General features: G+C 39.4%; 1 protein-coding gene across 1 annotated transcript; it reads left to right on the forward strand.

Annotated features, from left to right (window-relative positions):
- Positions 1-9,983: 9,983 nt before the first annotated feature.
- Positions 9,984-36,586, forward strand: LOC120535685 (PRKC apoptosis WT1 regulator protein-like). The gene is made up of 7 exons (XM_039763668.1): positions 9,984-10,062; positions 12,181-12,680; positions 13,548-13,631; positions 27,669-27,703; positions 30,296-30,434; positions 30,568-30,672; positions 31,833-36,586. The coding sequence occupies exons 2-7, from the start codon at positions 12,213-12,215 to the stop codon at positions 31,920-31,922; spliced, it is 921 nt and encodes a 306-aa protein (XP_039619602.1). The 5' UTR covers positions 9,984-10,062; positions 12,181-12,212; the 3' UTR covers positions 31,923-36,586.
- The last annotated feature ends 35,503 nt before the right edge of the window (positions 36,587-72,089 follow it).

Here is a 72,089-nt window from a genome sequence, read left to right on the forward strand (position 1 = left end):
CATGAGGCAGCAGCGTCCGAGCAGATAGCTACTTTCACCTGGCACATAATAATGACATTCTGTCACAATGAATAGTTCATATGAAACACAAGTTACCATTAAGCTAGCCACCACGTACAGCACCATCATGTCTGCCAAAGTTACTTTGCCACAAAATAAATGAATCATGTGTTGACCCAGGCCATTGAGCCACAATGGCGGTCAATCTCATATTGGTATCACAGGTGACTTGAGCGTTAATGGAATGTCACTACTTATGGTTAACAAAAGCAGCTTAATTTTTGCTAGATGCCCTTATTACAATTTGTGAGCAGTAAAGTGCTCTGATTACATTAGGAGAACTGGACACTGCAGCACATTGCTTTTTATGTTGGCAAAAGCATGTTTTCTGTATGTACACTCACACAATACAAAAACTGAATGTAGTGCCTCATTGGTCTCTAATGGCTTCCAGCAGAGCAGTCACGACAGAGTAAAGCTTACCTGAGATACTGTTGACTTGTCGGCCAGCTACTAGAAAAGTGACAGCAGGAAGAAACAAAAATTTAAAAAAGTTCTTTAGTGCAAAAGTGCAGAATTGTCTCTCTTAAAAGGGAATGAAAATGCAGTCTGTACATCGTATTCATCATTTCTGAGGTGCACTCTGTTCAACACAAATTCTAGTAACGGCTCAGTATGGATTATTACGCATGCTGGTTTGGATGCATTTCCCTACTTGATCAAGAGTGTCGTGATTTCCCAGTTTCTCCAAAATGTCGCATACACAATGGTTCAGAGTTGCCCTAAATATACGTGTGTGTGTTCTACCTTCAAGTTTTCTTTTATAAATCCCAACTTTTGCATGAGAAGTCGCAAATGCACATTTTGAGCCCCTTTATGTGTGTATGCAAACTTTATAAAGGAGTCCCCCGCACTTCTTTGAAACAGGAGCATCTTACTGTTGGTTTTTTTCCGTGAAATTGAAGAAGCACAAATTAGGCTTCCCTGGTGATTTATTTTTTAATGTAGCATCATCAGATAACCCTCCTCAGTGATGGATGAAGATCAAGATACCATTCTGATGCCATTCAGTTCCAATATTCTTTAAGATGCTTTCCTCATATTGGTGTGCTTTCCTTTAAGAGGGCAAATTCTCCTGGAACTTTCATACCTCTGTGCTGGCTTGCATGCTAATTGGTGAAAGCTTGAACTGCAAGGACAAACGTGATACTTAAAAAAATAAACAAACTTAAAGCAAAACTGTGCCCAATTCAGTCCTACAAGCCCCATTACTAAACTGGAAAGGTAAAGTTAGACACAAACACACAGCCAAGGAGAAACAAAGGACACTTCAGGGCCATAAAAATGTGAATTTCCCCTTGGGATTAATAAAGTATCTATCTATCTATCTATCTATCTATCTATCTATCTATCTATCTATCTATCTAAAAGCAGGATGTTTCAAGTTAAAGACTTACATTGAGCCACATGACAGAAATGAGAATGTCGAGATGGAAGTGTGGATTACAAAAAAGACAGAATAAGAAATGAGACAATCAGAGGTACAGCAAATGTGGGAGAGATTTCTATGAAAGTACGTTGAACTGGCATGGACATGTGATGAGGAGAGACAATGAATACGTGGGCAAAGGACTGATGGGAATGAAGGGGAAGTGAAAGAGACCAAACCAGTGGCGGATGGATAAAGTAAAAGAAGATCCGAAAGAAAAGGGGTTGACTGAGAAGGAGATGCAGGATTGACCTGTATGGAGAAGGCTAATCAAGCACATTGACCCCACATAGAAGCTGGAAAAGCTGAAGAAGAATGCGACAAATTAATGGAAAAAAAATGCTTAATGAATCAAAGCTGAGGACTGTTTTAAACATTTAATAACAAGTGAAATGACTGAGGGAAGCTTATTATTATTTTGCACAACATCAGTGTGCTCAATGGCCTTTCTCCTGATCCTGTCTGCACATCTGGCATGTTTATCCACATGATCCACATGTTCTGCACCTGCCCTTCTATTTCCCCACACTGGTCCCATGTTTCATTTTCTCTTTACCCAATTCTGGCTACAAATATTCCTTTGCATCCCCATACAGGTATACTCTAAGTCACCTATTGGACTTTGCTTTCCTTCCTCTCACCTCACTCCAGCAGAAAATCTTTTCCTTGGGCACTTTAGCTAACAAGGGTGGCGCAGTGGTAGCGCTGCTGCCTCGCAGTTAGGAGACCTGCGTTCGCTTCCCGGGTCCTCCCTGCGTGGAGTTTGCATGTTCTCCCCATGTCTGTGTGGGTTTCCTCCAGGTGCTCCAGTGTCCTCCTGCAGTCCAAAGACATGCAGGTTAGGTGCATTGACAATTCTAAATTGTCCTTGGTGTGTGTGTGTGTGTGTGTGTGTGTGTGTGTCCTGTGGTGGGCTGGCACCCTGCCCGGGATTTGTTCTTGCCTTGTGCCCTGTGTTGGCTGGGATTGGCTCCTGCAGACCCCTGTGTTATGATATAGTGGGTAGGATAATGGATGGATGGACTTTAGCTACCAGATTAAACCCTTGCATCTCACTCAAGACAGGCTGATCCTTTACCCTTGAATCTGTGGAATTCCTCCTTTTAGAAACCTTTGCTTATCGGCAATGAGAATCAATGGAGCCTCAAAAAAAAATATTCAGATCTGGTCCTCTGCAGTAAACATCACATCCAGAATACGATGACCTCATAGCATCGCCAAGATATCTAGATCACCCTATGGCTGCACCCACAGGGATTTTGGAGATGGGTGGGATTTGGTGGTTTCAGTTTCCTTTTGATTTGGGTATTTAGTGACCAAAAACTGTTTGTGTAACTTTGTATGTTCTACTTTTTCATCTTTATAATAAAAAATTGATCACAAAAAACAAGAAAAGAATACCACTATTGGGCTGAACAGAGATTAACTGTTTGGAGATCCACCACCATTTTGAATACACTTCACTGAACATGGGCCGAGTACATTTGCACCACACTACCAGTGCCATTTTAAGTCCAATTCTGGAATGATACTGAAGCACGTTTTCACCAAGGACATAGTACTGCCTAGTGGTTGGTGCTTTATGGAGAAGAACTCCACAGCAACAGTGACAGGCTGGGATTTCAGCTCATGGAACTGTGAGGCAGTAGCATTAAACACCGTGTGCCACTCCTCTCCCCGAAAAGCCTGAAACCCAACATCAGGTGTTTTACTGCCAGCTCTTCAGCTACTATTCTGGGTGACATGGATGTGTGGCAGTGGCCTCAGAGTGTCAGGAGTGCAGTTCCCAGCCATTGACTGCAAAACAGAAACATAGCCCTATGGTCCTGGGGTCCTGGCCAGTGCCCATATGTTAAGACAACCCTGGGTAAGCTCAGATTGGCCTGATGTGAGTCAATGCGCCCAGCATGTCCCCCTGTAGTGTTGATTTCCTCTTTGCACAACATGCTGCTGGCATTGACTCCAGGAATGGAACAAGTAGATACGTTAGCTGTGACCTATGCACCCAGAAGTACCTGAAATGACAAGTGACAAGAGCACTCACTACTAGCGTGGATAATGGCCTAGTAGACGTGCCACCTTTGCCTATTGCTTTCCTTCCTTACTTACTTCTCCACGGCTGGCTTTTCCTGCTCACCGTCCTATTTGAACATTTATTAACGTTGATGGGAGCCCCGACACTAGGATGGCATGCCATGCGCTTACTAATAACACTCCCTGACAACGTCTCTCCTGGTATAAATCCCTCCATTTCAAGTAATATGGCGCATTCCAACATTCAAGCCCACTCTACAAAGCATCCGCACACACTATTAGCCGTGGCAATTAAATTTCCCGGTATTGTTTTATAAAAATCCATGTAAAAAGTTAATTAAGTTAAAAGCGCCTCAATCTCATGTGCAATAATGCGCACGAGATGGGTATCATTTGCTCCGTGGGGTTTTCTGCCACGACGTGCAGACATCAGTTTGCGGAAATAAAGTGAAAAAAAGTAAGTCAGGGTTAACATCTTCAAAAACAGCAAAGAAGAGGCACGAAAAGTGAAAAGGAGAACGAACGAGACAAGATCGGAACGGCAGAGCAGCCTTTGTATTCCTTTTTAATCGCTTGAACGCTTTGAAATCCTCATTCGGACGAGCCGCACTTCTGTAAATAATGTGCTTTAGGGCCTAATAAGGCAGCGAGAATCGAGCTCTTGAAATATCCCAAGAGCCGAGACAAGTCACGGCTGACCTTATAAGGGCAAATCTGGGTAGTGCTGCTCAACGGACGGCTTTTTCCCAGGACTTCAGCCCTGAGAACGCGGGCTCGGCGCCCAGGGCTGCTCTGGCGGGGCGCTGCTGCCATCTAGTGGCCAGCTTTAGAAAGGCACCCTGCTGACAAGGAGCGTCTTTGAGACGGACTTGCACCTCGTGTTTCCAGGATAGCCTCCGGCCTCCGATACCCTGAACTGGATGAGCTGGGTTTGAGAACGTTTGAATGGTTACCACCTCACCCTGTAACCAAAATGGAAAACAAGGGTTAGAAAACTGATGTGTGATAAACACCTTTAGATGTTTATTTAGGTTTGAGTGTGGCTGCTGGGTATCGTGTGAAGGAAGGACCAATCCTTTTGTATCTCTCTTGATACTCCACTATTGCCTTAAACTCTAATGCTTTTAAGTCTGTCCTCACTGCACCTCACCTCATACTAGCAGAACCTTATCTGCTAAATCTTGCTAGTAAACGTCTCCTTGCTTCATGCTGAAAGTCCCCAGAGAGTGTCACTGATGATAACTGGGTATGTAAATTTTGCAGTTTATTACAAATGGAGTTATCTGCATCTCATATTAACAAAGCATCAAATAGAAGACTATTAAGGGTTGTTGTAGTGTTGTTCATCCTGGCTGCCTACTGCTCACTAATGCTACCATTGGTTTAGTGCCTCCTGACTTCGCTGGGTGGAGAGTTTGAGTATGGATTTTATTTTAAATGTTATCCACAATTGGTTATATTTACAAAATGGGAAATTTTCAGTAAATAATTGGTCAAAAAATATGGAAGGACCACCTGTGGATGAGAAGTCACTCCTCAAGCTTAACAGAAACCAAAATGACATATTCTTTGAATATGTTTGATAATCCGATCGGGTGGCTTTTACATGGCATTTTACAAACATTTGTCCACTCCTAAATCTGGTTTCATATCTGTGTGTGTTCTCTCTCATGACCTGAGGTTTTATCTAGAATTGGCTCTCACAAAGGCTCCATGATCACCAACCATAAAAAAGATGATGCCAGCATCAGGTGTTCAGCTGTGTTTCCTTACTGTTTTGAGATGTGTGTTCAGCTATCTATGGCCAGGTTGGTTGCCATTTTATACGCATGTGCATTAAAGGGTAACTGTCAATGTATAAAGATTGAACATGTGCTCGCAGTGGATTGTCATCCCATTCAAGTTTTTGTTTTTCAACTTTCAACCTGCATGAAGGAGGAGGGTGTGGAGCAGTCTGGTGAGGGTATGTCCCAAGCATAAGCTGACACATTTCATAGTCCCAAAATAGGACACAACTTTATAATGAAACAATCACATATGGGTTAACAAATATTTTAGACATATAATAAAAAGCAGATATCAAGCGTGTTGGCTTATTAATAGAGGTGTATATTGAACCAAAGAGCACTGAAAGAGCACACTAGGGCTCTATTAAAAGACTTTATAGAACATGTTATATTCCAATTATTGAATGGGATGCAAGTCATCAAAATGGGGCTGGCCCGAAAACAAAACTGGATGTCTGGTCGCCCTATCCTGGCACCATGTCACCCTGCACGAAACAGATGTGCACTGTCACTTCTCTGCTCGCTGTTGTCCAACTACTATGAGAGCAAAAGTTCTCTGTGAGCCACTCCTGAGAGGATGGAAGAGGCCTGCAAAACTAATGTGTGCAAGAAGGCAGAGGAAACGGAAATTTGAAAAAAAGAAACAATAGTTCGGTTAGTAATAATACATACATTTCATGTAATTTCATCAAAGGAATTAAATATATGCACAATTTTTAGGAAAGGGTCAAAAAACAGAAAAGACAGCCTTAGATTCCGGCTCAGATGCAGAAGTCTATTTAAACACATCAGCAGATAAGCAAAAAAATGGCATAATAGAACTGCAGCTGCCAGTTACGATGGGCACACTGGGGTGTGATATCACTACACTGTTTACAGCCCTTGCTGGAATGCTATGCTCAGCAGAGATATTAGCAATATAACTGCATGATCCAGAATCCTGAATAAACACCCAATGCCACATCAATACCTGTGTGGAGTTTGTAGGTTCTCTCTACTTTTTGTGGTGTTTCTTCCACTTCGCTAGGACATGCATTATGCTAGTTATATTTTTATGCTGGGTTATGTTAATTAATGGCTGTGTGCAAGGCTGAGCATCAGTCCAGGGTTGGTTCACTTCTTGTTCCTAATGTTGCCAGGATTGCTCCAGACCCTTTTGACTTTGAATGGAACAGTCAGCTGGGAAAATGGTATGTTATCCGTTCATCATATCATTTTATGAACCATGTTTTCAGAGTTGCAAGAAGACAAAGCAAATCCCAGTCACAATCAAGTGCAAGGCAGAAGTCAATTCATTGTGGAGTTTACTCTCACACATCTCCACACTCTCATTTACTGGGCCAACTTACCTAGTAATATCTAACACATACTGTATTTTTGAGATGAATCAAAAAATGCTGTAATGCCCATAAAAAAAGGATGGAAATACAAGAAGAATGTATAAACTGTGCACAATCATGAAACCAGCTTGTGAGAAAGTGGCAGTAACAGTGGACCACCATCCTGTTCATCCTGACCTAATGGTCAGTCCTTAAGAAAGAATTCAACTATTAAGCAGAAGTAATTGCATTTTATTAGAACCAGGATGAAAAAATGCTTCTTTGAATGTATAGGGCCACACCCATGGTGACCTTCCAAAGTGTATGCTATTTTAAAGAACTTTACAATTCCAGCTGTAGTTTTGAAAACAGTTTGGGAGCTAAAGGGCCTTGTGATTGAATTTCCCATGGGCAGTGGGGTCACAGAAGGTTAGGTGGATATGGAAATTCACTTTAAAATCTGAGCGCATCTGGAATTTCCTTCTAGTTTTTCATCTCTTTGCCCAGTCTTACTGACACTTGACAGCTGTGCTGGGGCTGCTCACCAATGGGGAGTCTCTTCACTGCTATTCCTGGGCACCTCACTTGCAGAGCCATTGAGGGAGAGGCTCCCATTCTTTCACATAGGATATATTTTCTATTGCTTTCTAGCATGTCTTTGGCCCAGGTCCCAGATCTACCCTGAGATACTTCCATACCCATTTGCTGGTGATCAGATTTTGGACATCATAAGTAGCTTGTATTCTTGCTTTACTTCAGTAAAAGCATATTTACTTTGCCTGTGCCATTTGCTAGTAGATAAGATGCCTGCTAAACCAATGATGGCTACCTTTTCCCAGACTTCCTCGTCATGATTATCCAAACACATCTCAGTGTTCTGCAGATCACAAGTCTTTGTGAAGTTCTAAAAAGTAACGCTGCAGTCCATCATGATCTGGGATCCCATTCTAAACAACTTGGGTCAGCTAACAAATCAATCAACCTCTGCCCCACTTCCACATTGGACACATTAAAACAAAGAAATGTGGCATTAAGGAAAAATGCACTTATCTTATTTATTAATGCTTTCTTACACTCCCAATTTTAAACAGCAGCTTTAAGCTCATGGAATGTACAATGCCACCGGATCTCCTATGTTTGTGTGGCAGATGGAGGCATTGTTTTGAGTACAGCACCCACTGTTTTTCTTAAGACAGTCTTTTGTTTAAATACTGACACATTTTATCAGAGATCACACATACTTGTCCAGCTAACCCTTGGTCTCAACTATGAGCTGGCCACATTCATCCCCCTGCACAAGTGTGCTTGAGCTTAGACTATCCGGACAATTCCAACCCCAGCTTTTAGTCTGAAAGCCTTCATTTTTGTAAATCCCATGACTTTTCCGTGTACTACATAGGGTCTTATACTTCACATTCTAAGCTTTCATTCTTCTGTTTATTCGTCAAGCAATTCAGACGTCTGCAGACCACGGCCTACCTTCACAGCATTGAAAGCACCCCACAACCATGAATAGTAGTACATAGGTAATGAAAGGGATGGACGGAATGTTTGCTGCTCAAAGCCTATGCAGAGGTTTCAACATTTTAGTCATTTAGTAAGACACTGAATTTTAGTGTCACTACCTTGGTTTGAATCACCCATGTGACACTAACACACAATATAGTGCCATATATTTAGGAAGAAATTTCAGAATTGTATGATTTTCAGATAAAGGGATTGGAGATTGGATGCCAATGAACCCAAGTTGTCTTTGGGATGTGTGAGAAAAACCCACACAGACACAAGATAAACGAGCACATATCATAGAGAAGGTGATCTATTGCTTTGGAGCTGTGAGGCAGCAGTGGTAACCACTACTTTTTATTCTTGCATTTATTCTTATATACTGTTTATATATATGTTTGTAAGTTAAACTGATATGTGTATGAAGTGAACAGGCTCACAAATCATACTGACATATTGCTTATTGGTGTTTCTTCACCACTTATTACTCATAGCTGCCAGAATGAGAGGGGGGTTGATGTCAATGAATGTACTTAGTGAATCATTCCTCCCAATTAGTGTTTCATGTCTCTTCATTATGTAAGCTGTTGTTTTCAAAGGAACTATCCAAGTGAGCTGGTCCTTACACACTGGACACTGCTTCTGCAATTAATGAAGGACACCAGCAGACAAGGGAATATGTCAGGATGTCTGTACCATAGGAATAAAATATGATAATTCTTGGTTTGTGTGACCTCACTCCCACTCCAAACAACTCTCCCCTTATTCTGCATTACTGCCACTTGTGTTAGGGCCGCTGGTCAGGTAAGTCCAAGACACCAGCAGCTGCAGCTATAATTCATTTCTGGTGCACGGAATGCACAATAAAGAAGGTGAATTGGAATCTGAATGACCATCACATGGCTTCTCCTCCTAGTGATCTCAAGAGAGGGGTCAAGTGACTTGCTTCAGATACACACCGAGGGTCAGTGGCCAAGCTGAGGTACATGCAAGGGGCTTCTGATCCTTCTCATTTGGTTAATCTGGGTTGGTTCCTACAGTGATAAAATGTAAAGTATGACAAATGCTCTGAGTGGCCTACTGGGTGTGAGGTGTTAGCTCTAGGCCAGGAACTTCACAGAGAAGGCAAACAGAAAAAATATTTTTAGAAAAGCTGAGAAATATCCACACTTATTAAAAAAAGACCTGTCAGACGAGCAGGGGAGAAGGCCCAGCTGTCCTGTGTGTACAATGTTTTGGCCATAAATCTATGTTAAAAACATATGGAGCTTACATGGGAATGCAGTGTGAAAACCCAAAGCCAACGTGTCCTTGGGAGCAGTTCTGTACCTAGCCTTGTCCATGTTTTCCTGTGAAGTCTTTGACCCATTAAGAAATGTATTTTCTGAACACATGTATTTCAATAACCCTGTGATTGACTGTCACCCTGTACAGGGAATGTTCATGCCTTGTACCCTGTGCTTTCTGGGATAGGCTCCAGCTTCCCCATGACCCTGCTCAGGATGAAGTGTGTTTAGAAGATGGATGTATGTATTATAATACAGTGTGTGTAGGGAAGTGGAGCCTCTTCAGCATCATAGGGTGCAAAAAAGGAATCAACTGTGGACTAATCAGCAGGTAATAATGTGACACACAACTCTGCTTTCCTGTTCTTTGCCTCCCTTAATCTTCTTCACTTTTCCACCACCTCTCTTGCTTTCTCTATGCTTTCCTTCCTCTATTGTTCTCCCTCTCTCTCTCTCTTTTTCTCTCTCTCTCTCTCTAGCTGCCTCTCTTCTTTTCTCACTTGCTCCTCCCTTACTTATGGCTGCTGTGTTGCTCACCCTCTGTCCCTCCCACCCTCCCTCCACACCACAGCCTTTCATAGCTCAGAAGGTGTAGGCAGAGTGTCAGGAGACAGACGTTCAGCTCCCACCATCATATACAGGTAAGACCCTCCTCTCCCACTTTTGAGAGCTCATAGGTATATCCCCTGTGGCAAAACTTTCTCTTCTAGATTATCAGGCTTGAAATGTCTTTCTGTAATCCTCTCGGGAATTGCTGCTTTTTTGGCTTCTTGTACTTTACACGTGCAGGAAACTCTGCTACCAAATATGACGCATACAACTGGTTGCCGGCTCTCATGACCTCCACCTCTGAGGCTGAGAGGCTACATGTGCACATAGCTGCATGTGAAAAGAGTTGTAGCGCATTTTTTATAGCTCCTTTTATTTATTGCTCAACCCTGTAGTACTTTGCATGTGGTATAGCTTGCATTTGGGCCTTGGTCCTTCCTCATATAATTAATTAATTAAATGAGATAGGTTCTTGACTTGGCCACACACCAGGAACTGATGCTGGAGCTGGCATTTGTGCCATGTGCCTCCTGGTATCCTAATCTTTGCCTGCCTGATCTCTTAGACTCTTTTAAAGTAAGAAAAAGGGCAGTGACTTGGCACAGCAACATTTAGTAGGGCCACTAGACATCTCATATTTCTCTGGATAGTTCCATATATTAACCTCAATTTAGACTTTCTGACATATTATTCACATATAATTTTTCCAATATTTTAATTACTTAATACAGTAAATCATGCACACATTTTTGCGTACTGAGATGCTAATGGCACACTAGCGTGTTACATTTAACTTACCAATCAGATTAGCTCTGTTCATAGCCAACAGGATCTGACCAATCAGATGTACTGTTATTGCACCTGTGTCAGTGTGCTTTCCAACAAACTCACACACCTTAAAAGATCTGGTTAATAATGAGGACTATGGCACCTTCAGCTAAAAAAGAACCTTTCGAAAGTCTGCTTTTGTGAGTAATAGCACAGCAATCTGTGATTCTATTGATAATATTGCTGAGACATTTTGATAAAAACATCAAGTTTATATCTAGTGGTTTGTGTCCTTCCCCTTTTTCATGTTGTCACTGTTGCTTGCGTGCAGTAGAGGGTAAAGTAAAGTGAATGCAAGGTGTGTGCTGTAACCCTCCCCAGAGAACTCAAAAATAAGTAAACCAATGTACTTTTATTTGGCTGATTTTTGTTTTTTTTCCACTTACTTGGGCGGGATGGAGCATTTCTCTGGGCATGACCAGTCTGCGCCCAGTGGTAAGTGGGGATTGTGCATTGTTATAATATTGTGCTAAGGAGAGCTGTGGGAGGGCAACAACCCTCATGGAGCAGAATGGCAAAAATCCATTAGAGATTGTCTTTCAATATGAGCACAAGTCATGAAAGTAAAGACACAAAATGCTCCTGGCTTGGTAGAAGAGTTTTATAAAACTTACATCAGTGGTAAATGTCCTTTGGTGTCTCTTAGTGATGTTGTTTTTTGATTGGTTATTCTTTTTACTGTGAAGCAGAACTCAACTAGCAGTCACCCACTAATAAGGAATGTGATCTGGGGTTAGACTGTCAAGAGGCAGGTTAATATTAGCTTGGTGATGATGAAGGCTTGTCATGGTGACAATCCTGTGAATTATGAGTGGAACCAGTGACCTCAGGTTTAGAACTTGGTCAACCTTGGCACCACCAATGCTCACCAACACTATATTTTTTCCTCAGTCTGACTTTGCCAAATCCCATTACCATCTCATAATACATCCAGGGGGTACTGGTCAGTCTAACTCTTAGAGAGTCAATGGCTGAACAGAGATCTAAAGTGATAAAACTGCTTGTTTTAAGACTCATTTTCAATAAGAAGATTATATTTTAAAACTAATCAGCTTTCCCAATGAAATAATTCTTCATTTACAAAAACTGAGAGCACAAAAACGCTTGCCTAACCATGAGGGTCTGCACTTGGGATCTTCAGATGGTTCTCAGATGGACACATGCAGGTGAGCCAGTACTCATTTTATAGGAAAACAGGCATGGCATACGGCTTATCAATGTCACTTCACAACTGTGATTCAGATGATATATTGTGAGTAGAGGAGTTAAAACTTGGGGTTTACCACCAGAAACCTTAGTGTGTTTTCTTGTTTTGCTGCCTTGCACTTTATTTGGACTGTCCTTACATGGTATGTCATGCTAATCATTTTTTTGCTTTGCAGCGTACTTTAACTTTGGACACACTTTTGATAAGATGTCAACTACCACTTCTACTTCTGGCTTTCCATGGAGTCCTCGAATAACCTCAGAGGCTGATCAAATAGATTTTCTGGAGGAGTGGAAAGCCAAACGAGAGAAACTGAGAATGAGATCTCTACCTGCAGTGCCTTCCACCATACAGCCAAATGATAGTCAAAGTTCAGGAGTCAGGGGAGAAACATTGAGACCTGCAAGTGCTCAACAGCATGTCAGCCCCAATGAGCACAGAAGTCAAGGAAACAATACTCCTAAATCAGGGAGTGACGAGTGTAGTCTGGGCAATGTCTCTCAGTCCAGGACAGAAAGTTCTGAGAAAGCAGTAAGCCCATCACCTTCTAGCAAGGAGAAGAGTGGGTCATCTGGCTCCTCATCTTACCGGAAAAACAAGACTCAAGTGGAGAAGCGTAAACTCAGGGAGAAGCGGAGATCAACTGGTGTGGTCAATCTATCCCTTAGGTTTGAGGTAAATGCAAAATGCCAGCATTTTATAACAATCTCAAAAACATTGACAGTACATACCGGAATATGTTTCATTTACTCTGATCCTGATCTTCAGCATACCAGACTGCCAGCTCCCATGTCCTGATCAGACAAATATGTAACTGGCCTTCTGGACAGCCTGACCAGATATCAGATCAGATATCACTGCTCTGTCAGCTGAACATATTCATTCGTCCGGGTGTTGCAGTGTTTAGCACTATTGTCTCATAGGTTCATTGACTCATTCGTGATTCTCGAAACCACTCACTGTCCATATCTAGTTTGCATATCCTCTGGGTGTTCATGTGGACTCACCATCCTCATATTTTAAAGATGTGCATGTTAGGATGAATGGTGACTGAAACTGGCCCAGTGTATAAGTGAATGTGTCCTGGGATGGATGTCTGTCCCAGGGATAGCCATGAAACAGAGCAGAGGAGTTTCAGAACGGTGGATAGATGAACTTATGAATTTGCTAGTAATCAACATTTCAATCTTACACATTAAACTTGCAGACCAGACCATGGTTTGCTAACTTAAACTTCTTCCCACTTAATAATCAGAGGCAAAAATTATATTTCAGTACAGCAGTTTTGCCCCTATTCTCTGATACTAACTATAGACAAGGAGGGGCTTTATTAGAATAAGACTTCCTCTTCAACTTTCAGACTTTATTAACTGGACTGGGAGGATGGATCTACCTTATACAGACCAGACAAGGATGCTCTGTTCCACAGAAATATAGTTCTACAGTATTATCTGGAGTGTTCACTTTCTAGAGTTGCTCAGGTTCTCATTTCATATTTATACTTCTCCATGCTGCTGACTCTCATCTTTCTATTCTTCCTAGAGCTCAGATGAAGACAAGGATGTTGCAGACAGAGAAAAGCAGCCATCCAGTCCAGACCTTCTGAAACTGCCATCCACTGTAGAGGTTAGTAATGGTAATGTTGAATGATACACTGGTTAGGGATTCCTCAGCTTAAATTTACGTCCCAGACAGCAGCTATGTAGAGTTTGCAGGTTCTTCTGTGTCTGAGTGGTATTTTCTAGGTCCTCTAGTTTTCCCCCTATATTGTAAAGTGTGCAGTTTAGATTGATTACTGGCATTAATAAAACATAAAATAAAAGGAACACAGTTGGAAACTTGTTAAGGGTAAATTTTGTACAAGCATTGCAAAGTTTTTCATCACACAGAGAACCATAGACACATGAAATATGTTGCCAACTAGTGTAATAGAAAGTAGGACTTATCTGTTCTAATGTTCTAATCTGGCCCAGTATGAGTGAGGGCTTGTGTGTGCATGCCAGCATGCTCTGCAATAGGTTGGTGCCCAGTGGTGCTGGGCTAGGCATTGACTCCCTGGAGCTCTGAGCTAGATTAGAAAGAATGGAAATGTAGTGCTAAAGAAGCAGATCATTGTAAATCTAAGAAATGCTGGAGCAGGCAGATGCTTCAGATCACTTTTAGGTTTGCCGTATATTTTAGTAGCTGTTAAATAAAATCAGTTGTTCCATTGTCCTCCTGTGCTACATCCACTACCATTACAGCTACAACCCTGTAAAGGATCTACACTGGATAAAGCAAGCAATTCCTCATATTTGTTGTTTACCAGAAAAAGAAAATTGATCCTTCTTGAGGACCCTTTAAATGCTTTAAAATCCCATTGCATCCTGCATCTTGAGGAACAATGATAGAGGACTATGGCAGTTTAGCACTTGGCACACAAATAAAGAATAATGTGGAAATATCAGTCAAAATGCTGGTCTTAGGACTTGGAAAGAATGCCAGCTGTTTCAGAAGACACTGTTGTAAGCACACTTAATGGACATAAATCTAGGCCATTATATGCTTTATAGCTCTAATTTGATCTTTTTAGCAACTGGTTAGTGAGTTACACAGGGAAGCATGGTGGGTACTCAGCCTCTGATCTTATGGCATGCAGTGCACTACCACAGTCACCTGGGCACATCGCCTGTCCTTACTGTTCATATCAATGTCTTAGAGTAGCAAAGCCAAAGGACAAATAGTAATGTTTCCTTTTATCTTCAACCTGCAGTCAGCAATAAGAAGCTAGATAGATAGATAGATAGATAGATAGATAGATAGATAGATAGATAGATAGATAGATAGATAGAACTTTATTGATAGACAGAACTTTATTCGTTCCCATGTGGAATTGTGGCTTTTTACAGATGCTATGTAAATAAATAAATACATAAATAGATAGCTAAATAAATATATATATACATACTATGGTCCAAGTACACACCAGAATGACTATAAAAGGAAGAAATTTTAAAAAGAAAGAAAAGAAAACTTCTGATTTGGCAGTCACTGTCAGTGTAAAGTATTATGCAGGAGTATGCAAAACCAGTCAGCAGATAATAAAATTCTTGAAAAGAAAATAGTGAAGGTCTCAGAAATATTTTCTGGCCTGGCTCACAAAACATTTTTGATGATGTTCTCAGAAACAACATTTCCATTCTACAGAATGAGAATACTGATAATCGATACAGTTAAATAAATAAAATAACCAAAATGGCTTCTAATTATGAAATTGCTCAAAGTGAAAATAGTACCCCTTCAGGTACTGGTTCAATTTGCATTTCATTGTTGTTTGTCTGATAGATAAGGAAAAAGAAACAGTAAAAGCTTTGAATCTTAAAATGCAAGTATAGCACAATTAAGAAAAATGAAGCCAAGTTCCATTAGTAGCAATAACTGGTTATTAATTAAGAAGGTGGCTAGAAAAAAAATCCTGAGATCATGGATCCACAAGATCTGAGCTTGACATCTCTGAATCAAGGATTTATATTCACAAAATTATGGGACTAATGGAGAAAGGGGTTTATCAAAAATGGCTCCAAATACTACTAAAATTATTTAAAACATAGTGACAGATGCAAGGCAATTTGTGCTAGCAGACCCTTAATAAATCCAAAGCTCAATTAACTGGTGTTACACAAACATATTTTGACACTGGCCAGGCCCTCTGTGTCCTCCTATCCAGCCTTTAGCATCTTTGGGCATTGCATGCTGAGCCTCAGCTGTGACTGACCTCCTACTTCTTCCTAAATATTTCATTGTATGATTTTAGTAGCCTCAGCTGTGACTGACCTCCTACTTCTTCTTAAATATTTCATTGTATGATTTTAGTACTTGATTACTGAGTCTTTACCCCTCAATCTGCTGATACATTTAGCTAATTTTTTGGTTTTCTGTTTTCTTTTTAATCCTTGGTATTGTTTCTCACTGACAAGCACAACAAGCTTTGCTGGTCCTCTGCACACTTGCACCTTTCTCTTAATGGCCTGTAGCCCATCTCTGGATTAGTTCTTCACTAACTTATATCACTTGTGGAGTTTTATTTTGTTCATGCCTAAAATGAACTTCATTCCACCTGGTTAAAGATGTATACCAGACATGCCAGACAAGGACTGCCCTCTATTTTTACCATTATTTGTAATGTTTACAAGAGCTCATCTTTGATATATTAACAGTTTTAACACCAACAACAGTTTCTAACACTGCTGCCTACTCTGACAAAAAGTTATTGGATATCACAGCTTTTTCAGTACACGACAACACTCCTCATTTGAGGTTGTTAGCTTCAGCGGTTAAATTGTTCTAGTGGTAAAAAAGCAGTGAAATTACAAACATCTGCTGCTTCTAAGCCATGGCACTGTGAGATGTTCACTGTAGGCCCACTGCACATAGATGCCTGGCAGTCCTGTAATTCAGCACTGAGAATTTTAACCTAATACATGTCAATTTTTTTCTGATTCAATGTAGATAATAAGAAATCATTACAACATTAGAACACTCTAGACGAGAACAGACCTTTAAGCCCATCAAAGTTCACCAGTCCTGTCCACTTAACTACTCCAAAATAACATCAAGTTTTCCTTAAAGTCTTACTGTCTACTTGGTAGCTTATTCCAAGTGTTTATGGTTGTCTATGTAAAGAAACACCTACTAATATTTGTGCAAAGTTTGTTGTTTAACAAGTTTCCAACTGTTTTCCCATGTTCTTTAACTACTGAATTATGTTTAATTTTTAGTCATAATAACCCAATTTATAGCAGTCGAAAAATTTTGCTCTGAACTTTCATTAAGAGAGGATGCTTAGAAGTGTCAATCTCTCTTGTGCAACAATTATTAGAGATTTTCTTTCAGTTCCATTATATGGTCCAAGGCAGTGAGCATCATGCAGTCCCTCCATTTAGTGGCCATTGGTAGCCAGCATTGAAAGTGGCTTGGAGAAAATTGAGATACAAATGAATTCAGGTAAACCTTAAGCCCTTCCTCCAAAAGCCTGGATCTGCAAACAAAATAAGAATACAATACAAGAGCATATCTCTTATAATTTTACCACTCACTATAACATTTTGTTCCTCATAAGTTTATTAATATTAATTCCTTTTTTTATTTCTTTGGTGTAGTGCGATGATGAGGTTATCAGCAATGCCATTTTGTTTGATGCACTATATTGCTAGTTGCATGTCCTGTGTACTCATGCATTGGTGCGATGTCATGGCAGTAGTGATTGGTCTTGACATCATACATTCATTTTGAATGGCTCTTTTCAGTGAATAATACAAATCAATTTAGTGCCACTCAAAAGGAGGGTTAAAGTGCATGCATGTCCTACGTGATGTCATTAACGTGCTTTGTTTCTCTGTTGCTGGTAAATGTTTAAAACACATAGGCAAGAATCACCTGAATCATGAATCCCGATTTTATGTTCCTTTGTACATTCAACAGATTAGTCACACAAAAATGAACCTTACAAAAAAATTCATCTAATTTGCAACGATTACTTATTTTCAATTTTACTTTAGTGTGCACTTTTTACAACTCGTTGAGTGGACTGGAGATGGATCACTGTCTGAATCTTTTGAGTTCAAACTGAATCATTACCTGAGAACCAACCAATTTCATCCATTATTTTCTCCTACAAGGTTTTTTTTTTGGGAACTTTTTCTTGTTTTAGGGAGTCAAGGCTGGGGGGCTGTTAAAAAACAAAACATGTTAAAGACCCTTCAGGCATTCATTGTGTGATTCCGGGCTCTACAAGAAATAAATTGTTGTTGTACAACTCTCATTATTTGATTTGTGAACAGAATCATTACTCACAGGTTTTGCTCACATGTGATTCTGTAAAGTAACATCTTATTTTAATTATGCATCTTAAATATGTTGAATGCTTTGTGTACTGAAACAGGACAATGTATAATTAACTATATTTACACACACACATACACACACACATACATATATATATATATATATATGTATTAAATTTGATATTTGTGATGTGATCTTGGTGTGATCTTGGAAATTCCCCCTCATATCAGGGAGTCCAAAAAATAAGTCAAACATATTAAAGGAATCCATGTAAATGGGTGGTTCAAAAGATTATTTAAAAGTGATTCACGAGCGTGGTCAATGAGTGAACTTTATGTTGATAAAGGAAAGACCGTTTTATCTAGTGACAGAAAACTAGTTTCTCTGTAAATGTCTTTTTGGCAGTTTTTGGCTTTGACTCTATATTTTTGAAATTCAGAAATTCTTCTCCTGGTATTTTGACAGATTGATTCTATTGATTTCCCCACCTTCCACTGTCACTTTGCCATGGTAGTGGGGCTTATTCACCATCGGGATGCTCAGAACTAGGTTGTCTGGGACTTTGTGCTTCTACTAGGATCTCCCTTGGTGAACAGGTTTGGGTTGAAATGTCAGACAAAGAATGATTTCCAGTGGCCGTGATGGTGGAACACTTTGGTCTAGGCAGGAAGAACCTAGATGAATTAGACCCTGACAATGGAGACTGGCTTTGGGAACTTGGAACATTATCTTTCTGACAGGGATGGAGCCTGAGCTTGTGTAAGTGGAGGAAAAGTTCCAAACTAATACAATTGGTACCACCTCAATTTATGAATAGTTATCTCTTCTAGTCTGATACTCTGATGTGTGAAAGGCATCAGAGGGTGTGGGGATACTCACAATCCCCCAGCTGAAGGTTGTGCATTTGCAGTTTTTGTGCATATGTACGGAATAGTTGTTTCAGTGTTCAGGCTTTTTAGAGGGGGAAGGTGTGTGAAAAGGTGCAAGTAACTGACTTGGAAGTCTTGCTGGGTGACTTCATTACTCACATTTGTTATGGTTCAGTCAGGGTTTCTTCCCTGGTTTGTGTAAATATGTCCTTGTCACAGAGTGTCACTGAATGTTGTGAACAGCTTCAGTGATTTGCCGATTTATCTGCCATCTCATCATAGGGATGGATTTTATTTTGGAGAAGGCAATGATCTTACCCAATCAGAATGTGTCAGTAACATGGAAGTCCCGGCTTGAGATCTTTCCTTTGAAAATAAGGAATGTAAAAGAGGATTATAAAGAGGCATGATCATGCTATGACAAGTGTCTATCTGATGTTTTGGAGAAGAAAATAACCTTAGCTGCGGGGTGATTAAGCAGCAAATAGAAGTGCACTTTTGTTGACTATAGAGACGATCCTGATTACTTGACTTGGAGCTCCAATTCAGAAGTCACCAGTAAAAATGATATTGTTGGTTACAGGAGTTGGGGTGACTGCTTTCTTTCGCTGGGACTTTGTAAGAGATCTAAATTGAGAATAAATTAGTTTGTGTTTAATATATTGTTTATAGTAGTGTCTAACTGTTGTTTTCGAAATCCTTATTACATGTCTGTATTAGGCATATTGTATCAGATAATGTTCAATATAACTACCCTATTGTGACCACAACAGCTTTGAGTTTCATTTTCTTTTAACATAAGAGGGGTTATAAATATGAGAAACTGGGTGCTAGAGCTAGTTACAAGTAGCAATAAGCCTTGGTCAGCGTATTATTAATTTGCCCTTTTCAAACAGGTATGTGTTTTGAATGATGAACCTTGTTAATACCAGGGTTTGTTACAGACTCACTCAAGGATGTGCTTTGTCAATGATTTTGTTTGTTGTTTTTATGGATAGGACATCAAGGTGCAGCTTAAGATGTGAGAGTGTTCAGTTGGGGAAGCTACGGGTAGCATTGTTGCTTTATGTGAATGATGTTGTTCTCCCTGCCTCATTTGACTTTCAACTTCTGAACATACTTGAGTGATTTGCTACTGAGTGTAAAGTTGAAGGGATGAGGATCAGAAATCCAAAGTCTGAAGTCATGGTTTTCTCCTGGAAAAGAATGTATTGATCTCTGTAGGTGTGTGTATGGGGACGGGAGCAATTATCCTTAGTGAAGGATTTCAGTTATCTTGGGATCTAGTTCACAAATGATTGAAAAAAGCAACGTGAGATTGATAATCAAATTGGAGTGGTGGCAGCTGTTATATAGGTGCTTTACCATTTTGTGGTGGTAAAGCAGGAGGTGGCTTTTAAAGACAAAGCTCTCGATTTACCGGTGGACCTACCTCAGATCATGAACTGTGGGCAATGACCAAAAGAATTAGACTATGAGTACAAGTGGTAAAAATGACACTTCTTTGAAGGATCATTGGACTGTTACACTGCAATAGAAGCTCAACCATTTGGGAGAGCCGCAAAGTAGTCATAAGGATGCTCCCCAGTCGTATGCCACTGGAGCTGCTCTGGGCATGTCCCACTAGACAAATACACTGCAGCAGACCCAGGACATGCTGGAGGGATTATAACTCTCAGGTAGCTTGTGAGTGCCTGGGAACTGCCAAAGCAGATCTGGAATCTCTAGCTGGGGACAGGAAAGTCTGGGCTGACATGCTTGGCCTGCTGCCACTGCGACCCTTATCAGGAAAAGAAGCTTGAGAAGATCAGATGAACTCTACAGATGTCTGTATCATGAACCATGCAGTCTTTACAATGCATCCTCTTTCACTCATTGATTCTGTGTAATAAATATAAGCTTTATGATAGTTTCATTACGGGAAGTTTGTAATTTTAACTTTAAATTTGACTTTATTGATGCTTTGCTTGATATAAGAAGCAGGGTCACAGGTTGACCACTATTTAATGTCAGTCTCAGTTTTGCTAAAAAAACAAGAGTGGCATGGTGGTGCCATAATTAGTGTTGATACTGAGTGTATGAGCATATATCCTCCCATCATTTGATTATTTGCACACCTCAAAATTCATCTCCACTTAGTCATAAAGCACAGATACTATATATTATAGTATACTATATTTTAGAAGATTGGAATGGGAAAGGTGTACCAAAGTAAAGCACAGTTGAGGGTACACAGGTTTTGTAAAGAAAGTTGAAAGCACCCTTTCCTGGTTCAAACAGGCTAATGTGCATTGATAGCTAACATTTACATCTCATGCATGTGTCAATGTGTTTTATTAGTAGTAGCAAGCATCTACAATTTCATTGATGTCATGCTACTGCATGTTCAGCCCATCCCACATGTCTTCCTGCTTCACCATTTAGGAATGTGGAGGCACTTAACAAGTCTGAGAGGATGAGAGCTGCTAGAGACATTGTCTGAAAATGGATTGGCCAAATAAGTGAAATCAGGAAGTAAAAAGTCTAAATTAGTGTTTGATGCCCTAATTTGGGGTGTTCAAAAAAGTAATGATTTACTTATTGAGGAAGGAGTACATAATAAACAAGAATAGTTGCATTAAATATTTAAAATATTAACATTCTTGCTTTAATTGAAATGTATAAAGTCCAAATATTCTCAATTGTAATATAAATGTGTCATTTTTGTGCCCTCTGATAAGGGTCTACAGAGGGCTAGATCCTTAGTAAAGGATCAGATATCAAAAATACCCTCATATTCATAATGACTGAATAGTCTAAAACAATACCCACACATACTTATACAGTATTTGAAATTTATCAATTTTTAACCTCCTTAGAAGGCTAGGGCCACTGGTAAAGAATAACATTTCAAAAATACCATATTCATGATCATCAAACCTCAAAACAGCATAAAACAACACTACACATGTCTATATTGCCAATCCCCATGTTTTCAAAGTTTTGTAAAAAGGAGTAGCTTTGGCCCCTCGTATCTTATTAGGGAATAAACCCCTGGGATCGGTTGATGTGGCATGCACAATTTTAAGTCCTTCTGATCATTTTCGCTGAAGATACCTATTAGTTTACTTTTTATCATAATAGTGTAATTTCCTGCACAAAATATCATCCAAAAATGGCATAGAATTAGCTATTTTTGGGTCTAAAGCTCAATGTCTTGCATAACTAAACATCAAGATGAGTTAAACGGTATAGCATATGTTGGGGTGTTCTCATAGTGCTGTTTATATGTAATTTTATGAATATTAAAGGTTCAAGTAAAAAATTTAAACTTTTTCTGAATGCCCATTTTCCTGATTTGAGTGAAAAAATATCCAGACTTAAATAGGTGCAGACGTAGTGGCAGTAAAGCTTACAATTTATGCATTCCATTTTCTCTCATCATGATGACTACATTTGGGCCTTACATAAAGAAATCACAGCACTGAGGATAAAATTGGCTGAAAAGGAGGAAAGGATATGAGGAAACATGCCTTAGGGCAGGGGTGGCGAACTCCAGGCCTGGAGTGTCGCAGTGGCTACAGGTTTTCATGCTAACCCTTTTCCTAATCAGTGACCAGTTTTCACTGCTAATTAACTTTTCCCCCATCACTAATAGCCCTGTTAGAAGAGTTCAGCCCTCTGAATTGATTCCTTTCTTCATTAAATGACAGCCAAGCAGAAATGAGATATGAAATGAGGTAACAGATGACCAGCTAAACTGGGGCTTCAAACTCCAACCAATTTTACCCCAATCACTTTCTTAATAAGAAGCCAGTTCTTGCTGTTAATTAAATCCGCTATTTAATTCCATGGCTTGGTGCTGCTCTCATTCTGCCACAGCACACATTTTGAAAACTGTATCATAGACTGATTTAGACCTTGCCTCCTTATCGTTTACTCATATACAGTATATTCAAAACAATTGGCAGTAAGTTTGCACCGAACCCCACAGGACATCAGATATTTCTTGTGAAGATGCACTCATTAAGCTCTTTCAATATTTTAGACTAGTGACATCTTGAAAAGTAAACACAATGGACCTAGCTGTTCAGCATGCAAGGAAAAGTGGCCTCCATCCTCTTCTACTATTTCCTGCAATGCTGAAGCTTTACTTAGGCAAATCCCGTTATCTATATACAGGTAGCTGAATCTTCAAAATATAGAGACCTTTAGACCTTTTTGAAGCAATACTCTGACTACTTGACTCTTAAATGGACTGTGTTTAATTGTTATCACATTTATGACTTCTTCATACTGCCGTTAGTATGGAGGGATCCTACATTGTACTGTGATAGGCTGTTTTACTTGGTACTCATTTCCTTTTGCTTTTGATATGACTTCTGTTCAGTTTGACTTTTACAGTCAATTAAAGGGAAATGTCTGAAGTTGATTACTTTAAAAATCAGTCAAATGTTGGGGGAAGTGAGCTTCATACTTTAGTCCAGGGGTCTTCAACTCCGGTTGCAGGTTTTCATTCTATCCTTTTTCTTAATTAGCACCTGTTTTTGCTCCTAATTAACTTATTTTGAACTAATATTAATTGATGTGCTCTTGAAGACTCAGACCCCTTAATTGTTTCTTTTTTCTTAATTAGCAGCCAAACAATAATAAAATACAAAATGAACCAAAATATGACTAGCAAAACATGACCAACACTGTTGATCATACAATCTCCAAAAATAAAGAAAGGTGAAGGCCTGAGTAATGCTGATCTGCTCAGGTCCCCAAAATATTTTGACAGTGCTCTTAAAAAACAGAAAAACAACATATATATATGCTATTGCACAATGAGAGCAGCAACAAGCCATGGAATTAAAGAAAGGGTTTAATTAACAACAAAAATTAGAGCCTAATTAAGCCTAATGAAGGTTGGAGTGAAATTGGTTGGAGTTTCAGGCCCTGACTTAGTTGGCCTTTTGTTGGCTCACTCACTTCACATTTCATTTCCCGTTGGTTGCAATTTAAGGAAAGAATTGAAACAATTCAGAGGAACAATGAAGAAATTTAATGGAACAAATCTTAAAAAACAAGCCAATTAAATTTAATTCAAAAGAAGTTAATAAGCAACAAAAACTTTATTATCATTTAAGTCATTATTTAAGAAAAAGGTTAGAATGAAAACCTGCAGCCACTGGGGCCCTCCAGGACCTGCTTTAGGCTTTTTCTGTCAGTGCATTCATAGCACTGCTGTATCCAGCAGGGGCTGCTAGCTTTCTTTGATTTGAGTTCATTTAAAAAAAAAACAGTATTCTGTTAAGAAGCCAGAGAACATCCCTCCACCAACCCGTGACAAAAAAGCAGTACAACTCTAAAAAACTTAAATGAAGAATTACACTTAGATTTATTTTGTTGACTTGCAATCAGTTGAAAGTGAGCTCATTTGGAGGAAAAACAGCTGATTTCTATTATTCACATGTTGGGTGGTATCCTCTTTTTTCATAGGTACACTGTATTTTTAGACAGTTTTTTAGTGTACTTGAACAAACTTAAACAGTCATGTAGAAGTATATGTTGTTTTTTCTGTAGTTAATTTTACAAAGTAAGCTTCTCCACAGCAGCATACAACAACACAAATGTATTTCTTGTATACCTCTACATGATACAAAGAATGTCTCAAAGAGCTTTAACTGGGCATGTTTAATTGACAGCCCCCCAGCATCGCCTCTCTAAGAGACAAGAAAACACTCCCCAAAAAGCATGCAGGAAAAAAAGAAATAATAAAAGGTAGGCTGTGTGTGCAGTAGGTGTCAAAAAATTAGGTAAATACAATACACAAAAGATAATGCAAGTAATCCTCTTCACAGAGCAAGAGCAAGATGACCAAACCATCATTGCCACCTCTGAAATATACGGAAGCGTATTAGGGCCACGGTGAAAAAAAAAAATACGGACATAGCGAAGAAAAAAAAAATCGAAACGCTAAAGTTCTGAAAACTCTGAGGTCTGGGTTTATAACTAGTTTTAATTTTACAAAGACATTTATAGTGTGGTGATTGGGTGATTGGTTGTACACGAATAAATTGTAAGTACAGTAATGCAGTTTTTATAAATATATAATTATTTTACTTTATAATTTGCTATATACTTTCTTTAAAATCATTTTTAAATGCGGAAAACAAATTTTTTCTTACAAAAACTAATGACGGATTTAGATTTTAAAGAACACAAGGAAGTGTTATCATTTTCGGAGACTTATATGAAATTTGTTTCTTAAAATACTATTATTTTAAATACATTTAAAAAAAAATTCTTTCCCTTCCCCATTGCATTTTGGCAAACAGTTCAAAATCTTCAGTTGTCCCCGGTTGCTGAAAACCCTAGCTATGTCTCTGCTTTTGACTGGTAGTATATGTATGTATAGTAACCAAAGAAATACATGTGCATCATCTACTCTCTATATATAAAATCTTAAGCCTAAAAGTGCAACGATTTTATGTGACATTTTTATGTCACATTTTTATATCACTTTTTTGTCATGCTTTAAATCAGGCTTATTTTAAATCTTAAATATACAGTATATGTTTGGTATCATTCTTTTCAGAATTTATTGCACTTTAATATGATGTTGTTAGATTAATGGATGGATATTCCATGTTTAAATTATAAACTAAAAAATATCAAGAACTCACGCCCTGTGAGACGAGACTTTGTGCCAAGAGATTTAACGACGCCTGGGACCAGAAATAGACAAAGAGTTGGACAGCTGCTCTATGGGCTTTTAAATGTTTGAAGTGCCATGTGAGATACAAATTACGTGGCACGGCTAGAGCAAAGAGGAGGTAAAAAAAAAACTATTTGTTTCCAATTGTATCACCGTTTAAAAGGGAGGCTTGGAGGAGTGACCGTGTATCCTTGGGGTGTGTTCAGCCCCCCTTTTCACAACTCGAGCGACAGAGACGTAAAGTGAATGGTGTGTAGCACAGGCAGGTTGGCAAGCAATGTGAGCAGGGGGTGAACTCCCTAGTTCAACAATGTACTCAATTTTCATCCATCCATCTTAACACCTCTTAACCTATGTCACAGTGAGCCAGAGCCTATCATTGCAGCTTTGGGTGCAATGCTGAAACCAAACCTGGGTGTGGCACCAGTTTATTTCAGGGCAAACAATTTTTCTTGACAAATAAGCTAAGATAGTTAACTAATACGTACATGTCTTTGCAAAATGTACAAGAATATTAGTACATCAAACACAGTCGCTCTAAGAAATCAGGGGACATTTTGAAAAGTACACACATAGTATCACACATATAAACCATGAAACTGCTTCTTTGTCTGGCCTTCCTTTAAATAGTAGGTAGGTGACATATTTAACCTAAATGTTTAGTGTAAAGTTGCATTACTATTCTGTCTAGATAAAGATCTCTGCACACACAAAGGTCATAGTTTTGACACAAAATTTCTGTTATTTGCACTGCCTTAGCAGCAGTTGTCTAAAGCTGAATTCTCATGGTAGACCACCTCAGGTCTGTTTCATACATTTACAACAAAGGCCACCTAAATGATTTATACAGTCAAACAAATCACACCTAGCAGATGGAAAAACCTGGCTGTATTCTGTTTCCAAGTAGTAACTCCTTCAAACACCTACACACAGAGAGTCTCTTTTAATTAAAAGATAAATATGAAGTTCTCAATTTGAGAATAGATGATTAAAACAATTAAAGGGTAAATGTAAGTTAAATTAATCTAGGGAAGATCCTAAACTTCTGGATGGACCGAGCATAATATGTGGAGCCAAATGGTTGCATTCTGTCTTTTGGTGTACCTTAGCTACTAACAGCTACATGTTTTTTTAATTAAATAATAGGAAGATTATTTTAAATTCCTAACAGTTTCAGAATATTTACTCTAAATTTGCACCTCTGGCTCTTTTTTGTATGTGAGGAACTTGCATAAAGATTCTTTTTAATAGATAGAACATTATACAGAATTTCTTTAAAAAATGAGAACACATCTGAATAGACTGCAACATATCCAACTGACTTCACAGATGCTATAGTAATAGTGTCTTCTCTTATGAAAGCACTTTAAATATGCAACGGGTGACACCTTAGCACCACACTAGTTCGAATGGGACGGACTGGTAAAGTGGATGCTTCATCTAATGACATAACCACCATCATTGTCAACTGCAGTAATTTGTTTGTCACTGTTATCTCTGCCTTAACTTGTATACCAGACCGCAATGGTACCAAAACACTTCAATGTAGAGTAGCAGCTGATACTCACCATCTGCAGAACAGCAAGCCTCTCTTGCAGGATAAATCCATATACAGTAAACAGTGCTTGTACTTTTGGGCATATTGCTACAGTAGTAAGGTCCAGGTCTACATTTCATTATGCAGATTTGGAAATGGATGGATAGGAAAGTATGCAATGAAAACCAAAGAAATTATAGTTACTAGTGCCAGTCTCTCCCACCTTTGATTTAGGATTGTCTCAATAAGGAAAGCAAGATAGCAATAAAGGGCAGGAAAAGGTATAGAAACTCTTTGATTTATGGTGGTTATATTTGTGTTTTCTCAAATAACTAGCAGGAAGGTAAACACAAAGAGTCTAACTGTGAATAAAGATGAACTACTTCAAGTCATAGTTACAACAGATAGAGCAAAGTAACTCTTTGGAGAATGAACACAATACATGGCTGACTAACTCCTACTTTACCTTTGGCTGAACTTCACAGGCTCTGATTTGCTTTCAAATGAAATCCACAATAAGAATGTGATCTTTTGTAAATTGCAGTGAAGTGCTTTGAGATGCTTGCTGGGAAGCTTATTTTTTATGCATGTAGATATTCTGTAAACTTACAGACCTAGAGTTTCTTGCTGTAAGACTTGCCAAGTGAAAGGTATGTGAAAGATAGCCACTTCATCAGAGGCTGATAGTAGAGTGTAGAATTGCATAAATTTAGTGAAGTTTTATAATGTTTTTTACCACACTGTCTTTGCAGGATGGAACAAGGGTGAGCCTCAATAAACAGAAAAGGTAAGTCATATCTTCAGAAATGAAAGGTGATTTAATTTCAGCAAGACTGTCAGAAATAACCCTAACACAGGGAGAGTGGGTGGACGTTACATGTTACAAATACGAGCCACCCAATAGATGGAGAGATTGTTGCATCTGAATTACTGCAGCTGTCTACTGGCAGGAGTATGCAGTATGTGTCACCAAGCTGCTGCAGTTGATTCAAAATGCAGCAAAAAAAGGTCACTTGTCATTTCAAAACACTACAATGCCTTCTTGTAGTGTCTCATGTTAAGTTCAAATCCTTTAGGCTTGCCTACAGGTAGCCAGTAGGTCAGCATCTACAGTATATACCTCAAGACAGGTCCTACGCTCATTCTTGACTACTCAGGTCTGCTGATGAACAGGGCCAGGTGATGTCACCTTTGTGTGACATCATGTCTCAATCTGGACTCTTTATAAATTTACAGTAGCTCCTAGAAAGAGATGTGATATCATAAAAACACTTGAGAAACGTTCATCATCAGTAGTAGTAGCAGTAGCAATAGTATTAATATTTTTATCAGGTATACAGAGTACTGTACAGCAAAATTCTTCCTTGCATGTTCTACCAATAGGCAGCATGTCACCATGGTGTTATGTTATTTAAAAGAAAACACAAATCAGCTTCCATGATGGACTCATTCCTCTTGTTGCAATATTCCCATGGCAGAAACTGTGTATAGTAAGTGGTTTACAGGAATTGGCTGGAGTCTGATTCTAGTCCTTCTCTTGTCTGCTTTTACCTCCCGGAACTTCTCGCTTTGATTTGCTCTGTCCCTCCATAGAATGACTGCTACATAATAAAAGAAGTTATTAAGCAAACGATGCAGGCAGAAAGAAACATAGGACCAAACAGGGATGAAAATTAAGCATTGATCTCTAGTCTGAGGCCATTCTGACACAAACTGTCATCTAGCATTAATTAAAAAAAAAAAAAATGTTTTTTTTTGGTATTTGGTACACTATTAATCCCTGAGGGAAAACTGGCTTTTTGAATGAGCTTTGGGGGTCAGAGTGCAGGGTCAGCCATAGCACAGGGCCCCTGAAGCAATTTGTCAGGTTAAGGGCCTTGCTCAAGGACCCAAGGGAGAAGGAATCCTTTTGGCAGTAACTGGATTTGAACCTTTCAGGTAGCAGTGCAGATGCTTAGCCTCAGAGCCACCAAAATGTTTATATCTCAAAATGCATTGTAAATGGATTAGAAATGTAAGCAAGGTATTTATTTTAATGATGTTAATTCCCCATACTAAAGATTGTTCTAAACAAGATTAGCTAGTAAGATCTTCAATTGCTTCAATAGACTGTTAACAGACACAAATATTTAAGGTGAAAATTTTAAACTTGATCTTATTTAATTAAGTGTTAACTGGAAATAAGACACATTTCCTCAAGTTAACATTAAACCTAATACCTGGTGGAAATCATCCAGGGTATCTAACCTATAAGGTAGTGATGTGTACAAGTCAGCCGTATAAAATTTCATATAACCTACAAAATAATGATAAATGTATTTGTTCAAGGCTGTCTATTAAAATATAATGCATTTTGCACTTGGCACTCTAAATGACTTCTAGTAATAAAAGTGGCGGCCACATTTTCCTAAAGTATAAAGGACACAGGCCAAAAATCAATTCAAATTGTAAATGGTATGCCTCACATTGCAGGGACAGAATCAGGAATTCATCTCTGGGAGGATGAAAAAGTACACAAATCATAATTCAATCTATGATCAATCAGTTGGAACTGTCATAACATCTATTTGGGTGTAAGAGCTCAAACCCCATCATCCCTCCTGGGGCAGCTACACTTATGTAACACAGACGAAAACTACTATAACTCTGTGAGAGTCAGATGTTTATGTGTGTGTATTTATGGATACATTTTGCATTTTTTGTGCTTTGTTGTGTGGTTGGTCTATACCTTATGATGTTTTGTGTCTTGTATAACAAAAACACTTTGAGCTGAGTCCAGAAATTTGACAAAATAGTTTCAGGCAAATATAAAATCCTAGACAAAATTTAAACTTGAATAGAACCTTAGTTTTTCTTTGTATTTTCATTTTTCTTTGTTTATTTTGAATTAATTTTGAAGTAAACTGTTATGCCTTTTATGTTATTATTATTTGTTTGATTGAGTAGTATTCTTTTATATTGTGGTACTTTACAAAAATAAAATAAAATAAAATAATAAAAACTCAGACACAAGGAAAAAATATGGTGTGCCTGAAATGTGTCAACAAAATGCATTTCTAAGACCTGCTCTAGTATCAGAAATGTAATCCAAGACAGGCTCACAATTAAATGGTAATCTGATACATTCTCAACTAATCCTGATTGGAGTCAGCTGCTCAGAAAATGTATACATTAGTTCAGATAGTTAAATATTTAGATCAGAGCTACTTGGCAAGACATAACTAAGAAAGGTTATTTTACTTTATTGTTCTGTTGATTTGTGTTGATCTGGGCATCTGAAATTATAGTAATGTTTATTCACACTGTAAGCAGACCTGATGTTTGTTTTCTTTCTTTCTTTCTTTCTTTCTTTCTTTCTTTCTTTCTTTCTTTCTTTCAGATGTACAGGGAACACCAATCTAGAGGCTCAGTCTCCTGTAAACCGTACCCTGAACAGCAGCCAAAACAGGCTCAGTCCTGAAGGAGAAGATGCAGGATACAAGACAGAGTTAGAGAAGAATCTCCATGAACTGGAGAAGGTAATGATCCTTTTTTACCTCATCTTTACCTGTTTACCTTAATATTTACATTAGGATGCTTAAGATTCTAATACAAAAGAGAGATATATAGATACCCAACAGTCTAATACTTCAACACATTTCTGTTTTTTAGGAGATCAATGGAGAGAAGCGATCAAACCAGCGACTGAGGAAGCAGCTTCAGGAAAAAGAGGACCTTGTCCAGAAACTTCAAGCTGAAATTGGACTCATGAACAAGGTAAGTTAACACAGTATTGCAGAGGAATTGAAAGCTCTTTTCTCTCAAATAATGTAGTTAGTATAACCTATGATCAATAACTTGATGAAGTATTCCATATTACGCACTGATTTTATTGTAGAAATGTTAACTTCTGTTGTAGAAGACAAAAGTTGAGGAGATGGTTTTTACAACAATTAGTCTTCCAGATGACTAATAACTGAACTTCTAAAGGACTACCTTAGAGACACATATTGTAGTTGGGTCCTGTACACTAAGCCTTATACAGTAGCTGCAAACGAGTTAGTTAGTGTGGCATCATTACAGAGATTTACAATTGGTAAGACTTGTGCTTCTATATCCAGTTATAAACTTTACTATAAGCAGAGATATGCGTTTGGGAAATCCTTTCATGAATACCATTCTTTGCATATATTTTTCAGGATTTTGGTAGAATAGCTTTATCAAATGACATGAAAGGGCCAATCATTTTTAGATGCACTGGGTGACTCTCACTGTTATTATTTTAATGAGGTGTTTTGCAGAACTGTTAATATTGGGAACTTTAGTAGAATTGCCATGTGGTTGTTTATGAAAATAGGGTTGCAGCATGGGGACTTCCTTCATGTTACCATAATGTAAACTAAGCATTTGTGCAAACATGAGCTGCCAAAAAATCTAAGGAAAACAATGATTATGCAAATGAGTATTTTTTATTTCATTATTTTTAAAAATGGCATTGTACTTTAGAATTCTATTTATTTAGAAATGGACATTTATTTCCTTGAATGACTTCAATAACAGTCCTTCCCAACATCTGTGCATTGGGAAGCCTTTCAGAGTTGCATTCCTGTCGTTATGTCCCTTAAAGAAGGATGGTTTCATACCTTTGGCTCCACTATGAAGCCACACCTTTCTGCCAAACCATGAATCATTTGTTTTCATGATGTTAAAGATATAATTGGGAATGCTGTCAACAGACCAGTCAGAAAAGTGCTTGGCACTTAGCCTACTATAACACTGAAATAAGTATAAAAGTGTATAAAGCCCCTGACAGTATGCTCTACACTCAGTGTTTTTTGGTTTTACATGTGCCTTAGCTAAGCATGAGCATATTTTTTATGTAATACCCAGAAATACTATATTACCAATAATGTGTTTTACTTTTGTGATGCTTCCAGGATATGGACAGCTTGGAGGATGAGAACCAACAGCTACGAGAGGAGAATAAGACACTTCTGAGAGTGGTCAATCAGCTCACTAGCAGCTAGTTGAGAGGGCTGGTGGAGTGGCACTCTGCATATCCTCTTCTCAGATACACATCACCAAGATATCCCTCCACAAGTATTAAGAAAATGGAAAAAAGTTTGTGTTGTTTAAAATATACTAATGCTTATTCTCAACAGAAACCTTACTTCATCATGATCAATTCATCTTCCAGACTTGCTTATCCTAAGCAGCATTGTAGGAAAGCTGCAGCCTATCCTACCAAGCAACCAGCACAAGGCAAGAAAAATTCCTGGACAAGGCACCAACCAATTGCAGGGTGAACACACACAAACACACACCATTACACACTAGGGTGAATTTAACAACACATGCCTTTGGACTGTGACAAAAAAACTACAGCACCTGGAGGAAACCCATATGGACAAGCTGGGGAATGCAAACTCCACACTGGGAGCACCTGGGACATAAACTCTGGTCTCCTTGTTGCAAGACCACAACACTATATGTTAGTTATTTAAGGTAAGGAAGACAGAAGATCTGAGGTAAAGTAATAATACTCACTAATTATGGTGCCAAGGAGTGGCAACCTGCAGCTTGTTGATTGGCACATGCAAGTAAGAATTTCAGCATTCTATGTACCACTTGCAATAATGACTTTATGAACAAGTCGTTAAGATAAACTTTAGCCTAGAAGAAAACTGACCCAAAGGCTGACTAGAATGGAAAGCATCAGTAAAATAAAACAATTGTAATTATTGTCTGAAGTTACATTCCATTATTGCACCAGGCATATGTGATGCCAAGATGAGACTGACAAATGTTGTGGCATGGTGGTCAGGGTCAACACATGATTAATTTATTCTTAGGCATTTAACAGTACTGTACGCAGTGGCTGGCTTATTCGTAAGGTAACCGGCTGAGCTCTCAGTGTTTCATACAGCCTACTATTTATTGTAACAGCAACCATGATGTTACACTTGCCAGGTAAAAGGGGGTACCTACTCCGACGCTGGCGCCTTATGCCTTACCCTGTCTCTCTCTTCAGTGCCATGCTCAGTGCAACATACATAAAGAATCGTTATTGCATATGTATGACGTTGATTACCAAAGTCCATATATGTTCATTTCAGCGTAACATATGCACATTTACAAGTTGATTGTGATTTATAAAGTTGATAATGATTTCTAAATTTATTATGAATGTATGCCAGGTTTTATAAATCTGATTTTTTGGCATACACATTTTCCTGATTTTTGGTGTTTGCATATTTTCGTGCTGAAAAAGATTTATAAATGAGACCCTTGGGCTCAATATTTGGCCCTTTCACTTTATTGAGTTTGCATATTCTCAAGACATTTGCACAGTATTCCTAACAATCCCTATAAATATGCATATTAGTTCAATTGGTAAGTTTAAATTAGAACATTATGAGTAATAATTTGTGCCCGTATTACCATGCCCTGAAATTGATTATCATCTTGTCCAGAAATAGTTCCGGCCTTGCATTTACTTTTACTGGGAAAGTCACTAGTTAACTCAGATCTTATAATGGAAAATGCAAGTTTAAAAACGTTACAAAATTGATGTATGGATAGATAGATACAGTAGATAATTAATACTGAAGTACACTGTGAACACAGGCACTTTATTCCATTATGGATGAAAATATTGTCCACTAGATAAGACTAAGTAAACAGAAACTTCTGTAATAAATATGTCTGTAAATAGACACATATAGAAGCAAAGTCAATTTGTAAATGATGAAAGAGAGAAATTTGAAATTATACATCAGGAAATCAAGCATGTTATGCAAGGTGCATAGCAATAATCTCTGCCCAGCAATTCAGGAGACATTTGAAAGGAGAACATCCTACTGGTGCTCAGTCATCAAGCACTACATTTTTATTTTCACTTCAGCTTTTTGTGGTTTTATCCTTTAGCCTATTTTTGACTTAGGTCTTGTTTATTTAACTGTTTACATTTGTATCAAGCTGTATCAAGACCAAATCCTGGCTGTCTCAAAGTAATCTTATTTATAAATTTTTACTCAACACATTGGTCAGCTTTAATTTTAAGTGTGTGCACCTAAGTCTGGGTAAACTTTTTTTCTTAAGGCAATGATAATTGTAGCTTATTGTTAAAGTCAGAAATGGATAGAGTTTTCTGATTACAGCATAGTTACAAAAAGAAACTGAGCAAACTACTATAGTGTGTCAAAGCTGTCTTGGGGATTTACAAAAAGCACATATGGCTGAATTGGCCGAAGTGTTAAAGATACAAAGTAATGAACCATTGTATTCAAACCGTTAGCTGTTCTTTTACGGCAGCCTACTTATAACTGCTCACAAAAAAAACATTTGAAACCTATATACTCTATGGAATTCTATTTTTACAGTGTTGATTTACTTTATGAAAAAACAGATTCTTCAATTGCTATTGCCTAGATTTGCTGTGTGGCATCTCTGTCATGATGAGAGATTCGCAATGAATTCTGGTATTGCATAAAAATAGTTCAATGCACCAATTCCTTCAGACAATTAAAAAAATACAAAGGAATCTAAAAGAAATTGAATTTTCTTATTTTTCTTACAGCGCAAATTTACAGATGCTAGTTTTAAATAAAAGCACATTCTTGGTTATTGTTATTGTTCTTGCTTTAATGCAGGAGTCCTCAGATTCAGATATGGAATGCTGTAGGTATTCAGATGTATAAAAGTAGGAGCCAATTATTGCTGCTAATGAAACATATCTTTGAAACATGAAGGCACCAACGCTGCACTAAATAAACTTTGCCTCAATTACATGTGTGCTTTTTCAAAACTAAACATTTCTAAAAAAAAAAAAAAAAAAGGTGGAAATCAAAAGATCAAAAGCAGCAACTTTAGTGTTTGGTCCAACAGGAGCAAGATTGAGGATTTCTTCTTTTAATGAAGGCAGGTGTCATTTTCCATGCCATTCACACAGTAAGCTACCACAAAACTATCTTTTCTATCTGTGGTCTAAGAATAGCATTTCATGATGACATTTTTAAAGTTTTAGCTCCATATAATCTAGCATCTGAATAAAAAGTGAAAGGGATAGATTTAATCCCTACCTATGCAGATCATAGACTGAAATACACATCTAAGAGAAAAATGTTCATTATCTGCTTATGTGGAATGCAGCATATCTCTAAAAATGTACAGTATCCTGTATGTAATGCTAATCCATCAGTCTACTTATCAAAAAACGCTTGCATATCAGCTTGCCAAGGTCTCTTTCATACATCTCCAAAATAATTCAACCTAAACTAGCCAGGTGAAAAAAGAGGTCAAAATAGCAATGTTTGCCTACTAATGGATCTCCAGAAATCATTCAGGGGTCAATGTTTTCTTATCTAAAATACCTTCAGTCAATGTTTTGTGACACCTACAGACCAAGTCCCTTGGCAGCAAAACTGCATGCTCAATGGCTTAATTGATCTTGTAATGTTTTAACCTGTTAGTCTGTGAAAACCAAAAGAGGACATCTGGAATGCTAATAAATAACTAGATTCATCTGGCAGTTAACTGAATGTGGGAACTACAGATTCATTAACTCAAAATTAATTTTTCACTTTTCTTCTGCCCACATTTGCATTTAAAAACTGGAGGAAGGGAAATCGCAAACTGACAGATACTGAATTTTTAAGGAAGGAGAAAATAAGGACCTAACAGTTCAGTCATGTGGCTAAACAATTGGTTTATCACAGCACTTTTCTTGAGAGATTTTTGTTTGGCTCTCTTCTCTCATCTAATTAACTCCAGGAATAGCATTGATTACACCTCGAACTGTGGTAAGTGACCTCTCCTTTTTGGTTCATTCAAAATTCTTCATAACCCACACCTTTCTCCTCCACCTCAGGCATGCTTATCATCCTCTTTATAAGAAATACCACCTATGAAAACAAAAATACTCTGAAATCAGTATACAGCCAGCTCAGTACGGATTAATGCCTTACAGGCTACAGCTGATTTCTTGCAAAAGAGTGTCTTCAGCTACACACACTTCCAGAGCTTCCTTTCACATTTTTATGTTCCTGTAGCATTCTTTGACTATATTACAGTTTTCTTTAGATAGACTTAAATTCTTCACCTGCTTGATTCTACATAAATTAAGATTTTACAATTACTATTATTAATAAAGTATCAAAGACATGTTTCTTTTAAATCTTAAAATGTCATGATTTGGTATTTCTCTTATTAGCGTTGGCTAAACTTCATGTTAAGGCTTGACAACGTTTACTTTCTTATTTATGAAAGGCTAAAATTGTCCCATATCTATAAACCAGCTTTTAAAAGATTCAAAATTCATTCTTTGCCCTTGTTACGATGTACTTTAGAATATGGCTGACCTAGAACATGAAGACTTTGGGATTATAAACTATTAGATGCTTTAAGAAATTTTTATTAGTATTTTAATATATATATATTCTCATATATTTTTGTATATGTTGCATGGTGTTTTTCTGCTGGTGATTTAAAATTATTTTTTGTGTTTTTGTTGCATGACATTTTGTTTTACATTTTAAAAGAATAATGTTTTTGTAATTATTACAAAGTGCATTGAACTTACAAGAGAAAATGTTTAAGAATAAATGGAATTGAACCATGGCATGATTTCTCTCATATTGGACTGGATATTTAGAATCTTCCTTAAGCATTAAAACCAATTATGTCCTCCTGACAATTCTTTGTCATATGTTTCCTTGTAGCTCTGAACTTTCATAATCTTTGTTTTGTTTGTCAAGAGTTCATTGTGCTGAGACACAAAGGGAAACAGTTTCAGTAAAGACATTAAGAACTATGTCACACGAGCTGAATAATGATAATACTAATATATTTTATTTAAAAGTGCCTTTTAAGGTACCCAAGGTCACTATACAAAAATACACATAAAATCAAATAGTCCGTTATACAAACAAAATTAATGAGAACAACACAAGGCAATATTTAAAAGATTTAAAGGTTTTAAGTGTAGATGTAAAAAAACAGAGAATGAGGTATGGGCAAGGGCGTTCCATAGCAGTGGCCCTGATACATGAAAAGCCCTGTCGCCCATAGTGCACAACCTGTACAGTGGAACGGTTAATATCAAGGAGTCAGAAGAACATAGTGAATGTGATGGAGAATAGAGACAAATTAAAGAAGACAATTAAGGTGGGGCTAGACCATGATGAGCTGGAAAAACTAAAAGAAGTTTATATTGAATACATAAGGAAACAGGTAGGCAATTAAATTTTAGAAATGGAGGAGCAATATGCTCCCAGGGTTTTAATTGGCAATTTTTGAACATATTGCAACTTGTTTAGGCTCTGAGCAGGGATACCAAACAACACTGCACTGCAATAGTTCAGTCGTAAGGTGACAAAAGCATGAATAAGCATCTCAGTTGCAGTTTCAGTGAGCAATGGAAGCAGCCTTGAAATTTGCTAAAGGTGAGAAAAGGCAACCTTGGTAATATTATTAATATGAAAATCAAAGGAGAGTGTAGGATCAAGAAGAACATCAAGATTTTAAACTGTGTAGACAACGATGTGATAAAGCCAGGGATTTTTACTGAGGAATTGTCTGTTTTCTTTAATGTGCCTGGAGATGTAATAATTAAATCCTCAGTTTTATCAATCTTTAGTCTAAAAAAGTTTTCAGACAACCAGTGTTTGATTGTTTGATGTCAGCCAAACAGGCCATCAATGCAGAAGGACGTAATGTTTGCGTAAGTCCTGTGTGTAAAAAAAAATCTGTGTATCGTCATCATCACAACGAAACAGTGGACAGTGCCGGGAAGCATATACATGATAAAAAGCAGACGGCCAAGAACTCATCTCTGAGGGATACCTTGGAGTAAGTAAGATGGGGCAGACCTAAACCTACTGAGAGCAACAAATTGCTTTTGGTTCTTAAGGTGTGATTTAAGCCATGCAAGAGCTTTTCCAGCAATATTTAAATAATTCTCAAGTCTAAATAAAAGAATGTCATGATGGACTATATCAAAAGCAGCAGTGAGATCTAAAAAGATCATTAGTGTTAAAAGACCACGATCTGCTGCAATTAGGAGATCATTAGTCATCCTGACAAGTGCCGTCTCAGTATAGTGACTTGCCCTAAAACCAGACTGCAATTCCTCAAATAGGTCACTAGAGGCAAGATGGTCTTTTGAATGGCCCACAACAGCATGTACTAGAATTTTACTAACAAAAAGAAGGTTTGAAATAGGTCTGTACTTTTTAAATTTCTCAGAAGATCATTTGGACGGGTCCATATTTTATTGTTACATTAAAAAGAAAATTGAACCAGCAGAGGAAAAAGTTAAAGGATACGTTTGGTGTTTTTCAAGTCAAAGTATATTTCTAATTCTTGTTATTTTCTTGTGGTGCCCCATGTCCCATTAGCCACTATTGTAATGTGCTGTGATGGCAATATATATTTTAAATTTATAGAAAATGGTCAACATTAGAACATAACTTTGTGTGTCAAATGCATATATTCCATATTTGTGAAGAAATAACTTTGACTTGAAAAATATCAATCTTTAATCTAATCTCAAACAATGGCATTCATCGACACTGCTCTATCCAAAATATTAATGCCTTTATATATAAACCTGTGGCAAAAACCGAGCAGATCTGACTTCATCTTACTGCCACGTACAAGCCTGTTATTGACAGCAGCAGCTCTTTGTTATCCAAGCCAGAAGTTTTTACGTGTGTTTGGTGGGAGGTTGTTATTTGTTTTGATCATATTTATTTTTTAACATTTTTTTGGAACTTATTTTCCCCTTGGTGACAAATAAAGTGTAATCTATCTATCCATCCATCCATCTATCTATCTATATGTATTTGTTTGCTGCTGGACATATTAATTTTATTAACATATCCTTGCCAATAAGTTTGATAATAGAAACAAAAGGATCTTTATATTTTAGGTCAACTAAAAAAAGCAGAGAATTGTAATAATCTTGGCATTAATTGAGCCTCAAGGTTAATGAAGGAGTCTAAGCTTAATAGATAGTGTTAATGGATTGATAACACTAATGGAAGTTTAATAGAAGTTAATGTGATGGAGAGTGTTGGTCAGTAGTGTCTTTCATTTGAACGGTTACTTTTGGAAAAAAGTGCTGTCTTAAGAAGACTTTAAAATAGTTTATATTATCATTTGGAACCTGAAGCTCAGCTATGGATGGACTGAAAAAATCTGCTGCCCATGTCTAAAAAATTCCTGAACAATGGCAAAAGAACACTGGAGGCCTCGCCTAGAAAATGTAAGACAACTGTACTGTCCTACAGCTGTTTGATTATGGGAATGTAAGTCAAATTAACAGCACACTAAACTTATTGTTTCTTAACTAACATATTTCCATTTCACAAAATCTCCAATGTGGTTAATGTGGAGTGATATATTGATTATAGTATGGCTGTAAGTATTTATATTTTATAATTATTTCTTCTTATTCTTATATAGTTTGTGTACCCCCTGCTCTTACTCTGTTTTATGACTACCTTAGTCTTAGGTTTTTTACAAATTCCCAGGTATCACACAGCTTTTGTTTGCCTTTCTTGGACCCATCTCTCAGCCAGTTTTCATTTTTTAATAAAGTATGTTCAGCTAAGAGCTGTAGACAAGTTTTATTGCAGTACAGGTTAGTTTTATAGGCAGATGCCATACATCTGTGGAAAGGAATTTGCTGTGTCAAAAGTATCACAGAAATATCCCACCCTCATCATCAAACCAGTATTTTACAAAGAAACACCATTTTCTTTAACTTAAAAAGGATGCAATATACTCTGCCATTTAAAAATGGATATGGTACGTTTATATTGAAATTATCTTATTACTCTATATCTGTGAATGTATTAACAAAATCCACAAGATGGAGACTTAGCTTTCTACTTGTTGATGCTCACAAACACTTTTATTGAAGCTTTCCTCTGGGTGTTAAACCCTGGCATAGCAGATGACATTCTCTTAGCTGTTGAAATCATTTTGTTGTTATTTGAGTCCCTTAATCCTAGTACAGGTGGAGCAAGAATGTACAGTACATGCCCTGTGCTTGTGTAGTAAAAGCAATGAATAATATTCACTTTCATCCTTCAGCTGTAACAACTGTATTTCATGTCACAGAAAAGAAACTTCCTATGTTTTTCAGTTATGTTTACAGGATGGGAATCACTCCTATGCTCCTATATTTTGGTCAATCAATAACAATCTCTCACTGTTTTAATAACACATCAGAATATACAAACAGAATGATAAGACTTTTCGTATTCATGTAATTTCTCAAAACAGATACATCTACACATTTTTGTTTTCAAATTCACATTTTCCATTATAGGATAATTTGATGTAGAGCTTATCCCAGCAAAGAGGGTAGGAACGGACACAAGATGAGGCACTACTTTATTAGAAGGTACATATATACACAACTACATTCATGCTGGGTCAATTTGCTGTTGGAAATATAATTAACATAGAAGTTTTATGGATGAACTAAAGTCCTGGAAAACAAAATCTACTTGAAGACATGGAGAACACTCAGACATCACACAGATTATGATCAGACAGAAATTTAAATCTAGATATCTGGAGATAGTAGACAGAAATATTAACTAGTTTACTAGGGTTTCACCCTGAAACATATGTCTTCCAAAAGATACAAAATACGTAAACTGCCTCTCTGTGGGTGGAGTAACATTACAATACTTGAATTGAGCAGCTTGCATTTTCACATTTGTGCCCACCTCTTTTTCATCACTCAGAAATGTGAAGCACTGTAAATCATGACAAACAATACTTTTTGGAGCCTTATATGGTCATAGAGCGTCTCCATTCCTAGTATTTAATAATGCCTTATAAATCTCTTGCCAGTGCTCTACAAGGTATTACCTCTGTACTGCTGGCAGATATCAACAACACTTTGAAGCTCTCTGCTCCATGAACTTACAAAAAAAAAACGAACTGAAGTAACTCACTTAAATGGAATGTACTGATTGAGTAGAATGCTGATAATACGTTTGTAGAAAAAAGAATAAAGTGGTGGCCTGGAGCCAAGTATTCAAGTCCAGCTGTGAGTGTTGTTCTTAAGATGTTCTTAAGTCATAACTGTAAGTTTTATTTGACTTGGTGAAGCTATTTTGCTTGTTAAATTGTTTCTCTTTATGTACAGTATATGTATTGTCACAGACGACACAGGTTGGACGGCATTCCAACTGGAATGGATGATCTCTTACATGACTGGGAAGCCTTTATGGAAGGGCATGGATGGATGAGCAATCTGGCTGGGTTGGCTGCTGGGATTTTCAAGGTCAAGAGACCATTATAACAAAAGGATAGAGGGAGTCTGCCTCCCAGGGCTAGGTTTTCACCCTATACACTGGATAGCAGCATCTCTGTGGTGGAAACATGTGTACCCCCACAGGCTGCTGTATATTGGGAGCTGATGTCTTGGTGCCACGTACCACAAGAGACCTTCAGAGATTCTGTGGAGTCCATACCTCAGTGGATCAGAGCTGTTTTGTCAGAAACCTACACAATATTAGGAAGGTGGTTTTAATGTTGTAACTGATCAGTGTGAAGATACATATACAGTGGTGTGAAAAACTATTTGCCCCCTTCCTAATTTCTTATTCTTTTGCATGTTTGTCACACAAAATGTTTCTGATCATCAAACACATTTAACCATTAGTCAAATATAACACAAGTAAACACAAAATGCAGTTTTTAAATGATGGTTTTTATTATTTAGGGAAAAAAAAAATCCAAACCTACATGGCCCTGTGTCCATCCATCCATTTTCTAACCCGCTGAATCCGAATACAGGGTCACGGGGGTCTGCTGGAGCCAATCCCAGCCAACACAGGGCACAAGGCAGGAACCAATCCTGGGCAGGGTGCCAACCCACCACAGGACACACACAAACACACCCACACACCAAGCACACACTAGGGCCAATTTAGAATCGCCAATCCACCCAACCTGCACGTCTTTGGATTGTGGGAGGAAACCGGGCGCCCGGAGGAAACCCACGCAGACACGGGGAGAACATGCAAACTCCACGCAGGGAGGACCCGGGAAGCGAACTGTGTGAAAAAGTAATTGCCCCCTTGTTAAAAAATAATCTAACTGTGGTGTATCACACCTGAGTTCAATTTCCGTAGCCACCCCCAGGCCTGATTACTGCCACACTTGTTTCAATCAAGAAATCACTTAAATAGGAGCTGCCTGACACAGAGAAGTAGACCAAAAGCACCTCAAAAGTTAGACATCATGCCAAGATCCAAAGAAATTCAGGAAAAAATGAGAACAGAAGTAATTGAGATCTATCAGTCTGGTAAAGGTTATAAAGCCATTTCTAAAGCTTTGGGACTCCAGTGAACCACAGTGAGAGCCATTATCCACAAATGGCAAAAACATGGAACAGTGGTGAACCTTCCCAGGAGTGGCTGGCCAACCAAAATTACCCAAAGAGTGCAGAGACGACTCATCCGAGAGGTCACAAAAGACCCCAGGACAATGTCTAAAGAACTGCAGGCCTCACTTGCCTCAATTAAGGTCAGTGTTCACGACTCCACCATAAGGAAGAGACTGGGCAAAAACGGCCTGCATGGCAGATTTCCAAGACGTAAACCACTGTTAAGCAAAAAGAACATTAGGGCTCGTCTCAATTTTGCTAAGAAACATCTCAATGATTGCCAAGACTTTTGGGAAAATACCTTGTGGACTGATGAGACAAAAGTTGAACTTTTTAGAAGGCAAATGTCCCGTTACATCTGACGAAGGAACACAGCATTTCAGAAAAGAACATCATACCAACAGTAAAATATGGTGGTGGTAGTGTGATGGTCTGGGGTTGTTTTGCTGCTTCAGGACCTGGAAGGCTTGCTGTGATAGATGGAACCATGAATTCTACTGTCTACCAAAAAATCCTGAAGGAGAATGTCCGGCCATCTGTTCGTCAACTCAAGCTGAAGTGATCTTGGGACAATGACCCAAAACACACCAGCAAATCCACCTCTGAATGGCTGAAGAAAAACAAAATGAAGACTTTGGAGTGGCCTAGTCAAAGTCCTGACTTGAATCCAATTGAGATGCTATGGCATGACCTTAAAAAGGCGGTTCATGCTAGAAAACCCTCAAATAAAGCTGAATTACAACAATTCTGCAAAGATGAGTGGGCCAAAATTCCTACAGAGCGCTGTAAAAGACTCATTGCAAGTTATCGCAAACGCTTGATTGCAGTTATTGCTGCTAAGGGTGGCCCAACCAGCTATTAGGTTCAGGGGGCAATTACTTTTTCACACAGGGCCATGTAGGTTTGGATTTTTTTTTCTCCCTAAATAATAAAAACCATCATTTAAAAACTGCATTTTGTGTTTACTTGTGTTATATTTGACTAATGGTTAAATGTGTTTGATGATCAGAAACATTTTGTGTGACAAACATGCAAAAGAATAAGAAATCAGGAAGGGGGCAAATAGTTTTTCACACCACTGTACTGTACATATAAATATACATCTACAAGTGGCATGGTGGCGCAGTGGGTAGCACTGCTGCCTCGCAGTTAGGAGACCTGGGTTCGCTTCCTGGGTCCTCCCTGTGTGGAGTTTTTACATGTTCTCCCAGTGTCTGCGTGGGTTTCCTCTGGGTGCTCCGGTTTCCTCCCACAGTTATGCAGGTTAGGTGCATTGGCGATCCTAAATTGTCCCTAGTGTGTGCTTGGTGTGTGTGTGTGTGTGTGTGTGTGTGTGCCCTGCGGTGGTCTGGCACCCTGCCCGGGGTTTGTTCCCTGCCTTGCGCCCTATGTTGGCTGGGATTGGCTCCAGCAGACCCCCATGACCCTGTAGTTAGGATATTGCGGGTTGGATAATGGATGGATGGATATACATATACATATACTGTACATTGTCAAATGCCTGGGGGCACTGTAGCCCCAAAACCCAACAGACAGATGCCCAGGACACAGGGTAAAAGCAATGAGAAGTATTTTAATTGTTTTTTCTTCTCAATTAGTGCCTCCAAAGCACCACAGCCACAATAAACACAATTAAATCAATAATAAACACAATTCTTTTCTTCACTACACCTCCCAGCAAGCTCCATCACACTCGTCCATACACCGGCTCGCTTGCTGGGACTCCACCAGTTTTTTATATAGTCCTTGACCCAGAAGTGCTTCTGTTCTTCCTCCCATGTGGCTTTCCAGCACTTCCAGATCAAATGAGAGAAAATGCATATCCAGTGATTCATGACCTAAGAAGGGTTCCTGTAGTTTTACTAGATACCCTAAGGAAGGAGCTGGACTGGATGGTCTCATTAGGTGTAATGAGGAAACTCCAGTTTGGATGAATTTGATGTTAGTGTAAAAAAGAAAAATGGTGATTTCCATGTGAGTATGGATCCAAGGGTTCTCAACAACAGTACTGAACACTATCAGATATCTAAGCAAGAGGAAATAATGGGAAAAGTGTCAGGAGAAAAAGTCATTTAAAAAATGGATGCCTCACATGGGTGTTTACAAATTAGATTGTTCTGCACAAGCTCTCAGACTCTCCACATTTAACTCCTTCTGGGCTGTACTTTTTCCTACATCTTTTATTTGGGTATCAGCTACACTCCAGAAATATTTCATAAGGTAATGGAGCAATTTGTTGACAGCTTTGAAGTTAATGATATTATTGTTTGGTGCACATTAGAGCGGGAACATAATCTCAGATTGGAGAACATGCTTCAGAGAATTAAATAGTATGGCTGCAAACTAAATAGGGACAGATTTCCATTTGGAATGAAGGAAATTACCTTTCTTGGAGAAAAATTATTGGCTAATGGAGGTTGACTACACAGACACAAAACTCAAGCTGTATTAAAAATGTAAAAGCTCACTGATAAAAAGGCAATACAGCATACCCTAGGTATGCTCTATTATCTGGGAAAATTTGTACCAAACATGTCTGTAAAGACCACACATTTCAGAGATCTATGTCAGCAGCAGGCAGAGTTCCAGTAGAACTCTGGAATGTGAAAAGCTTTGGGAAAGCGTGTTAGGCATTCTTACTTAGGAGTCATTATTAAACTTTTTCTATCTTGAAAGGCCAACAAAGATTTTAACTGATGCATCACAAAATGACTCAAGTGCAGAAATCTTTTTGCGATATGTTGCCATAAGCTTCCCATTCAATGACACCAACATAAACAAAGGTTCATTATGAGGCTTCAAAGATATGATTTTGAATTCCCGTATGTCCCTAGAACAGACATGGTTCTAGAAGATGATCTTTCTCGAATTGCACTTCCCAGAGCGGAAATTCAGAATGAGGTTTGAAAATGATGTTTCACTCCATGTACTGTAGATATGGCCTATAATGCCCTGCCAGCTTCTCAAAAACAGCTTTCTAAAATAGCAATGGAGACATCCAATGGCATAGCACTACTGAAGTTCATTAAAAACTTAAAGCATGGCAAGAAGAGAGAGTCGTGCATATACTGTTACTCTATACATGTCATTTGTGTGTGGTTTTCTTCTTTTGGGTGAAAGGATTGTACTACCTACTTCCATGAGGGTTAAATGCTTACGAGAATGCATCATGGGGCACTAGGGAGTGAAAAATCCAAAAGACAAGAAGGAACAGCTCTCAGCTGGCCAAGCATGAATGCTGATATTGATTAGTTGATAAGCTAATGTAGTACATTTCTGGAATATCACTATAAAAAAACAAAGGAGCCTATAAAGATGATAAATGTGGAATCTGATTAAGTCTATCTGTTTGTCATTGATTATTTTTCTAATTACTCGGAAACCATGCTCCTGCCCGCCATATTAGCCATCACCCTCATCATGCATATGAAGTTCATATTTGCTAGACATGGTATTCTGCAGATAGTGGTGTCAGACAACGGGCCTTGGTATAGAAATGTGAAATTTCAACAGTTTGTGTCATGCTCTTAAGTTTTATCATGTAACTTCTAATCCTCTGTATCCCCTGTGAAAAGGAAAGACTGAAAAATGTTTCCAGATTATTAAGAGATTGCTGAAAAAAGCAGCACACAGTAGCACTGATCCTTAACCTGCTATACTAGCTTATAGATCAGCTCTACTTGAGAATGGGAAGTTTACTGTGGAACTCCTGATGGGGTGCACACTTCTACAAGACTGTCCAGACAGAATACTGCTGCCTCTAAGAATAATATATGTTGGCCACACATTGAGATTTAAACAAAAACAAAAGGCCCTTTATGCTCAGACAGCTGCACCCCTGAAACACTCCAAAAATGACGCGGTCCATACTGAAGGGTCACGAGCATGGTCAAAATAGGTTGCTGTGCGTGAACAGGTAGCTCTACAGTCATGCAAAGTTCTGACGGATGAATGTGATATCTATAGAAGAAACCAAAGGAGTCTTCTGAAGACAGAAGAGACATTCAGTTTGGTTGATGATCATGATCAAGATTTTAATGGGCTCTTGGACAAAAATAACACCAGAGCATGGAGCAGTGCACCACCTGAAATCAGTGCAGTATCTGAGGCAAAACAGCCACTGTGTGCAGGTCCCAGCACACTAGAAACATACTGGATAGGCTTGATTTTAAAATAAACTAGTGGACTTTATTAAAAGCAATGAACAGTTTATATATATTTGTTGTGGGGTTATGTTTTTGTTTAAACTGTCTCTTGCTTGAATTAAAGGAGGAAAATGTATTAATGTATGCAACATCACTAGGCAACATCATTGTAAAGGCAGTGTTAGGGGGTTGGTTGTAGGTTTATGGCAGACAACCAGAGGACAGAAATATAGAAAGACCTGTTAACTAAACTGAAGTAATTTGGTATAATTTAATAGCCATTACAGTGGTCTGACCCCTACTTGTTTTTTGAAATCCAGCAACCATGAGTCAGGAATCTAGTGATAATTGTCTTGATATCTCTCTTGCTTAGGCTTGGAAACATTCACTCTCATCATTACTGTCTTCTGATAGCTCAAAACTCTCATCTGACATTGCAAAATACAAGTCATAAGCAATACACAAAACAACTGCTGCACTTCAGCTTTCCACTCCTTAATGCAAACACTTTGAAAGTACTCATTTATTAGTCATTATAAATATACTTTGCTATTATTATTATTCCTAACCCAGAAACAATGTAAACAGATTTGTGTATATATTTTATTCTTTTAAACACTGAATTTTGTGGAAATTCGCTGTTGTAGAGCACAGAAGCCTATGCTACGAGCAGCAGTGGGTTCAAGTCTGGAACCAGTCCTGGGTGGGATAACATTAATTTCTGGGCACACTCATATTAGGCCATCACAGGGTACTCTCATACACACAGACACTTTAACAAAGAGCCAATTTAGACACACCAATTAACCAGAAAGATACTTTTACCCACAGAAAAAATGTGTACTGTCTCAAGGAAAACATGTAAACATCCTAAAGACATTGAAAGGAAAACCAGGACCCTTAGGACAGCGGTGTTAACCAGTGAACCACCGTGCCTCTCCCATTCTGTGGAATAAAAGTGAAAGCTCCTGAAATAACATAAGGTGGATGAACATTTTGAGAAGGACTTCTTAGAGAACACTTTATATTCTGAGCTTGTTTTGCTTGCTCACCTTTGTAAAGCTGCATGTGTGTGTCTCTGAAAGAAAGTTAAAAGAAAACACTTCTCTGGTATGATGATCAGATTAAACCTAATGTGAAGTCTGAGATAATGTTAATAATCAATTTCACATAAACAGGGTTAGTAAACCAAAATTCCATTTTACAAACTGCACAACTTAAAACAATACAAATAATAGCCACTGCTAATTATGAAACAAAAATGTAAAATATGCCACCTCAATGATCAGCTTGTATTCTATTCAGATGCTTCACATACTTCATTGCTTACTAAATGCTAATTTAGTACATGCAGGGCATACTCAAGACAAGAACATCTGTATACTAACTACTTTCTCCAATAATTCTCTGAAGCAATAGCAGTTGTCACACACGTGCGAGTAGGAGGCAGCTAAAGGGTCTCAGTAAGTGTAATAAAACATCCGACCAGGGGGCGACAGAGTGCGCAGACTATCTTTCTCAGTTCGCTACAGGTCTTTCCTGGGAAATCCTGCAAGGTTCTGGCGCCTCAGAAGACGTCATTTCCGAAGCCGGCCCCTTTGCTGACATCACTTCCAGAAGCTGGCCCCTTTGCCAATGTCACTTCTGGTTCCGGCCATTCTGATGAAATCAGTTCCTCTCCAGACCTTTAAAACCTCCATCTTGGGCTACTATAGCCAGTTCTGTTTTGGACTCTGTGATATGCACATCGTGCTTCTGATGTAAAACCCTTTTGCAGCTGGGAAAAACAATATACGGGTGGCTGCCCCAAACCTTTATAATTTCTTGGACTCTTAATTGTCACAGTGGCGTAGTCGGCAGGATGATGTCCCAGGAGAAACTGGGACTCGGACATGTAAAAAACCAGGTAGAAAAGTACCGGGGCAGAGTTTCTGGGGGCGAGTGCGTTTGGGGGTCAGGAAGGACTCACTACAGGCTCTGCTACTCAAATACAACCCTCCCATATTTTGGAATATATTGCACAGTTACGCGATAGATTTGGGAAAATCCGACCTATTCTAAAAAGTCATATGGAAGAGGCACAAGCAGCACAGGCCCATTATTATGACCATGGCACGGCACTCCGAGAATTCCATCCGGGGGATCGTGTAATGGTATTAGTTCCCACCTCCCATTCTAAATTGCTCGCTCATTGGCAAGGCCCTTATGAAATTAAGGAGAGAAAAGGATTGGTAGGCCAAGTGAGCTGGTTTATTATGTGAACTTGCTGAAGCCGTGGAAGGAGAGGGAACCAGATTCCTCCTCCGCTTAGCCCTGCTCATTCTTTGCTCACGTAGACAACCTTAATTTCGGCAAGGAATTAACTTATAGACAAAGACGGGTGCTGGAATCAGCTACCCTGTCAGTCTCAGAGGTAGTGAGTGAAAAACCCGGAAGGACCTCTCTGATTGCGCACGACATAGTGACTGAACTGGGGGTTATAGTCCAGGAGCGCACCTATAGACTTCCTGAAGCAAAGAAAGCAGAAGTGGAGCTGGAAATCAAGCGGATGCTGGAATTAGGAGTGACTGAGGAAAGTTATAGTCCCTGGTCCAGTCCAGTTGTCTTGGTTAGTAAGCCTGATGGCATTTGAAGGTTTTGCAATAATTTCCGTCGGCTTAACCAGGTCTCCCTTTTTGATGCTTATTCCATGCTTCGCGTGGATGACCTTCTCAAGAGCCTTGGACAAGCAGAATTTTTGACCACACCTGACATGACAAAGGGGTACTGGCAGATTCCTTTAACGAACTCCGCGAAGGTGAAGACCATGTTTAGCACTCCTAATGGACACTGGCAGTATTGTGTTCTTCCATTTGGGTTACACAGAGCTCCTGCGACTTTCCAGCATTTGGTGGACAAAGTGCTCCAACCCCATAATGCGTATAGTGCTGCCTATCTGGATGACGTCAACATCTATTCCAGCACATGGAAGGAACATGTACAGCAGGTCACTGTGGTATTGCGGACACTAGGAGAAGCCGGGCTTTGTATTAATCCCAAGAAATGTTTCTTTGGATGAAAGAGGCTAAATATTTGGGCTACCTGGTGGGTCGGGGTACCATGAAACCACAGTGTTCAAAAATAGATGCCATTGTAAAATGGTCCCACCGGCAAACCAAGAGGCAAGTCCAAGCCTTTCTCGAGTTGGCCAGGTACTACTGTCGGTTTGTACCTCGGTTTTCAGAGAGAGTGGCGCCCTTGACTGATCTAACAAAGAAGAGGGTTCCTAATCATGTGGTATGGACTGATAAGGCAGATGCTGCATTTAGTGACTTAAAACAGACTCTTACTTTAGCACCAATATTAAATGCTCCCTTTTATTCTCCAGACGGACGCTTTGGACACAGGCCTGGGTGCCGTGCTGAGCCAAAGCGTCGATGGTGTTGAACACCCCTTCATGTACCTGAGCCGGAAACTGTTGGATCGGGAGACCAGGGGCCTCATGTATAAACGGTGTGTACGCACAGAAATGTTGCGTAAGAACTTTTCCACGTTCAAATCGCAATGTATAAAACCTACACTTGGCGTAAAGCCACGCACTTTTCCACGGTACCTCATGCCTTGTCGTACGCAAGTTCTCCGCTCGGTTTTGCAGACTGGCAGCACCCAGCGTCAAAGCAATGGTACTGTTCCTGTGTGGTTACTCATTATTTTCCTGACGCGGCTTTATAAATATACTGAAACTAACCGCATATTGTTTATTAGTGTAATGCATCTGATTGTAATTAACTTGTTACAATATAATGGTCCAAGGAACAGCCATAGTATTCCAAATACCATAACTGCTTTAGCGTTGTTACTCTCACTGCACAGTCTTCTTCTTCTTCTTTCAGCTCCTCCCGTTAGGAGTTGCCACAGCGGATCATCTTTTTCCATATTACTCTCACTGCACAACTCGGAGTATTTATATCACTGTATCTGAGTGTGAATCACAGCAGCAGCTGATCAGAAAGAGAATTATCGGTATACAGCATCAGGCACACGCTACCTCAGCCACGGCAAAACGTTTTAAAGCCTTTCCTGTCATCGCGGTTCAGAAACAGTTTCATCCCAAGAACTATAAACAGTCAATCAAGTGCTCCTTGTAGAACTGTTTGTATTATAAGTACAATTACCTCACTGTAAACTTGCACTACAGTTATAATATTGCACAACCTGAGCCACTTTATAGAGCGCGTATTTACATATGATGACAATATCATTTTTAAGATGAAATGCAGTAAAATATGTTTATTATACTATACAGGTAAAACTTTAACTTCATTTAAATAATCTATATTCTTTACTGGGACTGGCGTGAAGGATAGAATAATTAAACATGTACTACGAAGATAGTTCAATGTTCCTTAAACTTTTTAAAGAATCAGCGCTCTAAGTTTACAGATGGCTTAACATCTATTACAGAGCTGATTGTGTGGCAATCGGTTACTCGGAGAAAGAAAAGCAAGAACTGCATGGGCGACCACGCCAATATATATTGAATATAAAACAGAAAGAGAAAATAACAACACAGCTAAAAACGCAGCGGCAAATTTCGACAAAAGTTAAATGCTTGTGTCATGAGCACGAGGCGGCTATGCAGTGTCCACAACGGACTTGGCCATCCGCCGTGCATAAGATATCATATTGACATTGGCGGGTGAAGGAGCCACCGATTCTTTTTCTGCCCAGGGCCACCACAAGCCTAGAGCCGCCCCTGAGTACTGCTGCAATAAATAATTTCATCGATGGTCGTGCACAATCGTTGCGCTGTAAAACCCATGTTTAATAACGTGCTTTAACTTTTATCATCATGAAAATGATATCACGTATACATCTCAGTATTTTAGTTATTCAGAGAGATGTAATATCACGAATGTAATGGATTCTGTGTACAGTCGGAGGAAGATAGCAGGTTTAAGAAGCAAGTAGTGATTCACACACATAGAGCACATAGAAGATCAAATACAAAACAAAGAATTTAACGTTTCACATTTTATTACGATATGATTTGAGAAACTGGTTAATTAAATGCTTTTAAGATTACGTTTATGATATTCTACTTTAATGACAAAATAAACTACTTGATTAAAGTGGAAATTTTGAGACTGAAGTTGACATTTCGTGCTTTTTTTCCCCCACTGTGTGCCTTTTTTTCTCCGTACCCTAAAAGCTTTCATATGACACTCAGACGGTAGGCTACGACTCGCCTTTTCACGGCGACTGATATCTGAGCTTTCAAGTTTCTCCAACTTCCATTTGTTGATTATACCACGGTTTAATTAAACAAATAGTATATTTTTCCTTTGCCTCCACTTGGTATTCGCTGAAATTGTTATATTTTCCCCCGTGCTTTTCCCATTGTCTTTTCGCAGAAGGCTGAGCTTAAGTGCGATTTATATTGATTTGCATATTCAAAGAGGTGTAATTCTGGGAGGAGTAGGGGCGTTACATAAAGCGCGTGCACGAGCATTAGTTTTCATGCTGAACGGGATTTATGTAGCGGAAGAACGTGGAAGTTGGAGTACGCACAGATTCCTGCATCTGGATTTTTCTGTGCGTAAGCACATTTCGGCTTTTGTGCTTACGCCATGTTATAGTGCGAGTTCTTATACATGAGGCCCCAGGTAAGCAGCGGTGGAAAGGGAAGCCCTTGCGATCAAATGGGCGATTACGCAGTTGAGGTACTACCTCTTGGGCCGGGAGTTCACTCTGGCGACAGATCATGCTCCCTTACAGTGGATGGCCCTTCATAAGGAGTCGAATCCATGGGTCACTAGGTGGTTTCTTGACCCTTAACCTTACAAGTTTTCGCTCATTCATCGTAAGGATTCTCTCCATGCAAACGCTCATGCTCTCTCTCGTGCTCTTTACCACTTGATGCAGGATGCCTGACCTGATGGGTCTTGGCTGAGGTGGGGCCTTGTCACACACGTGTGAGTAGGAGGCAGCTAAAGGGTCTGAGTAAGTATAATAAAACATTCGACCAGGGGGCGGCAGAGTGTGCTGACTGTCTTTCTCAGTTCGAAACAGACCTTTCCCGGGAAATCCTGCAAGGTTCTAGCGCCTCAGAAGACGTCACTTTCGAAGCCGGCCCCTTTGCTGACATCACTTCCAGAAGCCGGCCCCTTTGCCAATGTCACTTCTGGTTCCGGCCATTCTGATGACATCAGTTTTTCTCCAGACCTTTAAAGCCTCCATGTTGGGCTACTATAGCCAGTTCTGTTTTGGACTCTGTGATATGCACATCGTGCTTCTGATTTAAAAACCCTTTTGCAGCTGGGAAAAACAATATACGGGTAGCTGCCCCAAACCTTTATAATGTCTTGGACTCTTAATTGTCACACAATGTACTTCTGTCTTTATAGTTAAACAGAAATTCAGTCACTTTTTGTAAGTCACCTATGCTGCATTTTCAGGAAATACTGGACATTCCTCTAAGTGAAGAGTGTAACATGCAGAGATCAAACAGGGCAAGCTTCAGATAAAACCCCGCATTTTGTGTTTGAAGACATGTCGAACAGAAATAAAAGCAGAAATGACCTCTGGTTGCTATGGTTTCCTCCCACAGTCCAAAACTATGCATCTTAGGTGGACTGGTGATATTAAATTGGCCCTAGTGTGTGGTTGGGGTGTGGGTGTGTATGTGTGTTAGCCCTGTGATGGACTGGCACCCCATCCAGGGTTTGTTTCTGCCTTGCACCCTATACTGGCTCCAGCACACCCCAGCAACCGTGTTCAGGACTAAGAGGGTTAGAAAATTAATGAATGAAAAACAAATGAATGTTAAGTAGTCAATGATGGATAGCAAACAATCTCCATTGATACAGTTGTATATTTTACAAATCAAAATTTGCAAAGCTCATGGACGTTTTGAATGCCAGAAATTATGTCATATAAAAATGTCTTTGGAAAAATCCATAGCAACCACAAGCACTTATCAGGACATAAACCATCAGCTCAGCATGTAAGCTACAGATGCAGCTTGTCACTACTCTTCATGTAGATGGCCACTATTCCTGCACCTCAACCTTGACTAGAAAAAACATAAAAAAGACAAAATAAAAATTTGATAGCAAAAAGGGGACTTATGCGCTCAATCAGTTTAATAAATGCACAAGGCTAAAACAGACCAAGCTGTGCCTCATCGCCTCATCATGTGTTAATTGAAACCCCATAAACCTGACATCTGCAAAAGAGACTCAGAGTTTATAAAGTGGAGTATATTACACATTCCCATGGTCAGCTGGTAGAGCTGCAGTCACTATCTTCTAAGAAGCTCTCCTACATTTTGATGATGGTTGAGTGGTTCATCAGATGATGGAACAGCAACATTTATCTATATAGCACATTTTCATACAAGCAATGTAGCCAAAGTGCATTAGTAGATGACAAAGAAAAAATACACGAAAAAAGAATGTATAAGTGTAGGCAATAATATTATTCTTAGGTGGCAATGACAGATTGTTCAACTAGATCTGTGAAGAGGATTACTTGGTTATGTTCTTTGTATTGTATTGTATTTGACCCATTCTTTGAGACCCATTGCACACCCCACCTACCTGGAAAGTGGTCTCTCTTTCTCTCTAAATCGCTTTTCCCAAGATTTCTTCCATGTTTCCCTACAAGGGTTTTTTGGGAGTTTTTTTTCTTGTCTTCTTAGAGAGTTATGGCTGGGGGGCTGTCATAAAACAACGCCTGTTAAAGCCTACTGTGGCACTCCTTGTGTGATTTTAAGCTGTACAAGAATTAAAATGTTGGGATGGTTGTTTTTGTTATATTAAAGAATAATTGACAAAGAAAAATGTATGGTAAGAGTCCAGCTCAGGTCTGATGTAACTTGCAGTCCCAGGAATCTGTGGCTGTCAGCCCTCTCCACCTCAGTCTCTTTGATAATAAGAGGCTGTAGAGGAGGAGGATTCTTCCTAAAGTCCAGTATTAGTTCTTTGGTCTTGTCTGTGTTGAGGATAAGATCATTCTCTTCTCCATAGACAAGAATGTTGTTTACCAGGGTCCTGTACCCTGACACGTCCCCCCTCCCCCCCCTTAATGAGCCGCAGGATGGTGGTGTCATCAGCGTATTTCCTGGGTGGAGACACAGTCATAAGTATACAGAGTGAAGAATTTGGGGCTGAGGCAACAGCCCTGTGGGGATCCTGTGCTGACTGTGAGCTCAGCAGACACCCGTCCTCCCATTCTCACTGTCTGTGGTCTATCTGTCAGGAAATCTAGGATCCAGTTACAGGTAGGAGTTGGGACGCCAAAGTCTGTCAGCTTCTCGATCAGTTTGCCCGGACAAATGGTATTGAAAGCATAACTGTAGTCCAGAAGGAGCATCCTGGCATATGTTCTGCTACTTTACAGGTGTTGCAGAGTGTGGTGTGGGGCTATTGCTACTGTGTCATCCACTGATCAATTTGGGTAATAGGCAAACTGGAAGAGGTCAACAGTGTCTGGGACCATGTGGTTGATGTGCGTGAGAACCAGTTTTTCTAGGCACTTCATGGTGACTGATGTGAATGCCACTGGCCTGAAGTTGTTTAGGGTAGATGTGTCTGGTTTTTTGGGGACTGGTATGATGGTGGTGGATTTGAAAATACAGGGGATTACTGCCTGGGATAATGACAGGCTGAAGATGTCAGCATACACACCAGCTAGTTGTTCTCCACAGGCCTTCATAACTCTAGGAGGAACTCCGTCGGGTCTTGTGTGGGAATTCACCTTCTTCAGAGCTTTCAGGACCTGTGTGCGTGTCACATAATGGAAGCATGTAAATTAAAAAGGGCAAAAAATCAGAGTGAGGATAAATTTTTGGTGGAACAGTTTCAAAACTGGTCTGCCCCCATTTAATGAAGAATGTTCAATTGCTTTTAAATAAGATGGAGTAACTGTCACATCTCAGGATAAGTCACAGTGTTTTCAGGTGCTGTCGCATTTCCAGTATTGCAGAAAATTGGTTTAAAACTCTTGAAATACTGGTTGTCAGATTAATCCTGATTAATGTTTTTTTATATTCCATTCATTTCTTTTCTAAACCTGTTTATCCAGTGCAGGAGCCTATCCTATCAAGCATTGGGATCAAGCCAGAAACATACCTGACCAGGGCACCAGGCCATCCCCCTGGAAACAGGGAAAAAGCAACTAAAATAATTCACTCTGTTACCAATCCTATAATGATGAATCATTCCAATCACGAAAAGGTTGTGACTTCAACCAGAGGAACTTTGGAAGGAACAATGGCAAAGCATGTGTCATGTTCTGTTTGTAGACACAGCAAGCTGAATCTGCTTTCTTTAAATGTTAAATGCCTTTAAATACTAACACGTGGCACAACAGGTCAGAGCTGACCGCAATCTAATGCATTCTACTATCACCTACAAGCCTGCTATTACATGGCAACAGTTTGGTTTTAATAATTCAAGTCAGAAGTTACTGTGTGTATGTTTTTGGTGATTGTTGTTTGTTGTATTAACCCTATTTTCCTTGAGCTTTTTTAATTGTTTTAATTGTGACATATTTTATTAATTCCCAAGGTTAATGTGCTTATCTATCTGTCTATCTATCTATCTATTGTGGTCTTTGGCCGGCTTGTCATCCCGGCCAATACCCCCAGGCCGCCAGATGGAGCCCTCCCTGCAGTATGGAGGTGCCCCGAAGACCAGCAGGGAGTCATGGACTATGTAGTTTTTATACACAACCCTGCTGGATACCACAGGGGCCGCAAGAGGGAGCTGCAGGGAGGACCGAAGAATCATTCGTGCCCTATAACCCGGAAGTATGTCATAGGAAGAGCGACGTGCTTCCGGGGTGAGAAGAAGGACTTGTACCTGACCCGGAAGTGATAATGAATCACATGGACTGGGGATTGGGAACACTTCCGGGTCAGGATGTATAAAAGGACTGTGGGAGCTCCCAGACGGGGACCTGAGCTGGGTGGAAGCGTGGCAATGCGTCTGGGAGTCGGAGGATTATTTAGTATTATTGTATTTGTGATTAGTGAGTGTATTTATATGAGTATAGTGGAGGAGAGGGTGCTTTGTGCACTGTGGCAATTTAATAAAGTCATTGTTTGGACTTTTACCTGGTATCTGGAGTTGTGGACAGGGGTTCAAGGGAGCGATAGCACCCCAATCTGTCACAGTGGCGTAGCTGGCAGGATTCTCTAGCGTCTATTGCAGAGGACCTGTTTACAATTTTTCTGTGGGCCGAGAATCCCGAGAAGACAATGGCGTCAGGACTCACCACAACATCGCCAGAACCCCATTTTTCAATGACCGTCATGGGTAAAAAGAAGAACAGGCAGAGCGGCAGTTCAACTGGAGGTCCTGCGTTTCATGTGGCCTATGCTCAAGAAGCACCATGGAGTGGCTACACCTATCGGGAAAAGCATCCAGAAGAGGACGACTTCAAAGAGGTATGTGCCGTGGAAAGATTTGAAAACCTTTTTAAAATAACACATTTTCTCCCTTGCACATGCCTCACAGATGTCCAGCTGGAGGCTCTGTGGGAGACAGGAGACGTTGCCGAAGACGGTGGTATACTCCGGTGTAACCAGACGAACACAAGAAAGGACTTCCGCATGTCGGCTGTCGGAGAGGGACACGTGACCAAACCCGATGCATTATGGGAAGGAGAAGGTCTGTGTCCCGCTGCTTGCGACTTCGCTTCCGGGGTGAGAAGAAGGACTTGTACCTGACCCGGAAGTGATAATGAATCACATGAACTGTAGATTGGGAACACTTCCGGGTCAGGATGTATAAAAAGACTGTGGGAACTCCCAGACGGGGAGCTGAGCTGGGAGGAGAGTGTGCTTTGTGCACTGTGGTAATTAAATAAAGTCATTGTTTGGACTTTTACCTGGTGTCTGGAGTCGTGGACAGGGGTTCAAGGGAGCGATAGCGCCCCAATCTTTCTATCTATCTATAAGACATGGAACAATCTCAGACTTCCTGCCTCATCTATTTGTTCCTCATATACAACTGTATGCTCCACATGTCCAGTTACAGTGTCCTGATTACACAATCAACAAAAGTAGTATTATTTATTTATTCTATCTGTTTTCAATGCCAAATTATACCTGTCATCTGAGTAAAGAGAACTCCGCATTGCTAACAATCCAAGGCCTATCTACCATCTTTACTCACCAGTTAAGAGAGTGCTCTTCCTGGGATCTAGCCCTGTATTAAAGTCCCAATATATATGTCCCTTAAAAGTATCCAATCAGCCATTGACACACGTTTACTATTTCATATTAGATTTCCTACTAGCTGATAAACGATTCTCTGTATTTTTGTGTCAGTGCTCTTGGAATTGTAACTTTTTAGGAGTGGGTTTACTTAGTAATAGATTATTGTAACCATGTTTTATCCTGCAATATAATATTATTGTCCAACATATCCTATCGGTATCCTCTCATTTTTAAGATTTGCATGTGTTTGTCTAACGTCGATGAAATATTTACAATTTATTTTTTTAAAGTGCTTTAATATCTGTTAAAATTACTTGTGTGGTTTTGCTAGTAATTCTAATCCCAAAAACAAAGAATAAATTATTTATTCTTATTTAATTATTTTTTATGTAAAGAAACAATTAAATATGTTTTAATTTTTAAAAATCTCGTAAACAAAAACACCGATGAAGTCAATCTGCGTGAGACAAACGTATTTTCATCTAACAAATATTATACCGCTGTGAGTTGTATCATGAAAATACCCCAATATGCAGTAAATGATTTAACTTAATTTGTCAGTATTGGCAATGCTGCCAATGTGGTGCAGTCATGCGCATTATCACCTGATCTACTGTTACCCGAATGTTTGTGACAGATACCGTTATGTCTCTAACTTTCTGGATTGAAAAAACGCGACTATAGAAGCAGCAACAGCTGCTCCGCTCGTCAGTTAGTCATTAGATCTATGCCTTAGAAATGTTTTATTTTAATTTTAGTTATAATGTACTCGTTGTGATTATATGCTTGCAAATTTAAATTTGAAATAAAAATGTAAAAAATTAATTTTGATGTCTTGTTCATTTATTCAACGCCCTTGCCCCACAGTTTGAGAACTGCTGGCCAATGAAAACAGAAAGCCTGTCAAAATCATGTTAATTCCAACTAGTGAAGCTAAAGTGAATCATCATTCTAAGGATGGCAAGCTATCTAAAAGACCGGTGTAAAGAGGAAGAACCCATTGGATTGGCACCAGCAGGAACCAAATAGTGCTACACTATGTTATCACTTTACCTTATGCAAAAGTAAAAGTTCTGACTTTGAACTAATAGATACTTCATCGACTTAACAGGGCTAAAACCACTAGCACCTTGCTATCCTTAATCAGATTAGTTGCACTTACCAGTTGTACAGTTGCCTCTTTCAAGACTATTTACCTCTTGAGCCCACACCCTGCACCAACACCAGCTGTTGTTTCTCCTATGTCTGAGCAGTACACAAAGCTCTCAACCTTGCATAGTCAGTTGTTACAACGCTAATCAGCTCTGAGCACATGAGTATGATAACTCAGCAGGGTGAAATGTGGCTTTTCCTTTTCGAAATCAGCTTGCAAACATCCCTTGTTATACTCCACTTTTAGAGCCAGTTATTTGGCATTCCCATTTGAGAACTACTGTGCAACCTGCATTTTTTACACTTAAACTATAACTGTTATGTAAACTTTTTGAATTAACATTGCACTAACCTTGGTACTGGAATGGCAAAAAGATATGAATCAACAGAACATGTGCCATTATGGGTGTGAAATGAAAACACTTCACTAGTATTAAACTGACATTGGGACAGGGACCAGCTATTTTTACATTTCATAAAGCAAGCACCCTCCTTTTTAATATTTTTCTGCCAAGAAATCCTTAACAGCCTTCTCTGGACAAATGAGGCCCTGCCGTTTAGCTTTCAGAGGTACATACCTTTGCTTTTTGCTCTGTTTTTAGCCTAAAACTAAAACAAAGAACAGCTCACTCTCATCATGTTACACACTTGGCATATAATCCTGAATCCAAGAATCAATTTGCTTTTCTAACAAGAGCCACAAACTCTCTTAAGTCTTTCTAAAATGCCCTTGCATCACAACTGTTTTCTTCTATATAAATTTTAGCAAGCTAATTACTCTTATGAGTCAATCCATTCTGGAATATTCCTTCTCAGGGTCAAACTGCTGCCCTCTTAAAAATGTGCCTAAGTAGAAAACACCTTCCAGTTATCACTAAAGAGAAAAGGTATAAGAAAGTCATGTTATTGGTTAAACTTTTGAGCAGCCTGGTGTATATCCTTGTTCAGTTAAGTACATGGTGTACCCTGGATATAGGGCTGGGCTAGGGATCTACACTGGCGATCGGAAGGTTGCCGGTTTGAATCCCGTAAATGCCAATAGGGACTCTGCTCTGTTGGGCCTTTGAGCAAGGCCCTTAACCTGCATTTGCTGAGTGCTTTGAGTAGTGAGAAAAGCGCTATATAAATGCAAATAATTATTATTATTATCTGCAAAAAGGCTGCACATCTTGATTTGACTTTCCAATATGGTTTCCACTAATGTCAATGAAATGTGTTCTGATGTGCTGTGGATAAAGGCATCAGCCAAATAAGCAAATGCAAATGGTTATTTAATTTAAGAACTGCTATGACTGTATTTTACACTTGTGAATGCTTGTGAATGCATGTGTGTCAGGCAGTATTCAGCATTTAAGTGGTATAACTTTACCAATTTCAAAATTTTCAAATATTTTTCTATGCCAGATCTTAAATTCTCACTTAATGTACCTTTCAAATTCTTAAAATATGATTGCTGATTGAGGATGAGCAATTTGATAATTGACCACAAGATGTCACTACACACTGTATAATGCTTACTGAAGTAATTCCTTCCAAAGACTTATAAGCCTCAAATCAAGTAGGTTTACAGAGTGCAGCAGCTTCAGGTTTTAGTTGCTGCCAGGCTTTTCTTTAGAGTGTAATGAAAAGACAGGAGAGAGAAAAAGGTTTGGGGATTCCACCCCATATAACAACAGGCAACAACAAAAGAGTCACATCCATCCATCCATTATCCAACCCACTATATCCTAACACAGGGTCATGGGGGTCTGTTGGAGCCAATCCCAGCCAGCAAAGGGCGGAAGGCAGGAACAAACCCTGGGCAGGGTGCCAGCCCACTGCAGGGCACATGCATACACACACCCACTAGGGACAGGGGGACCCCTGTTTCTCTTCCCTGGCAGCTCTATCCTTAGGATCCTTCTCCCAATATACCCAGCATCTCTCCTCTGCACATGTCCAAACCAACGCAATCTTGCCTCTCTGACTTTGTCTCCCAAACTGTCCAACTTGAGCTGACCCTCTAATGTACTCATTTCTAATCCTGTCCATCCTCGTCACACCCAATGCAAATCTTAGCATTTTTAACTCTGCCACCTCCAGCTCTGTCTCCTGCTTTGTGGTCAGTGCCACCGTCTTCAACCCACATAACATAGCTAGTCTAACTACCATCCTGTAGACCTTCCCTTTCATTCCTGCTAATACCTGTCTGTCACAAGTTACTCCTGACTATATTTCTTCATCAACATCCTCAGAGCAAACATTGCATCTGTGGTGCTCTTTCTTGGAATGAAGCCATACTGCTGCTCACTAATCATCACCTCACTTTTTAACCTAGCTTCTACTACTCTTTCCCACAACTTCATGCTGTGGCTCATCAATTTTATCCCCCTGTAGTTACTACAGTCCTACACATCCCCCTTATTCTTAAATATCGGCACCAGTACACTTCTTCTCCACTCCTCAGGCATCCTCTCACTTTCCAAGATTCCATTAAACAATCTGGTTAAAAACTCCACTGCCATCTCTCCTAAACACCTCCATGCTTCCATAGGTATGTCATCTGGACCAACGGCCTTTCCATTTTTCATCCTCTTCATAGCTGTCCTTACTTTCTCCTTGCTAATCCGTTGCACTTCCTGATTCACTGTCTCCACATCATCCAACCTCTTCTCTCTCTCGTTCTCTTCATTCATTAGCCTCTCAAAGTACTCCATCTGCTCAACACTCTCTCCTCGCTTGTGAGTACATTTCCATCTTTATCCTTTATAACCCTAACCTGCTGCACATCTTTCCCAGCTTGGTCCCTCTGTCTAGCCAATCGGTACAGGTCCTTTTCTCCCTCCTTAGTGTCCAACCTCTCATACAACTCATCATGCACCTTTTCTTTAGCCTTTGCCACCTCTCTCTTCACCTTGCGCCTTATCTTTTTGTACTCTACTCTACTTTCTGCATCTCTCTGACTATCCCACGGCTTCTTTGCCATCCTCTTCCTTTGTTTACTCTCCTGTATTTCTTTATTCCACCACCAGGTTTCCTTGTCCTCCTTCCTCTTTCCAGATGTCACGCCAAGCACCCTTCTTGCTGTCACCCTTACAATATCTGCTGTAGTTTCCCAGCTGTCAGGTACCTCTTTACTGCCACCCAGTGCCTGTCTCACCTCCTCCCTAAACTCAACCTTGCAGTTTTCTTTTTTCAACTTCCACCATTTGATCCTTGTCTCTGCCCTCACTCTCTTCCTCTTCTTGATCTCCAGCGTCATCCTACAGACCACCATCCTGTGCTGCTTAACTACACTTTCCCCTGCCGCCACTTTGCCCCAACACTCTGGGGGGCTGTCAAGAGGCAGGGCCTATTAAAGCCCATTGCGGCTCTTCTTGTGTGATTCTGGGCAATACAAAAAAATTAATTGTATTGTATTGTAAAGAGACCACAAATGTGGCTAGCATTGTGCCTTACAACTCCAGAGATGGGGTTTGAATTCCAGACTATCCGCTGATTGTATAGACTGTGTATCTTCTCATAGTGTTTGTACTGGTTTTCTTTAGGAACACCAGCTTTTCTGCCACACTGAAAAGATGTGCAGATTAGGTTAATGAGTAGCACTGAATATACCCTGCGGGGTGTGCGATTTAATGTGCTTAGTAATGGAATGATACCTGTTCAGAATTAGTTTGTGTCTTTCATACAGTGCTGCCGGGCGTCAATTTCATCAGACAGTACCCCTAAATTCAAAGAAACAGGTTTCATCTAGTAGAAATGAATCACAACTTAGAAGTATCTGCAGGTGAACCATCATGAATTAGAAGTTTATGTGAAATAATGGTAAATTTCACTTATATTGAAATTTTGCAAGAGAAAAGAGGCATGTCAAATACACCATGGACAAATTACTTCTGGAATATAAATGACAATATACTTAGCTATTGAAAGGGATATACAGTATTTGAATTTAATTATGTAACTATAAGTAACTGTTATCCAAGTTTGACTTTTCATCCTCAGCGCAGCTATTTTCACATAGGTTTCATATAGCCACTCTGAGTAAGGTGTATGTAAATCGGGCAAATACTGGAAATCTTCCTTCACTATAGATATGAGCTTTGCTGAAAAAGTGAACATTTGTCTCTTCACTCTAAGCTCTCTACCTCAAGGTCCCCATCCACATTTAATTATTTAGATAATGTGAAACTTATTTCCTTCACAACCTGTCCATTGACAACAATCACAATGTTTTTGTACATTCTTATAATGGGCTGGAATACCTGCTGTGGCTTTCCTAGAGTCGTAATTCTTCCTGTTTTGTCCAGGGTCCACAAGAAATCCCAATTCAGTCTTTTTGCCTGTTACAATTTTTGCAAGCTGCAAAACAATTTTTTCAAAACTGTCACCATATTTTAAAATTAAGGGGCCTACATTAATCTAAAGTGGTTGAAATCCTAACAACGATCTTCCACAGCTTTCATGTGTTCTCTAGTACTTCCATTTACTTTCCAATGTTTTTAATTTGCTTAGAGAAAACTTAAAAAGATGCATTTATGTTCTGCCACCATAACAATAAAAGATTAAATCTATCATAGGTGTGAAAGGGGAGGTGCTAGCACATCATTTTAGAGTTGTGGCACCTGAAAATTATCAGTAATATTAAACAAATGATTAAATAGCTACAGTGGCAGAAACACAGGGGTGAGGGATACAATGCCATCTTTTTAAATAATTTGTTTTAAGAATGTATACCCTTGACAAAAGCGAATTGGCATCACAATGCAAAAGGAAAGTTGTGTTTTCAAAAATGACTACAGGCCACATACATATTTCTGATTTTTATTTCCATATAAATATTATTACTCAGTCATCCATTACTGTACCTATTTAATCCATTTAAGGGTCCTGAAGTTAAGAGCCTATGTTGGGTGACAATGAAAAAGCACAATGCAGGAATTAACCCTGGATGTGCAGAGGTTCACAGCAAGCCGCAGAGTTTCCCAACAGCATTTCACATAAAGCAGGAACCAGCCCTCAACAGGAAGCCAGTCTATTACAGGCCCCACTTATGCACATAGTCATGGAGCAAGTTTACAGTTGCCAGATAACATAACCTGCACATCTTTGGAAATGTTGGAGAAAAAACACACAAATATGGGGTGACTATGCAGACTGAAAAAACAAAAATGGGGCTTCACACTCAGAAAGATGGGTTTGAGAGGCAGTGGCACTTCCCTTGCCTTGTCACGATTTGCCAATCATTATAAATATCATTTTTGTTGTTGTTATTATTATTTGTACTACCTCTTTCTACATTTATATTTTCTGTGAGATAAATTGGGTTGTATTTGTATAAAGCATTTTCAAGTGCATTCAATGTATTTAATATACTACTGTATATACATACCATACATACCTCTTTTTCTTCTTCTTCTTTAGGCTGCTCCCGTTAAGGGGTTGCCACAGCGAATTATCTTATTCCATGTCTTCCTCCTCTACATCTTGCTCTGTCACACCATCACCTGCATGTCTTCTCTCACCACATCCATAAACCATCTCTTAGGCCTTCCTCTTTTCCTTTTGCCTGGAAATTCTTAGCATCCGTCTCCCAATATACCCAGCATCTCTCCTCTGCACATGTCAAAACCAACGCAATCTCCCCTCTCTGACTTTGTCTCCCAACTGTCCAACCTGAGCCAGCACTCTGATGTACTAATTTCTAATCCTGTCCTTCCTTGTCACACCCAATGAAAATCTTACCATTTTTAACTGTGCCACCTCCAGCTCGGTCTCCTGCTTTCTGGTCAGTGCCACCGTCTCTAACCCATATAACAAAGCTGGTCTCATTACCATCCTGTAGAACTTCCCTTTCACTCTTGCTGATAACTGTCACAAATTACTCCTGACACTCTTCTCCACCCATTCCTCCCTGCCTGCACTCTCTTTTTCACCTCTCTTCCACAATCCCCATTACTCTGTACTGTTGATCCCAAGTATTTAAACTCATCCACTTTCACCAACTCTACTCCCTTCATCCTCACCACTCTGCTGACCTCCCTCTCACTCACACACATGTATTCTGTCTGGTCCCTGCTCACTTTCATTCCTCTCCTCTCTAGAGCATACTGTATCTCCATCTCTCCAGGTCTCCTCAACCTGCTCCCTACTATTGCTAAAGATCACAATGTCATCAGCAAACATCATAGTCCACGGGGACTTCTGTCTAATCTTGTCTGTCAACCTGTCCATCACCATTGCAAATAAGAAAGAGCTCAGAGCCGATCCCTGATGTAATCCCACCTCCAACTTGAATGCATCCGTCACTCCTACTGTAGACCTCACCACGGTCACACTTCCCTTGTACATATCCTGCACAACTCTTACATACTTCTCTGTCACTCCCAACCTCCTCATACAATACCACAACTCCTCTCGAGGCAATATGCTTTCTCCAGGTCCACAAAGAAAAAATGCAACTCCTTCTGGCCTTCTCTATACTTCTCCATCAACACCCTCAGAGCAAACATCACATCTGTGGTGCTCTTTCCTGGCATGAAACTATACTGCTGCATGCTCTGGCTCATCAATTTTATCCCCCTGTACTTACTACAGTCCTACACAGCCCACTTATACTTAAATATTGGCACCAGTACACTTCTGCACTCCTCAGGCATCCTTTCACTTTCCAAGATTCCATTAAACAATCTGGTTAAAAACTCCACTGCCATCTCTCCTAAACACCTCCATGCTTCCACAGGTATATCATCTGGACCAATGGCCTTTCCATTTTTCATCCTCTTCATAGCTGTCCTTACTTATTACCCTAACCTGCTGCACATCTTTCCCAGCTCGGTCCCTCTGTCTAGCCAATCGGTACAGGTCCTTTTCTCCCTCCTCAGTGTCCAACCTCTCATACAACTCATCAAACGCCATTTCTTTAGCCTTCGCCACCTCCCTCTTCACCTTGCGCCTTATCTCCTTATACTCTTGTCTACTTTCTGTATCTCTCTAACTTCTTGTTTGCCATTCTCTTCCTCTGCATACTCTCCTGTACTTCCACCACCAGGTTTCCTTGCCCTCCTTCCTCTGTCCAGATGTCACACCAAGCAAACTTCTTGCTGTCACCCTTACAACATCTGCTGTAGTTTCCCAGCTGTCTGGTAACTTTTCACTGCCACCCAGTGCCTGTCTCATCTTCTCCCTAAACTCAACCTTGCAGTCTTCCTTTTTCAACTTCCACCATTTGAACCTTGGCTCTGTCCTCACTCTCTTCCTCTTCTTGATCTCCAACGTCATCCTACAAATCACCATCCTATGCTGCTTAACTACACTTTCCCCTGCCACCACTTTGCAGTCTTCAAAAGCCTTCAGATTGACTCTTCTGCATAGGATGTAATCTACCTGTGTGCATCTTTCTCCACTCTTGTACGTCACCCTATGTTCCTCCCTCTTCTTAAAATATGTATTCACCAGAGCCATGTCCATCCTTTTGGCAAAATCTACTATCATCTGACCTTGCTTCATTCCTCTCCTTGACACCATACCTACCCATCACCTCCTCGTCTCCTCTGTTCCCTTCACCAACATGTCCATGGAAATCCGCTCCAATCACCACTTTCTATCCCTTGGGTACACTGTTCATCACTTCATCCAACTCACTCCAAAAATCTTCTTTCTCTTCCATCGCACACCCAACTTGCGGTGCATATGCATGAACAACATTCATTATCACACTTTCAATTTCCAGCTTCATAATCATTACTCTGTCTGACACTCTTTTCACCTCCAAAACACTCTTGACATACTGTCCCTTCAGAATAACCCCTACCCCATTTCTCCTTCTTGTGGTATAGCGGGTCCACAGCTTAGATCAAAGGCCACTTTTTAAATAAATAATTGTCGCATTCGTGGCTTAGAGAGGGAGCGTGGTAGTGTGGCCGGAGCGGTTTTCGGTTGATTCATGATGCGGACGGTCCTTGCTTAAGTGCACAGGTGAGGAGTCATCCGCATCCATAATTGTTGCGAGGAGCTTCAAATTGCCAAACCTGATCCACTTCTCCATAATATTTAATAGAAGCACGAGGCGGATGAAAGAGAGGAAAAAAGAAAGAGAAAGAATGGAAGTTAATGGAGAAGAAGGCGGCAGGAAGAAGAAAGCCGGTGCAGGAGAGCGAGAGTGAGTGCAGTCTCGTGAAAGTTTATTGCAGCTGGTAGGAGAGTCTCAAAGGAGTGCTTGGTCAACTCTTGTAGGGGGCAGATTCAACCTCTCACTTCAGCTGTGCAATTTTGTAGAGCTGTAGTGACCGGTAGAGGGGTCGACTAGCCGTTGAAGAAAGCGGAGTTGAGGAGGCTTTGGGCGTGTTGAGCCCCAGCGTGAGCGCCCTGGCCGCTGTGGAAGGAACGCAACTCTCAGTCTGGCTGGAGCCCGACATACCCGGAGATCAGAGGGCTACCGGACCAGAATTGAAAGGAGCTGAATTTTGCAGGTTGTGGGGCCCATTAGGGAAGAAGCAGGGGAGCCGCCAGTAAAGGAGAAGAACGCACCAAAGTTTTAAGAAAAGACTGCTTCCAGCCATTGTTTTTAACCTTGTTATAAAAGGATTTTTTCTGTTGTGTTTTTAACTTCCAAGGATTCACCTGTTTTATTGGATTATTTATTTAGATAGATAGATATATGTTAGAGAGATATCAATTATAAAGAGACACGGATCACATTTAAAGGTGCACCTCCCAGCATGCATGAGAGTGTTATTATGGGATGTTAAAAAAGCAAAGAAGGTGCACGAGTGCCGCAATAGTCAATTCCGCATTTGTTTGATATAAGTAAGAATCAGCAGTGTACCGAGTTAAGATAAGTGTGCGTTGATGACCAGAGGTGGGTTCGTTTGCATTTTACTTGTATTTTATGTTTTTATATGTTAAGATGTAAAGTTGTTTACATGTACTGATTGCATTATTGATTTGGATTCTATACTGCCGGTAAGCTAGTGCTTAATTTCAGTAATACTGCCATCTAGTGGACTTTGGGTACTTTATCAATAAGTTTTATGTATTCTTTTTTATTGTAGACCACACATACAAATCCACCTATACCTATTCCAGTACAGGTGTATATCTCCAAATAAATGAGTTCAATTTCAATCTAAGCTGCTGTGTGGAATTCTCTGCATCATTTGCCAGTGTCCTGATCGACACTCCGGAGTGAACACAATAAATCCTGAACATACTAAAGATAAAGTGGTCCTTTGTTACAATATATATTTTATTGATCCCCAAGGGGAAATTCACATGCTCCAGCAGCAGCATACTGAAAACAACATGCACTATTTATTTGGACACTTTGTTTTGGATTTTGTTGCTGTTTTAATAAAAGCACTTTGAGCTTTTTGCATCATCCCCTTGCTTCATGGTTGATGTCTTCACTGCCTAGCTCATCGGTGACATTACTGACGGTGTTGAGTTCGAGGGCTCCCAGGAGTAAGATGGGAGCATGGAGCAGAACCCACATCGTCACACTCCCATCCACACCATGATAGAACAATTTGAATCCACCTCCGATCCACCTGACCTTACTCCCCATCTATTAAGTCTCTTGCACGCACAATATATCAACTTTCCTTCTCTCCATCATATCTGCTAACTCTCTCCCCTTACCAGTCATACTGCCAACATTCAAAGTTCCTACCCTCAGCTCCACTCTCTTTACCTTTCTCGTTTCTTCCTGCCTCTGACATGTCTCCCCCCTCTTCTTCTCCCTTTTCTTCTTCTGTCAACAGTAGCCAAATTCCTGCCAGCACCCTGCTGGCTAACAGTACTGGTGGCGGTCGTTGTTAACCCGGGGCTTGACCGATCCAGTATGCAAATTCGTAGTGTTGTCCGCATATTGATTTGGCAAAATTTTACACCGGATCCCCTTCTTGGCGTAACCCTCCCAATTTATCTGGGCTTGGGAACTGCAGAAAGAACACACTGGTTTGTGAATCTCCTGTGGCTGGGTTACATACCATACATAACATTTTTTATTATTATTGTTGTTGTTGATTATGTTTTTAAGATCACTGGTCTGTTTGTATTCTCCTCAGACTGGGCCAGACTACTTTTTAAAACTTTTGGTCAGCAGACAAAAGCATATATACTGTATGATATATAATACATAAGTAATCTATAGAGTTAACATAGTTCTATGTTAGTAAAACAATAAAATTAGTTACAGAGATTTCAGAAGAAGTCCAGAAATTTGGTTGAATAGTGTGTAAGAAATTAAAACCAGCAGTCATTACAGAATGTTGTAGAACTGTGGAACTGAGTCTGCCCATGATCTGGAGCAGGGGATCTCAGGTCTCATCCTCAAGTTACTACTGCTAATGGTACTTACGTCTTTTGCCTTAATTTGAACTGAACCCTTAATTTGTTTCTTTTTCCCATAATCATCGGCCAAATAATAAAGACAATTAACAGGTGACAAACTAATAATTTGCATGTATGATTCCATCATTCAGCATCTATTTCAATTAACCATTTGAAAAGAAAAACAAGAAGGTTGGGGAAATAACTGATCTGTTCTGATCCACAGCATTTTTGATGGGATTCTCAGAAAAAAGAAAATCAACAATTTTGGAAATGTTTGGTAGGCCAGGATGAGAGTCCTGACAAGCCATAGAATTACTTGATATCTGCCATTAACAGTGAGATTTGGCTTCTAACTAAGAAACTTGTTGGTGTAAAAATGGTGGCCCTTTACTTACTTTTCACTAAGTAACTTGTTCTTACCCAAAACTCAAAAATACCATGCAGCTTATGACTTACAGTTAATATTTCAAACACTAAAGAGTTGGTGTGGATGTCCTTATCAAAGAAGAAAAGCCTGTCTCTAATAGTACTAAGTAAAATGTGCACTCTTTTTGTGGCGAAATAATATTTTTAAAATGACTTGTTTGGTTTGGCCATGAAAAAATAGGAGGTTAAAAAACAGAATGTGTGACATCTGTATTTAGTCTTAACTGTGGTGATTCAGTGTTATTTAAACACAAGAAGAACATCCTAAGCACTAAAACAGATTAAAAAGAAAATTTGAGCCGAGAGATCCTTAGAACTATGTTACTTTTGGCCTTGATTTAAGGTCATGGTCTTCAAAGTTGTATCCATAAGAGGGGTCACATGCATTTCTTCTCTCTAAGCTTTGCACAGTGCATTCAAGTGGATGGAGACAATGGTCATTTAACCAAAATTTTGTACAATTTATTGTACTGGCACTTGAGTGTGGAAATGTGCTGTATGTTTGTCAGACATACAAGAAGAAATTTAACTGCATTCTATATGCAAGATAAAACAATAACCACTACCATTACTTTTACTGCTGCTGCCACAGTAGACTCTTAAGATATTGTAGACTGTTCAGAAAAGGTTGAACAACTTTGCCTTTACTTTACTTCTTCAAAAGGATTACAGAAAGAGGTTTACTTTAGATATAACCTGAATAGAGCAGACTTTTATTGCACTCTCTTCTCTGTTCTCAAATGGCCTTTCTATAGCTAAACTGTCCATTTCATAATGAGTGGTATTGTAGTTTACTTACCATACCACCCTATAAAGTTTTAATAATGAAATAATTAAAAAAGTGAAATTGTACTGATATTTTGAATGATATTTTGTGTTTTAACTAAATTATATTTGTAAATATATACAACATACTAAGCCCATGCAAAGGAAAATGTGTTTTACAAGAATAAATTCAATAAGGTGGTCAAAGATCACATCTTTTACCCATGTTTTTTAACTACATCCTGAAGCTTTAATATTTTATAGTAACTACTAGACATTAAGCCCATTAAAATAACTGGCGCTAGAACAGTAGTGCATAAACATTTGTATGAACAGTCTATATTAAATGGCAAGGGACCTTGAATGTGGCTGTAATATGTGTCACTGTATTGTGTGCCTTTAATTTTCTCTCTCAGTAATACTGGTTTGTATTTCCGTGAAATGCCTGTAATTTTGTCTGACAGTAATACAGTGGAACCTCGGTTCACGACCATAATCCGTTCCAGACCGTATGAACTGTATGTAAATATATATATTTTTTAAGTTTTTAAGCACAAATATAGTTAACTATATCATAGAAAGCACAGCGTAACAGTAAACTAAATGTAAAAACATTGACTAACACTAAGAAAACCTTGAACAACAGAGAAAACTAACACTGCAAGAATTTGCATTATAGCCTTATGACCCGCTCACTAAAAACTCTTTTTTTAATGAGTTTTAAGCACAGGGGAAAAAATGAACATTTGAAAAATCTGTAATTTAATAAACAACCAAGAAAAGTAGCATTGCAACAATGCAGGCACGTGCCTGTGTGTGTGTCTCTCTCTTGCACGCCTTTGTGTGTGTCTCTTGCATGTGTTTGTCTTAAGTGCACGCCTCTGTGTCCGTGTGTGTGTCTGTCTGTCTCTCACCTGTGTGTGTGTGTGTGTCTGTCTGTCTGTCGCGCGTGCCTGTTTGTCTCGCGTGTGCATGTGTGTGACTCGTGTGTGTGACTCGTGTGTGTGACTCGTGTGTGTATGTGACGCGCGTGCCTGTGACGCGCGTGCCTGTGTGTGCGTGACTTGTGTGTGTGTGCGTGACTTGTGTGTGTGTGTGTGTGTGTGTGTGTGTGTGTGTGTGTGTGTGTGTGTGTGTGTGTCTCTCTCTGCACAGGGAATGCACAGGAAGAGACTGAACACGTGCTGTGTGGCCCAGCATGCACTTCACCAGAAGACACACACACGGACACTGGACGCACACAAGGGCTTTATTAAAGAGGATAAAACAGTTTTAAGTGTACAAAGTGTTAACCCAGCTATCTAGTTCCATAAGGTTTGGTGGCATAAAACAATTATAAAACAGATTCTTCATATTGGCATTTCTATACATCCTTTTTAGGTAACTTCTTAAAAAACATTGATAACCATTTGCAGCACACTTTGATTTTAATATCTCTTGTTGACTATGGAACATACAGAATCTAAAGCTCAAAATGATAAAATCCTTAGTCTAATTTAGGTTTCCAGAGGCTATCCTTGGGACAGGACCTTCACTAACAATACCAGAAGAGCTTAGCCCTAATAACCAGAAATTTACCAAAAATATATCAAAATGCCATGCAGGATAAAGGGTGCCCATAAACTTCTGCCTTGTAGGCAAAAAGGGCAATGAAGAATCTTTATAAAGAAAAATTTTATTAACTGCATTATCATGGGTTGGATAAGACTTACCAAGTTTGTATAGGCTGGTCTACTCTCACACCTTAAGATTAACACACAAAGATGTCTTGGTG

The sequence above is a fragment of the Polypterus senegalus genome, chromosome 1 (genome assembly GCF_016835505.1).
Source record: "Polypterus senegalus isolate Bchr_013 chromosome 1, ASM1683550v1, whole genome shotgun sequence".
Taxonomy (NCBI): Eukaryota; Metazoa; Chordata; class Cladistia; order Polypteriformes; family Polypteridae; genus Polypterus; species Polypterus senegalus.

Coding starts and splice junctions, on each gene's coding strand:
- LOC120535685 (XM_039763668.1), top strand. CDS start 12,213: ATGTCAACTACCACTTCTACTTCTGGCTTTCCATGGAGTCCTCGAATA. Junction 13,632..27,668: donor AACTGCCATCCACTGTAGAG/GTTAGTAATGGT, acceptor CTGTCTTTGCAG/GATGGAACAAGGGTGAGCCT. Junction 30,435..30,567: donor ATCTCCATGAACTGGAGAAG/GTAATGATCCTT, acceptor TCTGTTTTTTAG/GAGATCAATGGAGAGAAGCG.